The sequence below is a fragment of the Eubalaena glacialis genome, chromosome 13 (genome assembly GCF_028564815.1).
Source record: "Eubalaena glacialis isolate mEubGla1 chromosome 13, mEubGla1.1.hap2.+ XY, whole genome shotgun sequence".
NCBI classification, from domain to species: Eukaryota; Metazoa; Chordata; class Mammalia; order Artiodactyla; family Balaenidae; genus Eubalaena; species Eubalaena glacialis.
The window spans coordinates 6,801,091-6,871,348 of NC_083728.1; the positions used below are offsets into that span (position 1 = coordinate 6,801,091).

The 70,258-nt window shown below is 44.5% G+C and overlaps 3 protein-coding genes across 7 annotated transcripts; 1 reads left to right on the forward strand and 2 right to left on the reverse strand.

Moving 5' to 3' along the window:
- Positions 1-1,492: 1,492 nt before the first annotated feature.
- Positions 1,493-12,054, reverse strand: CSTF1 (cleavage stimulation factor subunit 1). Of its 3 annotated transcripts, none has more exons than XM_061208515.1 (6): positions 11,813-12,054; positions 9,388-9,588; positions 7,387-7,664; positions 7,025-7,222; positions 5,875-6,265; positions 1,493-2,955 (listed from the first exon to the last, which is right to left on the reverse strand). In XM_061208515.1, the coding sequence occupies exons 2-6, from the start codon at positions 9,554-9,556 to the stop codon at positions 2,696-2,698; spliced, it is 1,296 nt and encodes a 431-aa protein (XP_061064498.1). In that variant the 5' UTR covers positions 9,557-9,588; positions 11,813-12,054; the 3' UTR covers positions 1,493-2,695. The 3 variants fall into 3 exon arrangements, with proteins under 3 accessions (XP_061064498.1, XP_061064499.1, XP_061064500.1); XM_061208516.1 differs by lacking the exon at positions 11,813-12,054 and adding an exon at positions 11,728-11,808; XM_061208517.1 differs by lacking the exon at positions 1,493-2,955 and adding an exon at positions 3,898-4,207.
- Positions 12,055-12,211: 157 nt separating this feature from the next.
- AURKA (aurora kinase A) lies at positions 12,212-30,275 on the forward strand. 3 transcript variants are annotated; one of them, XM_061207918.1, is made up of 9 exons: positions 12,212-12,282; positions 15,927-15,970; positions 18,414-18,693; positions 20,681-20,735; positions 21,833-22,024; positions 22,824-22,962; positions 27,309-27,457; positions 29,313-29,487; positions 29,629-30,275. In XM_061207918.1, exons 2-9 carry the CDS (start codon positions 15,932-15,934, stop codon positions 29,806-29,808), a joined length of 1,209 nt encoding a protein of 402 aa, XP_061063901.1. In that variant the 5' UTR covers positions 12,212-12,282; positions 15,927-15,931; the 3' UTR covers positions 29,809-30,275. The 3 variants fall into 3 exon arrangements, with proteins under 3 accessions (XP_061063901.1, XP_061063902.1, XP_061063903.1); XM_061207919.1 differs by having other exon boundaries at positions 21,836-22,024; XM_061207920.1 differs by having other exon boundaries at positions 18,477-18,693.
- Positions 30,276-31,508: 1,233 nt separating this feature from the next.
- FAM210B (family with sequence similarity 210 member B) lies at positions 31,509-42,479 on the reverse strand. The gene is made up of 3 exons (XM_061208444.1): positions 42,267-42,479; positions 34,004-34,179; positions 31,509-33,789 (listed from the first exon to the last, which is right to left on the reverse strand). Exons 1-3 carry the CDS (start codon positions 42,450-42,452, stop codon positions 33,573-33,575), a joined length of 579 nt encoding a protein of 192 aa, XP_061064427.1. The 5' UTR covers positions 42,453-42,479; the 3' UTR covers positions 31,509-33,572.
- Between the last annotated feature and the right edge of the window lie 27,779 nt (positions 42,480-70,258).

Consider the following 70,258-nt stretch of genomic DNA (forward strand, 5'->3'; position numbering starts at 1 on the left):
AGATTTCTCTGAATGATCTAAAGAAATAGATTATACTAGGGCTTCCCTGGTGGCGCAGTGGTTGAGAATCTGCCTGCCCATGCAGGGGACACAGGTTCGAGCCCTGGTCTGGGAAGATCCCACATGCCGCGGAGCAACTAGGCCCGTGAGCCACAACTACTGAGCCTGCGCGTCTGCAGCCTGTGCTCCGCAACAAGAGAGGCCGCGATAGTGAGAGGCCCGCGCACCGCGATGAAGAGTGGCCCCCGCTCGCCGCAACTGGAGAAAGCCCTTGCACAGAAACGAAGACCCAACACAGCCAAAAAGAAATAAATTAAATAAAAAAAAAAAAAAAAAAAAAAAAAGATCTCATTTAAAAAAAAAAAAAGAGTGGCCCCCGCTTGCCGCAACTAGAGAAAGCCCTCACACAGAAACGAAGACCCAACATAGCCAAAAATAAATAATAAATAAATAATAATAAATAAAAAAAAATTTAAAAAAACCAAAAAAACCTTCCATTAAAAAAAAAATAGATTATACTAAAAATTTTACATTCGTAGAACAAAGATATATAGCTAAAGGTGATTAAGCTATGAAAATCTGGCTTCTAGAACAAAGCACTAAAGAAACAGTGTGAAAAGTGTCAGTCCAAAGTCACAACTGCTGTTCGAGAGCTTATGTTCAAATACAGAAACATTCACGGCAAGCTCCAAAAAAAAAACAACAAAAAAAACACTAGCTTTAAATTACTATTATATACAAAAAGTTTATTTTAGAAATCACGTCTTTAAAAAATAACATAGAAGTTATAAGTTCTTATCTTAACTGGATATCACTCACCATCTGAATGTCAGGGTGTTATGTGGTATAATTAAGTGGTACAATTAATGATGTGATGAAACCAAGTCCATGTAATATCCCTGGCATTTACACCAGTTTCAAACATTAATGTGATTTTTAAAAGAAAAAAAATTTAAAAAGAAGTCTATTTTGGAAACACACAAAAGCGTCTTGATCTTGTAAACAGAAGTCCTGAAACTACAGATCTATTGCTAAGACTGTTCCAAAAGCTGGAAAAAGTAGGCAGTATCATTTAAATTCATGAACAGTTAAAAAGGTCCAATGGAACTTGTATCAGGAGTGCAGTGTGGTCATCCCAGTGCATGTGCCAGAGAGAATAAGCAGAAAAGTTGAACCTTTGCTTTACAGTTTCATAGGCTGAAAGTTGGAAAACGTGGGTAGTTTTGGTTGGTAATTTTGGGGTAGAACCGGTTATCCTTGTTTCTATTCAATAGGTTTCTTTTGGTCGTACAAGAACAGCACCCACAGATGGCCAAGCTCAAATACCGCAGAATGAGAACACAAAATAAATTTAAACTCACTACGGACCAAATAATATAGCTCTTTGGAAATCTGAACTAAAACCTGTGACTTAACATGTTAAGAATGCTGAAAATGGTTTTATAGACCAAGGAGTTAAAATGATCCTTAAGGATGATGTCTAAAGCACAATTTTTATACAATAAACTTCAGAAGACTATAAAATTCCTATAACAGAAACCAATTACTTTAATATATTTAATATCTTTATCAAATGATTTCAGACTGTATTTCTAGGTACTCCTACCCAGACCATGAGGTATTTGTAGTGGGAGATAATGATAAACCAAAGTTTCTCTCTGTAAGAGGAGCTCAGGGCTCTCTGACCTAGCTAGAGTTGAATCCAGAGAACTACTGTCACTGCCTAAAAAGTTTCAAGAACAAGAAAACCTGTATTAGTTCGTTAATTGCAAAAAAAAAAAAAAAAAAAAAATCTTCTGAATGCAGCTGCTGGGTGTATCCACGATGAGTAGCTATGGCTCATGCTGAAGGGAACTGAAAAATAAGATTTAAAATTACCTAAGAACAAAGTCAATCGACAGTCATCATTCCTGATGATGAGAGCAACAGCGGGCTCACCGAATTGTGATTACACTGGATGTACTTTCAATGTTTCCTATCAAATGGTAATCATCTCATCAGAACACATTTACTGAAGACAAGCATTTTAGGTTGTGAAAGGATAATGTGGGACGTGTGATGGGAGATATACCTCCTATAAATCTTCAGGAAAAGCTGGCCACTACTTTCACTGAAGTGAAAAATGTGTCAACAGTAACGTCGCAGATCTGAACTTGATTATCAGAATGTCGTCACTTTAGGATAGAATTGATACTACCGATTTTCTAAAATGGTTTTAATATGGCATAAAACTCTGGATTCTCAGAGCCATATGCCCCCATATCTGCCAAAATGTATTTTGAAAGGAAATGTACAAAGGGGATGTAAAACAGGCACAAAAGTTGACAAAATATCCAAATGAACATTCGTCATGACAGATCCACTTGAGATCTAGAAAGCACTTGAATACTCTATCCTTCTTCAAATGATCAAGGGAAAGAGCAAGTCCTGTATTTGCAAAACTGATGAAAATCACACTGTAATAATCAGTGACTGCAGAACAACTGCACAGATCTGTGATTCCAACTTTTTCCACCATGATTCTCCATCAAGGTAAAAAAAGATTCTTTCATACAAATCCCAGAAGGACGCAGAGGTGGCAGCACAACTGCCAAAGATGGTACAATGACTTACTACTGAAGCTGATGACGGGACACAAGGGGAAGGAGGGGCAGAGTCCTCGAGAAAAGAACCCTAGTGAACGCCGGCGGCGGCTCTAGTCCGTGGTTGACCTCCGGTACCAAAACCGCGCCCTGAAGTCGTCGCTGCAGGTCATGAAGCCGGGGTTGGTGGGCGAGTGCACGATACAGCGCACGATGTTGTTGTGGCCCAGCGAGAGCAGGTTGCGGCGCTCGGCCGTCCTCGAGTCCCAGCAGCAGAGGCTGATGGTCCTCTCGTCGGGCAGCAGCACGTAGTCCTCCGTGTGGTTGAAGACGGCCTGCGTCCGGTGCACCTGCCGTCCGCTCAAGCCAGCGCCTGTGCAGAGACCGAGAGGTTAAGGCCTGGGCGCCAGGGCTAGCTTTCCAGTTCACACCTTAGAGCCCGGACTGTTCTACTTTTGTTATTAGCTCTGTTGACGTAAAAACTGCATTTTAAAATTGTTGAAGTAATACACATTTATTGTGCAATTTTGGTAACTCTAAAAAAAGTATGAAAAAGAAAATCACCTTCGGGCCCACCACCTAATGCAACTGTTAATGTTCTGATGTATTTTTAGGCATAAAAACACCTCAAAAAAATACAAAAGTGGTGCCACATTATCTAACTTCATGTTGGATATGTTGTGTTTTTACTGGCTGCAAAGGATCCCGTTGTTTGGAAGCACCATTAGGTAACGATTCTTTTCCTGCTAGGCAGCTAGTTTGTATCCAACTGTACTATTGTGACAAACATTCTTGGTACAGAACACGTTATTTCTTTAGGACTAACTTCCTAGGACCAGAATCACTGGGATGGATGAACAGCCGCTCTCCAAGAGGAAACTCTATGCTTTTTTTTTTTTTGACCATGAATTAAAAAAAGCATATTTTATGTTTCAAGTATTATATGAACTATTAAAAAAAATCTGCCTGATAATTTTACACAGAGTCAACATTTTGATGAATATCTTTTCCAAATATCTCCGTGCGTTGTATACTCATTTGTAATTTATATAAATCAGGGCATACGGCATACAGTTTTTATTCAACAGTTTGTGGTGGAGACCTACAAAGAGGGAATATAGCTTAACGGATAAAAATACACACTTTGGTGCTGGATCTGGACTCAGTACTTATTAGCGATGTGACTTTGAACAAATGACTTAACATCCCTAGGCCTTAACTGTCTCCTCTGCTCTGCAGGGATAATTACAGCACCTGCCCACAAGATGTTGCAGGGATTAAAATGAGGTGTAATGCCCATTCAGCTCTGCAGTATAAGTGTTCAACAAACATTACTATGAGTATTTTTTTTTTTTAATTTTATTTATTAATTTATTTATTTTTGGCTGTGTTGGGTCTTTGTTTCTGTGCATGGGCTTTCTCTAGTTGTGGTGAGCGGGGGCCACTCTTCATTGCGGTGCGCAGGCCTCTCACTGTCGTGGCCTCTCTTGTTGCAGAACACAAGCTCCAGACGCGCAGGCTCAGTAGTTGTGGCTCACGGGCCTAGTTGCTCCGCGGCATGTGGGATCCTCCCAGACCAGGGCTCGAACCCGTGTCCCCTGCATTGGCAGGCGGACTCTCAACCACTGCACCACCAGGGAAGACCAAGTATTTATTTTTAAAGGCTGCATGCCGTGAAAGGCTATGTAACAATTTACTCAGTGCTTCTTCTGGACATTTATATTCTATCTAACTTTCCACTACTCCAGATAATGCTGGGATGAATATCTTTTTATGTGTGCATGTGCATGCTTCCCAAGAATCTTTTTAGGTTAAATTTCTAACAGTGGATATAGCAAGTCAAAAATATATATATTTAAAATTTTGATAATATGACACCAAGCTGCCCTTCAGAAATATTTTACCAATCATACTCCTAACAATATGTGATTTCCTGAAATGTTTATCAATACTATATAATACCAATCTTTTAAATTCCTGAAATCTGATGAGCAAAAAGATACTTCCATATTCATTTCTTAGGTTTATAGTGAAGTTGGTCATCTTTTCTGGGGTTCACTGAGCAGTGTCTGACCTATGTTTATTACCTATGCTAAGAATATTTTTTTTTTCCCTAGCCAGCATTTAATTTTGTTTATAGTGTTTTAAATTAACTTTTAACATCAAAATTTCTAATGTTTACTTGATAGTTCTTCCTTTTCCTTCATTATTTCAAGAGCCCTCTGAATTCTAACTAAACATTAAAACTGGAAAAGCAGATCCAAAAGTGCTGACATGAAGGGGTCTTAAACTGTGAATTAGAAAAAGAGGGAATCTGCATATAAATTCATTATAATCTCATTTTAAAATCAAATCCCAATTCTCCAGAAAAACAAACCAATCAGCCACATATAACCATAAAACATCCCAAACATTCATAAAACAAAAGTGACTCTTCCAAAGACTTACTAGCGATACCATCTACACCAGAAGCCAGAGAGATGGCAGGAAGCAAACTCTGGTTACAATGAGATAAATCTATGGTAGGTTATGCTGCACCCTAGTGGTTCAGACGTCACCAACTCCTCAATTTTCTTCACTTACTAACATCCCGGCAGTCCCTTACAATAGTGTTGTTTTCTTGTGAGTTTTAAAGTTCTGGTCACGGCAGTTTCAGTGTATGACACAAACGTCTCACAACAGAGGAAGCTAAGCTGAAGTTTTCTACCAAACAGCCTTTGCTGCTACAAGGAGCAGAAGAATGAAACACAGTATTTTAATACTTACTATCAAATAATTAGACAAACACTGACTACTAGTGATAGGATAAATTTAAACAGATCTCATAAAAAGAACTCACAGGCACAACTGTTGCAATTAGAGACCAACATGAATTAGACAATCAGACTAACAATTTTGTGTTTCTGTCTGAAGGGCCCACTTTATATCTAGGTTCAGAACACTTGGGGTCTCTTTTGGGGGTTCCTTCTCCTCTCTCAGGCATGAGCCAAGATCTTTCCTCTCACTTACTGAGTCTCTTCTCTGGACTGCTTTCATGTTTTTGTGGGAAGTGGGCAGGCCATGGGTCTACAAACAGACCATCTAATTCTCAAGTGTTACTTGCATGGAATCAGATCTAATTTTAGCTGTTAGCATATTGAGAAGGGCAAAGTTAAGAAACTGTGGTTCTATTTCCAGCTCTGCCTCTTGTTTGATTCACATAGATTGTGTGGATCTAGTTCGAGGATCTAAAAGAGAGTTCTGGAAACTAAAATGCCTCAGAAATGTGAAGTAATATCAACTTCTCACATACCTGTGTATCTGACCAGGGTTCGTCCTGTTGATATTTCCCAAAGTTTAGCTACAGAGTCTTTTCCACTTGACAGAATGTATTTTGAATTTTTGGAAAAAATGGCAGAACAAACTTCAGCACCGTCGTGTGCTTTCTCAAAAGTTGTGATGCATCGATTTGAAACACCATCCCACAATTTGATGCAGCCGTCCTTGCTGCCAGTCACATACATATTGGCACTAGGATTGTAATTAACGGAACATATGGCATCAGTGTGTTGATCTTGAGGATTGCAAGAGACAAAGCACTGAAATGTGTTGATATCATAAAGTCGAAGAGTAGGATGCTGCGTTCCAACAAGTATAAAGTCTCCAGAAGGATGAAAAGAGATGGAGCGTAACATTTCGGCCTCCTGTTGGGAAAGAGACCAAGTGGTGAACAATTAAACCCAGAGGAAATGTGGAGAATATTTGGCTGATGCAAAGAATCCATGAAAGAGTGACTAGATATGACACAGCTAAGAGAAGAACAAAGAACTTTCTGGAATACACAAAAGGACCATCTGAACACAGATTTCTGAAACTATCTACTGGTGAGATTATTCCGAAGATCACAGGTGAGCTTCATCATTTGCACATAAACAGTGGGTGAATTCAGAAGGGAATACTATCAATCTATGACACATTCACATATGATTAATGAATAAAAATAAACTATAAGAATAGTTTCTTTAATTTGTCCCAGGGCTCCAAATATCGAGGTGGAAGCCACTACTAAAACATTAGTACTTCTGAACTGCATATTCAAAACAGAGCACCAAATGTCGCTTTTCCAGCAAACACCTGAGAATTTCAACTGAATAATTTTTTAATTCCCCTAAGTTAGAGAAGTTCATTGTGTTTTGTCTTTAAATAGGAATCTGCAACCTTTAAAGCGTGATGTGGATTATGAACCGTATCTGTGACCGGCAGCCGTCCTGACTGGCCAGAGGAAGTGGGCGCGTGACAGCACGAGAGCCGTGCCATTTGCGGTGGGCGCTGCGTCCTTGCTGCCATCCTCTTTATTTATAGGATGACCACTGAGACGACTTTTAGAAAGAGAAGAGCCACACAATAGCTCATTGTATTTAGGAAAAAAAAATGCATACAGCTCCTTTCCAAACATTCCTAACCTGAATGTATTTGAAGGCTCTTTTTGCAGATGGTTTGGAATAATCAAATAATTTAAGAGTATAATCCCTTGAACCAGAGGCAAGGATCTGTTCTGTTGGGTGGAAAGCAAGACACGTGACTTCATCCACGTGGTCGTAAAGAGTTCGAATCACTGGGTGGTTTTCCATGTTCTGCTGTGCAGTCTCATTCATCATGACCTAGGCCAGCAAGAAGAGAAGAGAATCTCAAAGTGTAAAATCTGTCTGGCTCAAAGTATACATTCTACAGCTATGCTAAGTTAAAACTGGTTTAAACTATGCTCTCATTCTCCCAAAAATGAACAACAAAAGGCAAATGGTAAGTATATTACCAGGATTTTTACCTCTATTGGCATGGCACTTTTGGCCAACATTCTTTCTGTGTCAAGTATTTTTATGGAAGCGTCAGCAGATCCAGTAGCTATTAACTGCCCATCTCTACTATAGGTAGCTACACGACATGGTCCTTTATGGGATGTGACATAGCATGTTTCATACTCTGAAGCCTCTGGGGACATAGTCTGGACATCTGCATCAAACTCCAGGTCAATTCCTGTGCCAGGGGCAACTGTATCTGACCGACCAATTGCATACTGAACTGCAGTATCATCGTTTTCCATTCCTGAAAGGAATAAAAATTAAGGGCATGAAAAAACGTTATTTTAAAAAGACAGGACAAAGTTCTGGATCCAAACTGGGAAAGGTGTTTGCAGATGTCAACTTACTCTTTCTTGGAGCTGCATGGTACTTAATACTGTACAAAATTATGTATTGTGACCTGGGTGCACGCACAGTGACAACACTGTAAGGCAATAGGCGTTGTGGCAGGTTAGGCTCCAACAGGTAAAGTCACCTCCCCAGATACTTGCCTCCAAAAGTTTCTACTTTAACCACAACTACAGAAACTGAAAAACAGCAGTTCTGTAGTTAAACTGTCCATTTTTCCCCATTCCGAATTTTAATATTTTTAGTGTTGAGATCTGTTAGTAGCAGCCCTGAAGCTCATTAAGTCAGATATATTGTTAATAATAACATTAGTGAAACATCTTTGAAAGAATGTTGAGGTTTAAACAAACTGAAGTTTATCAAGAAAATGCATTTTAAATTGAAAAATAACTTGACATATCATATAAACAATTTTTATTAGTATAGGAAAAATCAGAAATGCAGATAAACAAAAAAATAAACATAACCTTGTATTATATCACCCAGAGATAATTACTGTTAACACGGTGGTATGAATTCTTCTGGACCTTTCTCCATGCACACAGTTGTTTCATTTCTTAAAACACAAATAAAATCCCAATATATAACGTGGTGTGACATACTCGGTCATTTACTCATATGGAATAAACACCTGGCCAGCGTAATAAACGTTCACCCACATCATGTTGTTGAATCCAACTTTATGAATATGAGAATATGTACAACCAATTCCATATTGTTGGGCATTTCAGTGGAATTCATTTTATTTCCTCAGGCAAATTCTAACAGTTTACACTGTCAAGTCAAAGAGTATAAATATGTTTGGCAATTCTGTATTTTACTGAGTGCTTTCTATGACACAGGCAAGCACCTGGATGCACTGTTGAACAAGACAAGGTTCATTATCTTTATTAAACTTGCAGTCTGGGACTTCCCCAGTGGTCCAGTCGTAAAGAATCCGCCTTCCAATGCAGGGGATGAGGGTTTATCCCTGGCTGGAGAACTAAGATCCCACATGCCACGGGGCAACTAAGCCCGGGCACCACAACTACTGAGCTCACAAGCCGCAACGAGACAGTCCACGTGCTGCAAACTACAGAGCCCTCGCGCCACAACTAGAGAAAGAAAACCCGCACACCACAACTACAGAGAAGCCTGCATATCACAACAAAGAGCCTGCGTGCCACAACTAAGACCTGACGCAGCCAAAAAAATAAAGAAAACCAAAACCAAAACTAAAACCAAAAACACTTGCAGTCTTTTGGCAGGTGGGAAACTCAAAACAATATAGAAAATTTCAGACAGTGATTCTGTTATGAAGGAAATGGGATTGTTGTTTTAGAGCACTTGGGGAGGTACGGGGAAGATGTTCGGGTTATCTTAGAAGAAATGAGGACTCTGAGACGACGTCTGAGCTGAGACTTGAAGTCAATAATACAATGGCAGAAAGCTCCAGATAATTCATATATAGATCCTGAGGCTAGAACCAGCTCAAAACCTTCACAATCTGGACTTTGCTTTCTCCTGCAGTATCTAGCACTGTGCTCGACACATACTAGGCACTAAAACTAAAGGGCAGTAATCTTGAAAAACATCTGAAGCCTTGTCATGGGCTCAATGAATTTGCATTCACAAGTTACCTAGTTTGATGAGGTGCAGGAGCTGCTCCGAGGGTGCACAGACAGACTGAGGCTTGATTTCATTGATGAGGCCATTAGCAATGCTGATGTAGCCGTCATAGAGCAGCTGGCTAATGATCAGCTTGTAGAGCTGCTGGCGATCCTTCAAGCCCACTTTGGTTCTGTACATCTTGGAGAAGAGGAAGATAATTTCCCTGCCAGCTGCAAGAGAGAAAACAGGTGATGATGAGGGGCAGAGGCACTAGTAAACCACAGAAGCAACACAGGAATCTGGTCAGCCTTTCCAGGGCTTAAATCCCAGCTCTACCAGCATTATCTTTGGTCAGCAACTATGTTTCTCTGAGATCAGGGTCCTCAGCTGTTAAATAAGTCAGTGAAGGCTAAACAAGATGATACACGTAGAGCACTGAGCACAGTGGCACACAGAAATGGTTCAAATCACGTTAGCCAATATTTACAGTAGAACCTCTCTTCATGAACATTTTTTCTCTGCTAAATTACCCACCTGCAATTTTTATTCTTTACTGCTATCCCAGAATCTTCCATTTCTTCTGTTAATGAAACCCTGGCTAATACTTGCAATAGGTACAACAGCTGTTACTGTTGGATGTCTAGACACTACCGTTTCCACCAGCTAAGCTGTTATGTTTACTAACGTCAGTTATGGTCACTCTTAAAACATGTTTCAAGGCAACCGAGCTTGTTACATTACACAATTTAATTACAGAATACTTTGGAAAGCACTGCTGAATAAAATACTGGCAAATAGGATATGGCCAAAATAACTATAAAAAATGGAAAAATTGGAAGGACTGTGCATTTAGATTGATTTACAAGTGTTTAAGTTCTCTCTCAGGCTCAGAAAGCAAAAGAGAAAATTACAGATGGTTTCCAGTTTATGCAAAAAAAAAAAGAACTCCAACTGGTTGACATGATTAGATAATCTGATTATAAAAATCAATGTCTGTACACGTGTAGATCTGTACAGGTATCGGAAGGCTGCAGGAGCTGGGGAACAGCCATAAAGAATAAAAGTCACAGGCAGACAGGGAGCTGTGGCACACAAGAAAACTGGAAGGCAGAACACAGGAGAGAGAGAAGAATGTAAGAAAGAAGGGCGGCGAGTGGGCAGTTAACACCACTTCACAGGGGTGATTCTGAAAGTGGGAGGTGCTGTAGGAAAGGGGCGGGGAACAGTGTTTTTAACTACCCAAGGCCCTCTGGAGAATTACTGAGGCTACTGATGATAAGAATAGCCAATGTTTCCTAAGTGTTTACCATGTTTCATCTCAATCCTCAACATCTTATAAAGGAGGTCCAGTAATCTTGTTTACAGGTGAGGAGGGGAAATAACTTGCCCAAGGCCTCAGAACTAGTGCCTGGAGGAACCAGCATTAGAACGCAGGCGGTTTGACTCCAGAGATGGTGTTGTTCTAATCGCTGCGTGTACTGCTCCTTAAAAGCTTAATGATAAACTAGCTAAAATTCATTAGACATTCCGCATATAACACACATGGTGTAAGCAACTAGTATGCATTACCTCATTCAATCTTCAGCTTTTCCCATTTTAGAGGTGGGCAACCGGAGGCACAGGAAAGTTAACTCACCCAGGATCCAACAGCTTGTAAATGGCGGAGCCTGGATCCTAACCCAGAGCCTGAGCTCTCACTGTGCTCTACTGATGGGTATTAAGCAAATATACATAAATCCACGCTTGTGTGGACAACACGAGGACACAACAGAGATGATGAAACGGGCTCAAAGAGGTTAGGAAATACCGCAAGTAAAACGTGGCTGCGTAACTCGTCCTAGGTTAAAGTGGCCACCAGGACTACCCACCCCAGAGCCCAGAGCTTAACCACTATTCCATCCTTCACTCGTGCCAGGCGCATCATAGGGCTACCAAGAGATTAAAACAGGAAAAGAGAGGACGAGCCCTGCTTCTCAACTCCCATAGAACATCCGCTCGCTGGGCTAGAAAGCGCCTAATTACCGCCCCCAATTTGCAGGTGAAGGGTCTGCGGCCCGAAGACAGGAAGAACCCGGTCCAGGACTGGTTGTACCCGTAGTTGGAAGGAAGACCAGGGCGAGAACACAAACGCCCCCTCACCGTACGCTCCGCTATGATCCCGAGCTAGAGGCCAGCGAAGGATGGAGTGAGCGTGAAAGAGAGGCCTTTGAGGAAGAGGAGGGTCAGTGCAGGCCCAGCCTGGCAACTCAGGGCGCATGCCGCCCCGCTCACTATAGACTCTTCCCGCCTCGCCCGAGTCTTTCCTGTGGTGCCCCAAAGGCGCTAGCCGACCGCACCCGCCATTCCACGCACCCCGGGCTCCCCCATACCGGATCGTCCTGCTCTCTCGGTCTCCCGCTCTCTCCTAGAAAAATGGAGACGCGAATCCTGCCCGATCGATCGCTCCGGGCTCACCTTCACTGCGCACGCACAAAGGGCATCGCGCCGAGCGCTGCGCTATCGATTGACCCCACTCGCTCCTGCCCTTCTCGTCATCTTACAGGGGCGTTCTAGAGATTCGTTCACCTCCTCCGACTTTATCTCCGACGCGACAACCCTGACGCCAAGGCACTGCTGCCTCACGGACAAATGTCAGATCCGGAGAGCACCGCGGGCGCTAGAACGGCCGCGGGTGTGGCGGGCCGTTGCCTCCATCACTTCCGGGGCCTTACGAAGCAAGCGCGCCTGCGCGCCGTCTCCGCCGGGCCGTGACTCAAGCCGTCGAGTTGGTTTTGAACCAATGAAAAGGCAGCGCCTCTCTAGCCCCGACCAATCAGCTTTCGGGTTCGAGGGTTTAACTCCTATTTAAAATGAAGACTTTGACTCTTAACGGCTGAGCTCTCGGGAGGACTCGGAGGCTTCGGGTCGGAGGTGGGAGGCCGTAGGTACGTAGACCTGGGGCATCTCTGTGAGGCGGGCGGGAGGACCCTGGGTGGCTTTTGGGGGTGGGTGGGAGGGAAGCGGTCTTTGGGGCCGCTGGGCCGGCGAGGGGAGGGTCGGGGCGAGAAAGCCTCCCTTGGTACCCCAGTTCCTCCCTGCGTCCCCCCCCTGGTTTTCCAGCGCCCTCCCATCAGCTCCCGGGTCCCCAGACGCCCTGTAACATGCCGCGTGGTGTTTATTAAACACTTGGAGTGAGTTGGGTTGTGTGGCGTCGGGGGGTGGGGCGTCTGGGGGGTGCTTTCTGATGGGATTCTCGTGTTCAGTGAACACCTGGGTAAGGAAGTACAGAAGGTTTTTGCTGTCTTGGAGTTTACGTTCTGGGGGGTGGGGAGACAGACGATGAACTAGCAAGATAACTTCCAATAGGGATGAGCGCTAGGAACCGGGGGCTACTTTGGATAGACTAGCCAGGGAAGGCCCTTGTCCGGGCGGGATGGATGAGTGGGTGAATAAATAACTAACTTCCTCGAAGAGGCCTTCCTGGGCCAGTGCTTCTCAAACCGTAGACCTTGCACTACCCTTAACAGGGTTACTTGAGCGTCCTTGTTAAAAATGTGAACCCACCGAAAGGATCAGAAGCGCTTGGGTGTAGGACTCAGGTGTCTGTATTTTCATCAAGCTCTGCAGGTGATTCTGATGTTTCGTTGAGAACTAGTGGTCTAGCCCAGCCACATGCTGGTCATCTGGGGGTGTCTTTGAAATGCAGGATCTAGTTGTTAGGTCTGGGGTTGGGCCTGAAAGTCTCCATTTCTAGCAAATGTCCTCCTGATGTTGATGTAGCCATCACCCTTGACTTTCACTGTTTCCTTCTCATCCTTAACCTTCCTAGTTCTTTGAATTAAATGCTTCTCAGCAACATACTCATTTCCTCTCCACTCTCCTGCATCTGTGCAGACATTTGCAGGTTTCACGAAGGAAGGAAAAGTCTCAACCCACAGTGCTATTAAATCTGTTTTGCTGTTTAGACTAGTAGGATCTCTGGTTTGAACTGCAGGGATCTTGTGCAGGTCGTCTGGACATGTGACTCCTGAACTCGGCTGCAGGCCAGAATCGCCTGAGAAGCAGTCTTCTTGCGGGTTTCTCCAGAATTTCTGGATCAGAATCATGTTCCATTCTGTTATTGTTCTTCCTGAGAAGGAAAGTGCATTACATTGGAGTGAGTGTCTGTAGCTTCTGTTGAAGACTGTTGAATCAGTGTTCATTGGTCTCTGTGTTCTCCTGAGTCTGCTGCTTGTAACTGTTAGGGAGAGTGAAGAAAGCATCAGAGCGTGTGTGAAATTCACATAATAGGAGACTGTATTTCCTTTTCTTTTTTGTCTGTTATGTCTAAATGGCTGTTTGATATAAGGACTCCAGGCTCTTTAGCCTGGTCCCGTCTTCGAGGTGGAGTTATTTGATTACTTATAAAGTGGATGTGAAAGCGTGGGGCTGAGGAGTGCTTTCTGATTGGATTCTAGAATATAGGGAGCATCTGAGTAAGAGAAATAGAGAAAGGTTTCTGCTTTCTTGGAGTTTATGTTCTACTTACTCGATAGGTTGTTGTGCCTGACTCACAGGAAGTGATTCTAACACTTCCTAAGTGTTAGAAACTATTTTTTTATTACTGATCTGCTTTGTTAATGGATTGATTCATTCCCAAAAGATGAGCGTACATACTATGTGCCAGGCATGTTCTGGGGAGGTAACAGTGAACAAAATGGGACTAAGCTCTTCCTCCTGTGGAGCTTACTTTCTTTAGAGATACTGAGCAGGTAGCTGGGTATCTGAGTCTGGGGACTCAGACGGTAAACAAGTACAAATAATGTTACGTAAGGTGTTAAGTAAAAATAAAAGAGAGATGATCTGAAAGGGGCATCTCAGCATGAATGAAATGAAGGAACAGCCACACTTCTGTTGTAGGGAGGAGCCTCATAGGTAGAGGGGACAGGAAGTGCAAAGGCCCTGTGGCAGGGGACTTCTCTGCCAGGGAATGGGAGGAGCCCTGAATGGCTGGTGTGCAATAGACAAGAGGAGGAGATCCGGTCACAGAGGTGGTCAAGATCCACATTCTGTGAGACTTTATAGGCCTCTTTGTGCAAGTAAGATTTTGAATTTGAGTTGAGGAACCATGAGGGGCCTCTGAACCAAGGACCATATATCTGACTTGTTAATGGGATTACTGGGCACAGTGTTGCGAATGGACTTAATGGGAGAAGGGTGGAAGCAGAGTGACCATTGGGAGCCTTTTGCAAATAATTGCAGGGAGAGAAAATTGTGGTTTGACGAGGTGGGAGTAGTAAAGGCTGTGAGCAGTGATTGTGAAGATAGAGCCTGTAAGATATGCTGATGGATCAGATATGGGGTTTGAGGGAGAACCGTGTAAAAGATTGTGCTAAGACTTTAGACTTGAGCAACCGGCAGGATGGATTTGCCATCTACTGAGATGGGGGCAGCCCAGTCCGCAGTCCGAGAGAGCGGGTGTCAGAGATGGGCGTGGGGAAGGGAGCAAGACTTCAGTTTGGGACAGATTAAGATTGAGATGCCTCTCAGATTACCAGGTGGTCAGAGTTCCGATGGAAAGTTGGGGATCCTCAGCCTGTGGGTGGTATTGAAAGTCAGGAGACGGGATGAGCTCACCGAGGGAGTGAGTGTAGTTGGGACAGAAGTGTTTCTGGGCACCCCCCATGGCAAAGGGGAAAAGAAGTGTGCGGGAGAGAAGAGGTTTCATTGGGTGTGTTGGGTTGAGACGCCTGGCAGACCTTCCTGGGGCATCCTGAGGAGGTTGTTAGAGAGCCTGGCAGTCGCAGGAGAGGAGAGGGCAAGAGACGCAAATTCGAGTTCTCTTGATAAAGATGTTTAGAGCCCTGGGGCCCTAGGCAGGTGTAGATTCAGACCTGAGGAGTCCATTCCCGCGTCACCCCAGACACTGAGATTGGTGATACAAGTGAGGCTGATCAGCAAAGGCGATTGCGGTGGGACAGCAGTAAGGTGAAGACAAATCTGCGAGCTAAGTGAAGAAAGGAGTGGAAAAAGAGTGCAGGATCCCCTGGAATGCGGGGAATGCACGTTAGAGGAAGGCTGAGAATTGACCTTTGGGTTTAGCAACAGCAGGGGTCAGTCTGGAGCTGGGCTGGCGGTGGGGATAAAAGCCCTGTGGGACGGAGCTTGTGGCAGCGTGAGGAAGTGGTAGAGACTTGCAGAGCTTTGCTGTTGAAAGGGGAGGCCAGAGATGTGGCCATAGCTTGAGTCAGTTTTGGGGTAAAGCGGACCTTTTTTATTCTGAAGGCAGCAGGTGTGGAAGCTGGCTTGTACAGTGATGGAAGTGGTCCGTTAGAGAGACGATGGGGCAGGACAGGGCTGTTCAGGAGTGAAGTCTGAGTATGGGGGAGGGGAGGGCTGCAGTGTGTGAGGGGGGAGGAAGGCCCCATGCCTGCACGTGGTATCAGGCGAGAAAACACTGCTCCCTTATCAGCCTCATTTGGATGACAAAACATGTAAAATTCTGTGTGATGTTGAGGCTTTTTCATCAGGATTTATAACCCTCATCCAGCATAACACTTGGAAGCAGGTGGATTTTTACAAATTAAAGGTGGTTCTTTTTTCTTTTCAGGCATCATGGACAAATGTAAAGAAAACAGCATCTCGGGGCCTAAGGTAAATCGAATAATCTGTAATCTCAAGTCACATTTATAAAACCCAAAGGGAGATTGGGTTTTTATTATTTATTTATTTATATTATAATTATTTTTTATTGGGGTATAGTTGTTTGAGATTGGGTGTTAAATCTAGAATTCTTTTTACCTTTACTTTGGGTTGTCACTTTAGATCCCTCTACCACGTTCCTGGGTGGGAATTAGTCATTTTTCTACGCATTCAATAACACTTCGTTGCTTCTTTCACCGTAACTTTTATTTCCTCTGCTTTGTCTTACAGTTAGCTGTTTAAGTATCTGTATTGCTCCATTGCATGCAGGATAATGATGTATGTAGTAGGTGCTTAATACTTGCCTGTAATTCCTTGCTTGCCAGAAATTAATTTCTTTGCCATAGTTGGTTCTGCTCACGCTTTAGAGGAATGTCGAACAGCAGTTCAGTGGGCATTTCCTGGGAGCCCACTTGGAGCCAGGTTCTGTGTCAGGTGCAGGGGTCACAATGGTGAAAAGCACGTGGTCTTTGACTTTCAAGAACTTAGAGCCCTTCTGGGTAGGTGTGTGAGCCAGTACCATACTATATATACATATAACCTGAGTAATTCCTAGGAGGGGTGCTCAGTTCAGCTTGGGGTAGATTGGAATCCAGGAGGAGAGACCCCCCTGGCCCTTACTTAGCATTTGATGAATATTTGTGGAGCAGTTAGGTGAATGGGTCTCTCACAGAAAGATCCTTTTAATATAAGTAATCCCCGGGGTTTTTTTTCCTTCTAGGAAATTAGAAGAATATAAATACTGCTTGTTTGTTTGTGTTTTTTTTTGAGGGGAGGGGTTTGTTTTTAGAAGTCTTCATCTTCAAAAAATGGATACTTAGCCTTTTTTACTGGCTGAAAGCGTAAAAATGACCAACCAGAAAAAGGCTAAGTTGATTCACTGTATTTGATTCTCAATTCTGATGAGGGTAATCATTTTAAAAAATTGCTCTAGGGACTTCCCTGGTGGCACAGTGGTTAAGAATCCGCCTGCTAATGCAGGGGACACGGGTTCGAGCCCTGGTCCGGGAAGATCCCACATGCCGCGGAGCAACTAAGCCCGTGTGCCACAACTACTGGGCCTGCGCTCTAGAGCCTGTGCTCTGCAACAAGAGAGGCCACCGCAGTGAGAAGCCCGTGCACCGCAACTAGAGAAAGGCCGTGCGCAGCAATGAAGACCCAACACAGCCAAAAATAAATAAATAAATTTATATAAAAAAAAAATTGCTCGATGTTTAAAATGTTTTTTGCTGCCTGAATGTCTGCTGTGTTGTGGATGCTGCTAATTTCAGAAGCAATCTCTTTTTCCTGCAAGTTGGAAACCCTCTCTTGGAAAGCACTTGTACCAGCAAGCTGGTGATGGATTGTGAGGCTTCTCTTCTGGCACTGTTTCCTTGTTTATGAGGAAATTTCCTCCACTGAAGCTAGAGGAAGTGCCCCCTGCCCTGTTTTGATTAGCTCAGGGCCTTAGAATTTAAGTATTTTAAAAACTCGTGACATCCAACTTACAGGCATGTAAATAATATATTTTGGTAGTAACTTTTTGAAGAGCCTATGTTTATTTTGTCTTTTGCCTCTGATGCATTTTGTCAGTATTGAACACTTGGAAATTGAAACACTACTAAATCAGTAGTAATTAGCTTTTTGGACTATTAGAACTGTGGTCGTTATTGTAAAAAAAAAAAAAAAAAAGTAGTAATTAGCTTTTGTGGAAAATCTGGCAAGTACAGAAATTCTCCAAAACTTCTTTACTCAAAGATAATCACTGTTGAGGGGCAACTAGGCCTGTGAGCCACAACTACTGAGGCTGCGCGTCTGGAGCCTGTGCTCCGCAACAAGAGAGGCTGCGATAGTGAGAGGCCCGCGCACCGCGATAAGAGTGGCCCCCGCTTGCCGCAACTAGAGAAAGCCTTCGCACAGAAACGAAGACCCAACACAGCCAAAAATAAATAAATAAATAAAAAGATCATCACTGTTGAATATTTTGATGTATTTCTTTCAGTCTTTTTTCTAAACATAGGTATTGTCAAAGAAATGTCGTTGGAATTGGGATTTTGGTATAAAGTTTCCAAATTGCAGCTTCTTGCTAAATAATCATTCCCAAGTCATTGGGAATTCTTAGTGTTTAATGCCTCCCTTTTTAGATGAAAGTTTGTTAATGAACATTTGTCTATGGGAGCATGCTTTTCAGGGGTAGGGTGTTGGGGAAGGGGAGGAGGCATCATTCAGGTATTCCAGCCACATACTAACTGTATCCTCTGCAAGTGCTGATTAAAATCGCTTTCCCCTTCCGTCTCTTATCAGTGAGTGACACTCGTTATTTTCTTATATTGGAAAACACACTTTTGGAATATTCTCATGATATTCAGCTTTCGTTCATGGAGACCATAAAGTTCCTTTTTCCTCCCCAATCTAGACTACAGTTCCACTTGGTGATGGCCCAAAACGTGTTCCGGTGACTCAGCAATTTCCTTCTCAGAATCCGGTGTCTGCGAACAGTGGCCAGGCTCAGCGGGTCTTGTGTCCTTCAAATTCCTCGCAGCGTGTTCCTTCACAAGTGCAAAAGCTTGTCTCCAGCCAAAAACCCGTACCGACCCTGAAGCAGAAGCCGGCGTGGGCAGCCAGCGCCCCTCGTCCTGTGTCCAGGCCGCTGAGTAACACCCAGAGCAGCGAGCAGCCCCAGCTCCCAGCACCTGGTAATCAGCGCCCTGAGGCTCATTGGAGAGCCGTTCTTTTCAGTTGCTAAAGAAGCAAGTGTATAGACGTGTGTTTATTGTTTGGAACCCTAGCTTTTACATCATTTTCTACTGAGGATGGGGAGGAAATCTGGTGTCCGGGTGAAGTACCAGTGTCTCCTGTGGGCCCGCCGGACTCCCACCCTCATGGAAGAGTTGGCAGCCAGGGAGGACGCAGCACCAGTGCCGTGTTCTTTGATTGCACATTAGGGGCGGAGGGGAGGCACGGGGTTCTTGTAGCAGGTACTCTTGGAGCTGAACAACTCCAGGGTTCTGGAGCGTGGAGGGAAGTGCCGGGCGTGGGGAGTGGGTGGACGGAGGTGGGCCAGGTCAGCTCGAGGTGGGGACACCGCTGGCCGCGGTGAGTGGGGCTTCATCCCGTGTGCACTGGGAAGCTCCTGAAAGGTTTTTGAGCGGAGGACGGGCTGACTTGCCTTTGTAGAAAGCTCATCTGAATGTGGGGCATGAATTGGAGAGTAGCATTGCTGGACCCAGGGGTACCAGGCAGGAGGGAAGCCATTGTGGTTTGGGGCCAGTATGGCAGTGAGCTGACTAGGTGGAGTGGGGTCAGTGTTGATAGTTATCATTTACCAGATGTGAGTGCTCACACGGCAGGCTTCCTTCATCCACCTTGTGTCGTTCTGTCCTCGTAACCACTCTGCAAAGGCAGCCATAGTTTTTAACTTGGTTTTGTGGAGGAGGAAGCTAAGACTTCGAAGTGTTAACTTATTTGAAGACAGTCAGGACGGGGTGGTGCAGACAAATCCGAGAGCTCACTTAGGATGCAGACTTGACAGAACTGGGCAATAAACCGGACGTGGGGATGGTGGTTATACTGGTGGCCTTAACTGAGATTGTGAACCAGGGAGGGGAAGAGTCCAGGTGAGGCCTGAATTCAAATATCTGACCAGAGCAAAATGTGCTGCTGTTAAGAGTTTGAAGTGCTGGAAATAGACAAGTGGAAATGTCCCATGTAATTTCCCATTGGCCGCTAATACAGTGCAAGGAGGGTGGTGGTTGGCTTATGTTTTGTTGCACGTTGTCTGTAGCAAATGGACAGCTGGCTGGCCGGCCCACCTCCTGGGGAAAAGGTGACGAGGTGGGAGATTGTAATGGATGGGAAGATTGGTAATTCTGCTTTAGAAGCTCTTCATTTAGAAACTGAGGCTTCAGGGAGATTATCTAAGGGCCTAGCTGTATGTATCTGCTTGTCTTTACTCTCGAAGTTCTATAAAGACTTCAAATGGCAGGAGTCAGGTTACAGTGTAGTAGTCTTTTTTTTTTTTTTTTTTTAATATTTTATTTATTTATTATTTATTTATTTATTTTGGCTGCGTTGGGTCTTAGTTTTGGCACGCGGGATCTTTGTTGAGGCAGGCGGGATCTTTCGTTGCAGCACGCTGGTTTTCTCTTCTCTAGTAGTGGTGCACGGGCTCCAGGTCGCATGGGCTCTGTAGTTGTGGCGCGCAGGCTCTCTAGTTGAGGCGCGCGAGCTCAGTAGTTGTGGCGCATGGGCTTAGTTGCCCCGCAGCATGTGGGATCTTAGTTCCCCGACCAGGGATAGAACCCGCATTGCCCTGTAAGGCGAATTCTTTACCACTGGACCACCTGGGACGTCCCTTTTTTTTTTTTTATAAATTTATTTATTTATTTATGGCTGTGTTGGGTCCTCGTTTCTGTGCGAGGGCTTTCTCTAGTTGCGGCGAGCGGGGGCTACTCTTCATTGCGGTGCGCGGGCCTTTCACTGTCGCGGCCTCTCTTGTTGCGGAGCACAGGCTCCAGACGCACAGGCTCAGTAGTTGTGGCTCACGGGCCTAGTTGCTCCGCGGCATGTGGGATCTTCCCAGACCAGGGCTCAAACCCGTGTCCCCTGCTTTGGCAGGCAGATTCTCAACCACTGTGCCACCAGGGAAGCCCTAACAACAGGTCTTTAACTTACTCTATCTAGGAAATAATCCTGAAAAGGAAGCGGCATCAAAACAGAAAAATGAAGAATCAAAAAGGTAAGTTTTATCTTGTTTACAGAGTTCTGTGCCATCATTCTACTAGAATACACCATTTAATTGCAAATTTAGTTATGGGAACACTTTTAAAATAGGTCTTTATACTGTATTTTCACTTAGAAAATATAGATGTTTCAAATTTCCAATCTTTTAAAAAAGGGAGAAGGAATTTTAATGATGGATGTTTATTAGGGACTCGAGTTTTTCTTATTGCTTTCCAAATTTAGAAATGACTTGTATGAATCTGTTACAGAACTGTGTGAAGTAAAAGTTCCTCTCTACCTTCAGAAGTAACTACTACATATGGTTTATGTATGCTTCTATACTTTTTTCTATTCTAGTAAAGAGGTGGAAGTTAAAAAAACAACAACAAAATCTGGTCCTATTGCAGAGCTATGGACGAATACATGACTGTCTGAGTATTTTGAAAGTATTGATAGAATTATTATACTTGTTTCTCATAATAAAGCTTGGCTGTATTTTCCCCTGCTCTCAATCTCTGAACTGTCTAGATTCTAGAATGTGATAGGAGCCAGGAATGAACCCACAGCCTTTTTTTGCTCTAGCGCCCACCAGCGGCTTTCTGAGAATCTACATCCAATGGTTCTCACCCCACTGCCCTGCGGGCTCCATCCGGCTCGCTTCACCGGAGTGGTTGCTCTCCAGCTGAGAATGTTGGCACCTCCGGGGCTGCAGGAGGCTGTGCTTGGTTTGAAAGAGGCTCACAGGTGGTTCTGCAGCATTTTTCCCTCTCCAGTTACTCATCCAATCCTTCTCGTGGTCCTAAGTGTTGTTGTTACTAGGTCTGTGCCCCAGAGCATAGTACTGCCTTGGGACACTTCCCAGTGAGCGCTTCAGCTCTAACAGTCCAGGTTGTTCCTTGTCACAGAGTCACTCCGCTGACGGCAGGTGGGGGCATGGGGGGCTTAATGTCTGTGGTGACTCATTAATTGTGGTTATTGGTTTGGTTCTTGCAGAGGGTACATACTCAATACAACTTTGGATATAAAATTTATAGGATGTCTGCTACTCACTAATATACGTTGTTAGAAAAGATGTGTTTTCTTCACATTTTAAAATGTTCAATTCTTTCCTAGAAGGCAGTGGGCTTTGGAAGATTTTGAAATTGGTCGCCCGCTGGGTAAAGGAAAGTTTGGTAATGTTTATTTGGCAAGAGAAAAACAAAGCAAGTTTATCCTGGCTCTTAAAGTATTATTTAAAGCTCAGTTGGAGAAAGCAGGAGTTGAGCATCAGCTGAGGAGGGAAGTAGAAATACAGTCCCACCTTAGGTAAGTTTTCAGACTGATGTCCAGGAGTGTGGTGTACAGAACTTTAAGAGTTAAATGATTGTAAACTTCTTTGTAGAAGGCTGGCTCCGTAGTACTGCAGAGAGTGACTAAATTCACTAGACTTCAGTGCCGTGGTCCTGAAAAATTGCTTGAAGGTTTGTTTTGTTGATGCAGTAATTTACCGGAGGTGTTTCTGTTTTGTTTTGTTTTGGTGGATAATTAAAGGGAATGATACCTTTTATTTTGAGTTCAGGTTGCAAACTGGCAGCCTACAGGTTGACTTTGGCCAGTGGATCTTTTTCTTTTTGCTTTCAGTGCATTAAAAAAAAAAAAAAAGCAAAACAAAACAAAAAAACAGATAGCCTGTGCTCAGCTGTCCAAAGTTGTCAGCAGCACATCCCCTGCCATTAGTGAACACTGCCTGTGTTGTCTGTCTCATGGTATTTGGGTTTCAACTACTGTGGGAATGCCATGTCTTTTTTTTTTTTTTTTTTCCAATTTGCAGAGACTTAACATTTATCTGAATTCTTTCCCCACCTAAGAATATAGATGGCCTAAAGGAAGGCAATAGTCTGAACTAAACCCAAGGTCCATTAATACCTTGAAATGCATGTAAATTGATAGCAGTGTACATCTTTTTCTTACAGTGGGTCTGTAGTTTCAAATTCTCAAGGGGGGTGGAAGGTGGGATCTGTGGCCAGCAGCAGTTTTCACCACTGGTTTCACATGAGGATTTGTTTGATACTCAGTACATATCAGCTCCAAAACCAGGTGTTAGAGTGTTCGTCCTTCGTTGCAGGCATCCAAATATTCTCAGGCTGTATGGTTATTTCCATGATGCTACCAGAGTCTACCTAATTCTGGAATATGCACCCCTCGGAGCTGTCTATAGAGAACTTCAGAAACTGTCAAAGTTTGATGAGCAGAGAACTGCTACTGTAAGTTTTCATTTGTTGTCCGGACTAATTCTGTTTCCTCTATACTGTCCTACCTAGCAGTGTACCTTTCATTTTATAATAGAGGGGGTTTTGTCTCATGGGAAGATAGCTTAATCAGATCAAATATTTGAAATGGAAAAATCAAAATAGCTTAGGTGTATCTTTTATATACAGATAAAATCAGGTACCAAATGGAATACTGTGGTTGGTTTCCACAGCTGTTTCTGTGGAAATGTATAGTTGCTCTCTTTAAAAAAAAAAGAAAGAAAAGAAAAATTTGTTTTAGATTAGTTTTAGATTTATAGAATAACTGAAGATAGTACAGACTTACTTTCTCCTATTAATACACACCTAATTTCTTCTATTTATATTTTATCAGTGTGGTACAGTTGTCATAACTAATGAACCAATATTGGTACATAACTATTGACTGAACTCCATACTTCATTCAGATTTCTTTAGTTTCTCATGATTAGATTAGGGTCATGGGTTTTTTTGTTTTTTTTTTTAAAGGAATTCCTTTATTGTTATTATTTATTTATTTATTTACTTTTGGCTGTGTTGGGTCTTCGTTTCTGTGCGAGGGCTTTTTCTAGTTGCGGCGAGTGGGGGCCACTCTTCATCGCGGTGCGCGGGCCTTTCACTATCGTGGCCTCTCTTGTTGCGGAGCACAAGCTCCAGATGCGCAGGCTCAGTAGTTGTGGCTCACGGGCCTAGTTGCTCCGTGGCATGTGGGATCTTCCCAGACCAGGGCTCGAACCCGTGTCCCCTGCATTGGCAGGCAGATTCTCAACCACTGCACCACCAGGGAAGCCCCAGGGTCATGGGTTTTTGAGAGGAAGATCAGAGGGAAAATGCATTCTCGTATCAAGGATACATACTATTAACCTGACTCCTCATCCCTGAGTGTCGGCCTTGATCACCTGGCTGAGGTAGTGTTTGTCAGGTTTCTCCACTGTAAAGTTACTCTTTTTCTCCGTTTGCATGCTGTGTTGTTTCAGAGGAACAGCCCATGGGGGGTTATGTTTCATCTCCTATAGGGCAGGGTATCGACGTAAGTTATTTGGAATTCTGTACCAGATATTTCTCTATTCTCCATTATTTATTTACTCACTCATTTTTATTTATTTATGTATTTATTTATTTTTGACATTTGGAAGTAATGTTTACTTCTTATATAAATTTAGTAATAAATTTAGTAATCCTGAAGGAAAAAAAAAATAGAGAAATTGGGCTGAAGGTAATGTTTGAGGTGATAATGGCTGGGAATTTTCCAAATTTGATAAATGATATAAATCCTTTGATTCACCAGACAAAATTAGTCCATAGACATAAAAGACATATAACAACAAATATCCACACCAAAGGCAAAATGATGTTAAAATAGTCAGAAAATGTAGTCAATCATTTATTAATATATACTCATGGATTATTTTATACTTTTTGAGTATAATCTAATACCACTTTGCTCTCATTGTTCCAGCTTTGGCCACTGGGAGCTCTCTCGTGGTTCCTGTGTCCTTTGGATATGTCCCTATCATTGTGTGTGTGCGTGCACGTAAAAGCACTGTCTTGTTTTCTGGTGCTATAAGATGTTCCAGCTTCATCTTGTACATTTCCTATCCCAGTCTTAGAATTCCTTATTTCTCCAAGGAGCTTTGGTTCCTTTTATTGGAAAATGTTATTAGAAACCAAGATCTGGGCGCTGGATATGATCATTGCTACTGAGTGTTATTACTTCTAGGCTTTCAGCTGACAGAGAGCAAGGAAATATGTGTATAGTAATCCATGTAAATGCATGTATCTAAAAGTATTTCTATATTATCCATCCGTATCTATATTAAGCAAAACATGAGTCCATTATCACATGGATCATTTTATCCTCCTCCCTTGCTTATCTGTAACCTCCACCCCAACATTGAGAAACTTGGGTTCCACCCTCCGCCATCCATTTATCTGTTCAATTCCAGTGTTCATGTGTAGTGGTAGCACTGTTAACCAGTTACCCTGTGGGAAACAACTGTATGCATTTGAGATTCATCTGTATCTTTTTAGGGTTTGATAGCTCATTTCTTTCTTTTTATTGGTGAATACTATTCCATTATTATCTCTTCATCTACTGAAGGGCATCTTGGTTTCTTCCAGTTTTTGGTGATTACGAGTAAAGCTGCTATAAACAATTGCATGCAGGTTTTTGTGGGACATAGGTTTTCAAATTGGCTGGGTAAATACTTAGGGGTGCGATTGCTGGCTTGTATGGTAAGACTACATTTAGCTTTTAAGAAACTGTTAAACTGTCTTCCAGAATGGATATACCATCTTGGCATTCCCACCCATGAATGAGAGTTCCTGTTGCTCCTCACCAGCAACTGGTGGTGTTGAGCTTTTTGGATTTCAGTCATGCCAGTAGGTGTACAGTGGTGCCTCACTGTTTTAATTGGCAGTTCTCTAATGACGTACAGTGTTGAGCATCTTTTCAGGTGTTTATTTGCCATCTGTATATCATCTTTGAGGTGTTTCTTCAGATCTTTTGCCATTAAAAATTTTTGTTGTCTTACTGAGTTTTAAGGGTTCGTGTGTATTTGTGATACGTGTCCTTTATCACGTTTTCTCCCAGTCTGTGGCTCGTGTTTTCATTCTCTTAACTTTGTTCTTCAGGGGGGCAGACGTTTTTAATCTTAATAAAGTTCAACATATCAGGTTTTTGTTTTGTCCCCCTCACGAATTCTACTCTCCTTTATTGTGTGAAAATTGTTTGAAGAAGCTGAGTCTTAATTTGGGCTGTTTTTTGTTGAATTAGCCGACGATGGGCCTGTTGAATGGTGGTTACTTTGTTCTGTTTCCTGGTGGAGGTCTCTGGGTAGTATGTACACTCATTTTCGTTTTGGCATTGATCTAAATGGCATTAAGTTCAGGTGGTTTTACTTTTATCTTCTGATGAAATCACAGCACTATTGGTGAATGACCCTCTGGTCCTGTCTGTGCAACGAGGACGTACTATTTTAAACTTAAATATTTGCCCTTTGGATAAGTAGAAATCTATTTTATTTGCTTTTTAAATATTAGTTAACCAAACTAGTTTCTTATTTAATTGGCAATTAATACTTGTAGTACTCAGTTTTCCTCAGTCCAGATGGAGTTTACTTTGGTGTAAACGGATAGCTGTTTGAAAGAAAAGATTGGTTCTTTCTAGATTCCTTGGTAGTTTGGAGATATATATACGCACCTGTTTTTCTTTTCTGATTAATTAAAATAAAACTAATTCTAGAGAAGTGTTAGGGACCTTTACGTGTACCCACAATCTAATGTGGGAGGTGTGGAGGGAGTTGATGCCAGAGGGCTCTGGTTCTTGCCGAGCTTTGAGCAGGGACAGCCTGTTGCCCTCCGGAATTGTAACGTGTGCTCCTAGAGCATCATCAACCCAGCTTTGGTGCAGGCGACGAGCTTTCTTTGCCTTCACTTTGTTTATTATGGTCTAAATTTTGGTCTCTGGCTTTTGGCTGAAAAAAATGAAAAATGTCCTTTCTGACGATAACATCTGGTTTCTACCCATTTGTTTAAGTAAACCTTTTTTGGTATAAAATAATGTTTAGTCCTGTCTAGAATTACTTTTGGGAAACAGACACTTCTCTAACTTAAGTCAGAGCTAAATATATTCTTTCAGTATACTATAAAACAATTCTTATTTATATGTTAAAGCAAATTCTGGACTTGCTTGCTAGATCTTTTAGTTGAAATGGAAACAGAACGAATGAAAGGACTGACTTGCTTGTGTACTTTGAAGCTGACTAATGAATTACTATGTAGTGTGCCCCCAAATTTAGCCCACTACTTAACATGCCAGGACAACTGCTCTTAGTTTATTGTTCAGGATTTTTTTCCTCCGGTGCTCTTAAAGTTTTAGCTTCAGACAAATCCTTTTGTTGTAGATTGGCCTTGGTTTAAAAATGGGAATGGTCTGTACTTAAGAGTTTTTGTTTTAAATGTTAAAAACCGTTTACACGTCTGACTCCCTGATTTATACCAGTTTTTCAATATTGTCTTAATTCATTGCTGCTGGGCCGTATATTGCCACGTGGGGATGTAGTGCTGTCTCGGTGTTTTCCTGTCTTTCCATATCACATCTGCTGTGTTAGCAAATAACGTAGCACAGAATCACTTGTACTTCATGCTGAACACTAAATTGGTTTGTTTTCTTGTAGAGTCATCCATTGTCTCTAGTTTTGGCTTTAAAAATCTACGAAACATGTTAAAATCTATGTCGGGTTTCCTTTCAGAAGAGGTGTCTAAAGTTGTGTTGTATAAAAAACACAGACTTTCAATACTTTTTTTTTTTTTTTGAATAGTATATCACAGAATTGGCAAATGCCCTGTCTTACTGTCATTCAAAGAGAGTTATTCATAGAGACATTAAGCCAGAGAACCTGCTCCTTGGATCATCTGGAGAGCTTAAGATTGCAGATTTTGGGTGGTCAGTACATGCCCCATCCTCCAGGTATGTAACTTCAGACGTGGAACTCATTTGTTTGGTTTAGCAAAAGCCCAGGGGCTAATCATGAGCTAAATAGTAAAAAATGTAAAGTATAGATGTTGTGCTGAGTTGGGGCAGGTAACTGACACACATACTTTGGTGTAATTTAGGCCTGATAGTAAACTAGCGTCTTCAAGAACATTTTTATTCTGCAGCCATTTTGGGCTGTTTATCCTGTCCTAAGCCTGGGGTTAAAAGATGCATAATGTCCTTAGAGGCTAATGAAGGGGACAAATAAGTAAAAGATGTGACAAATGTATGACAGGTGAAGTGCAGCATGTGTACAGGGGCAGTAACACCTGACTGACTGGTGTGAGGGAGACTCCAATGCTTTCTGGACCAGGAGACAGAAGTTTCTGAGGGCAGCGCTTGCAAAGATCTAGAACCAAGAGCACAGTTCTTCAGGGAACTTAAAGGAACCAAACTGGTTTGGATGGAGCTTTCAGGGTGGGGGGCAAAGATTCTTTCGTCCTCTGTTTGTCAACATAACAGTCCTTTCCTGTCTCCTCTTAAAGTGGAGAGATCAACCTAATGAAACAATTTAAGTGAACTTTGCCAACAGAGCTAAAACATTTTCTCCTTTTTAAAATTTAAGTGGAGTTTAAATGAGCTTTTGGAACCACGTGTGAAGTAGGGCATTTAAAAGCATACATCCATCAGTAAGAGTTTGTCAACTTTGGGGTAGGTCTTTAAAAAGTTTTAGCCAGATTACCATAAAGCCAGTTGAAAAAAATTGTATAGTCTAAAATAGATGCCACTGGGTTTGGGGAGCTTTGTTTTTGTTACAGACCACTCCTAATTGTTTCCAGCAAGGCACTGAATCTGCTGCTGCAGTCTCTTTCTGTTTAAAAAAAAAAAAATCTGGTGGTCTGCTGCGGGTGGGAGCTGTTGGCACCTCGCTTCGTGGCATCGCAGGGCTAAACTGTACCTTAACCCTCCCAGTGGTGTCATCGTGACAGGAAAGGTAGCCGATCCTTTTCTGAAGAGGACACTATGTAAATGTTGGTCACTTCTCCTCGCCTCCCATACCTTGATAACTGTAAGAGCTCCTGCAATATTGTGCTCTCATTTGAGAACCCCCTGATTCGGGCTGTCTCCTGAATCTCGGTGGTGATGAGAGGCTAGATGTCTGGAGAGGTGGCTCCTTAATCCTGGGTCACCATGCAGTCGAGCGAACATTTGTGCGCTCACTGGGCACCAGGCAGAGAATAACTGATATAAACCAGCAAAACCTGCATGGTCTTTGCCCCTGTTTTGATGTTTGTTTCCAACCTCTGTTATAAAAACAACATACAGACGTGCTGAATTGGTCACCTATGTATCCAGTGCCTACACTCAAACAGTTGTTAACATTTTGCCATGTTGGGTGTGTCGTCTACTTATAAGTTGCAGACAGCGTGCTTCGTCCTTTGAGTGCTTCAGTATGCGTGTCCTAAAAATAAGGACATTGTCCTGTATAATCACAACCATTATCACGCCTAAGAAAATTAACAGCCTCGTTAATATTTACTATTTAGTCCGTGTTCAAATTTCCCTAGTTGTCCACAAAATTTTATACTGGTGATACTTTAAATCCTATATTTTATATCATTTAAGGAAGTTCTGGAGTTGGACAGATTTGGAGTGCAGCTTGCTTGCTAGCTGTGAGATCTTGTGCATCTCCCTGTCTAAAAGTGGGGATCTGTAACAGTACCTGCTTCGTAGCACGGGATCTAGCCTAGGAAAAGCGCTCAGCGTTAGCGTAGCGGTGGGTGATTTTGAGCAGCTGTTGTGCATCAGAAACAGAAGCACGTCAACCTGAACCCGCCTCCGTTTTTAGGAGAACCACCCTCTGCGGCACCCTGGACTACTTGCCGCCTGAGATGATCGAAGGCCGGATGCATGACGAGAAGGTGGACCTCTGGAGCCTTGGGGTGCTTTGCTACGAATTTCTAGTTGGGAAGCCTCCTTTTGAGGCAAACACATACCAAGAGACCTACAAAAGAATATCACGGGTAAGACATCACTAGAAAGGACCCATCATTCTGTTAGAATTCCTTCCTTATCAGCCTTGACTTTAGGCTACGATCTGAATATTTATCCTGTTCTCTCTTAGCCACGTTTGTGACTCTGTCACTTATTGTACACTTACCCAGGTGGAATTCACATTCCCTGACTTTGTGCCAGAGGGAGCCAGGGACCTCATTTCCAGACTGCTGAAGCATAATCCCAGCCAGCGGCCCACCCTCAAAGAAGTACTTGAACACCCCTGGATCACGGCAAATGCAAAACCATCGAGTAGTCAAAAAAAAGAATCAGCTAGCAAACAATCTTAGGAATCTTTGGGGGCAGAAATCCTCGAGACAGGGCTGCTGATAACCTGCCTGGAACAGGCTGCTGGCATACCTCCCTGCTGCCTGCCCGCCGTCGAGATGCTACAGGAAATACTGTTTATGAGCAGGCGGTGCGCGGCCTCCCAGTTCAGAGCTCCACCTCCGCAGACACGACACTCTGCAGTGGGAGTAGCCGTGGTTATCTCATCAATCTGGAGGCGAGGTTCAAGTGCAGCCACCCCGCAGCCTGTTTCGAGCAAGGTGTCCTTGTGGAAGATGGACTTGCCGCCTGGCTGTGGGCAAGGGCGGCTGCTTGGTCCTGACTCGACCCGTTGAAAAGCTGTGCAATAACTTTCCAAGTCCCTGTGTGCGTGTAACTTATCGGGTGGCCCGGTCTGGTAAAGCTGTCGGAATGAACATGTGATTCTTTCTTTTAAATGTTAAAATAAAGACTTCTGTGTAGACGTGTATTTTTACGTCCATGGCATTCCTTTAGGACCGCTCTCATGTCTGTCCAGTGCCCCCGCCGAGCCTGCTTGTTGGTCCTCAGCCACTTAGCTCCTGGTGAGACTGAGCGGGGGCCTCTGGGGGACCACCAGAGCTGCAGGTGGTCAGGACAGAGGGGAGGAGTCCTCCACATCCACACCTGCCCACCTCTGGCCTCTGACCGTGTTCTCAACAGGGTGGCGAAGAGCTTCACACGTGGGGTGAACCAGTTCTTGGCAAACAGATTTTCCAAGTGTGGCTTTTGTCTTGATTCTCTGGTGAAGGAGTGTTTGCCTAAACGGAATCCCTCCTCCCCAGCCGTACTTGGATCTGGGCGCTATGAGTGTTCATCGTGGCTTATAAAGTGGACGCCTGCTGCCCCTTCAGTACAGCTGGCAGAGGCTTCCCTTCTTCCCCTTGTCACCTGGTTCCCACGGGACACACTGGAGTTGTGGCATCTGTGTGAACTTGAAACCTGAGTCCACAAATACACCTGACTGCAGTGCATGGGTAATTCTTTTCCCACCTGTTCACTCTTGGCCTAGAAATGAGGAGGTGCCATGAGAGGAGCTGGTCTCAGGTTCTGTGTGTTCCTGTCACGTAAAATGACGTATTTCTAGCTGCCAACATCTGTGCATCAACCAAAGATGGTGAACTTGACCATGATGAAGGCAACGGTGGGAGTGCTGAACTTACTGAGAACTAGGAGAGGAAATATGCTTTCATGGCCGACTTTCAGTGCAAGAGGCATACAGAGCTCAGAAATGTCTACACAGAAGGACGTGGCTATACGCTTCCATGTCAGAGTTGCCAAAGTAGTCGTGGAAACTTAAGAACTGAGTAAAACTGCCGTGTCCAGTTAGCCCCCTTGGGACAAAGGCGCTTTTGGTTCCCCCAGTCTTGAGCTTTTACATCCCAGAGTAGTAGTTCATCCATCCATCCTGGCTGTAGTCAACACACCATGAATAACCCCACCAGTGATACTACTAGTTAAGCTGTGATTTCCCCCAAACAATCCCACACAAGCACAGAAAAGAGCTCACTGTAGCAGCACAGCATTAATAAACTAGTCACACGTACTGCTGCTTCATAATCAGCAGCAGTGATGGCTTTTTAAGAATAAAAAGTTCTTCATAAACTTTACAAAGATGTTTATTTGTTTCACAGAACTTAAGCTGCTCATTTTGTCAGATAAAAAATTAGAGGTGAACAATGGCTTACGTGTTTAAAATAGATCAGTTTTATTCCCCTAGTTCCATAAAAACAATGTAAACACAAGTGATCTGTACATCTTGCTGGTGAATTCACATAATGCTCTAACTCCCTGATCCTTTGATTGCCTCTCTAGTTACTCTGTTCTGTTCTGACAACTGGCCACTGGAGTGGAGTGGAGTTGAGTTGGGGCTTACAAGAGAACGCTGTGGCTATTTGGTATGATAATTTGTTTTATTGCTTGCCCTTTCATTCCACTCCCATTCAAGCCCTTAAACCTGTAGGAATCCCTATCGGCTTTTTTGCATAGGCATTACTCACGATCTGAATGGTTGGGAGGCCGGTGAGGAAGGTGGTTAGGAGCCCAAAGCCAACTGTTCACACACAGACAGCAACACAAAAGTGCTGGTCCTGCCCTCATGAGGAATTACCTAGCACTGGTGCCGTCTCTCTCTGCTGTGGATGTGTCCTGGGAATTAGACCCCAGAAAGGCAGTCTAATTCCAACTTTAAATTGCTAAAACCTTTTGGCAGTGGGCTAACTGCTTTAAAAGGGGGGGTGGGGGGGGTGGAATAACGGATCCACTTTAAAGATCTTGCAAGTGGAGAATGTGTCTCACAAAGATTCTCATAAAAGTTAACTGATTGACATGGGTTACTACGGGCTAACTAGGAAACTCAATAGTCAGATCTCAGTAAAACCAGGATGATCAGTTTATAGTTCCTTGAGTTTTCTGATTGTCACAAATGTAGTTAATCAAACCAAAAAACTAAAATAAAAAATAAATCTGGGAGCCAGAAGGATAAATGCAACCCCTCAACCGTGGTGGCAGGGCAGACTGGTTACACTGGGGTTCCTGGGGTGTGCAGCAAGTGTTCCATCAGTGATGCCGAAGCCCACGGGAATATATTCCTTCTCCATTGCTTGCGCCTGACTGTCTCAAGGAAAAAGTCTCAACTGGGATCTGTGTGCTTGCATTTCTATTCTTAACCAATGTCCCAAACAGAGAATGAGGGGCCTAAAGTCACACACCCTTTATCTGGTAAACTAGCTCAGTCCCTGCCCGGCTTGTATTATTATTTTGCGGTTGTCTCCCATTTACAGCAACTGCTAGTAATTTTCCTTTTTTAGAGAGTGATACAAAATCTTTTTTTGCATACATAATTTTAACTCAATTAAAAAATATAAGTAGCAACACAATGTAGACACTGTGACACTAGTTCTGGAATGTCTGAAGTCTGAGACAGAGTTAGTTAGGCCAAGATTGTCTCAGCTTTGCATATATGTGCAGTATCCAGATTCCTCTGAGGACACAGGTGTCTGGGGCCAACTGATGCCATTACTATTGGATGAAGTTTCCGTATTTTACCGGAACAGAGACAAATGATTCTGACCTACTTTAATGAAGTTTGGGAAAAATCAGCTGAGGCAGGCCCCATCATGTCCAGATTTGAAGGTGTCTTGGCATCAGTGAAACATACCAGAAATACTTGTTTTTCTTTCCCCCCAAACAAGTGTAATGAATGTCAAAGTGTTGATGCTAATTAAGATCCTGATTCCATATTGTGAAGTCTTAAATTCTGCTTCATTAATTGTAGCACTGGCAGCTGTTTTGCACAATACTGCATATTAAAACGAAGGCAGCCTGACAGCAAATATTGGAGGAAGGGGAATTTTAAAAACCAGCTTAATGAATCGCTGCCCTTTAAGAACTTGAGCAAAGATTAACCCCTGAGGCTTCTGCACGCAGACTCTCACCGATGATCTTCCAGAAGGAACGTTTCCTGGCTGACAGTTTTGTTTCAGATGATAACTCAATGGTGATGCTTTGCTGACATTTTAGATGATGCAGACAAGCCCTATGATGAATAGCATTACCAAAACTTATAAAGCAAAAAAATTACAGTGATTTGAAACCCTGAATTTTTGCTGGCAAAAGTAAATCCTATTCATGAGAAGACAGCAGCTAGCCCCTGCCTCACCCCCACCATAAACCCTACATCATAAAACCAGTCCAAAATGTGTCATTTCAAAGAAATAGGTTTTCAGGCCCACAATTGAAGAGTTCATCAAGGCTTTGCAGCTGGAGGTTTAAAAATTCCCACTTTCCGAAAATATCTGACAATCAGGGGCACGGAAACTAAGGTAATGCTGATCCTCACGGGTGCGAACAGCTTGTGGATGGCATAGGCCACCACGAAAGTACTTGTGCCTGCTGCCATTTTCGACTGTACCAGTGACTCTTTAAACCCGAGTTTAAGCAGGATGGCTGACATGTCCACACCACTGGAGGGGAGAGAGGCAAACAGACAAACACAAAAGATGTTTACTACAGCAAGGGATAGAGTTAACCGATCAATTTGGCTATGACATTTACAGTATTTTAAAAAATGTGATGAAAGTAGCTAGATGAATATAAAGTCTTAGGAAAAAAGTTCTTATTCCCAAAGACACTTGGATGACAGCGAAAAACAAATACCTATTACTGTCAAAATCTTACCTTGAAACAACCATGTAAAACATGCCCAAAGAGATTAATGAGATTCCAATGTGCAGTGACACGCCAACGGCACCATATTCTTGAAAAATCTTTTTCAGCTGCTGCGACTTGCTTTGCTTTTTCTCCTCTGTGCTGCTGCTGTTGCCGCCTGTTGTCACAGTGATTTTGCTGGTGTCCTGCGCACAAGCCAAAGAAGGGGAGACACTTTAGGGCAGGAGCAAGGATGTTAGTGTCGTCAACAGCTTCAGACCCAGGCAGTGCTCTGCTCTGTCCCGTCCAGTGAGAGATGAGTTACTCTCTTTCTTTGTCAGCTGGGGCTAATGCCCGCTTAGCCACTGAGTGCAGTGAAGGGCTGGGTACCAGGTACGATGGGCAGAACGATGGCCCCAAAGATGTCTAGGTCCTAGTCCCCAGAACCTGTGAATATGTTACCTTACGTGGCAGAAGGATTTTGCAGGTGGGATTAAGTTAAGGATCTTGAGATGGGAAAATCATCCTGGATGTTCTGAGTGGGACCAGTGGGACCTTAATCACAAGGGTCCTGTGAGTGGACAGAGCAGGGCAGGAGGGTCAGAGAAGCAGATGTGAGGCCAGAAGCAGAGTCAGATTTGCAGAGATTTGTGCTGCTGGCTCTGAAGACACAGGAAAAGGCCGCGAGCCAAGGAATGCAGGCACCTCTAGAAGCTGGAAAAGGCAGGAGGAAGTGGATTCTCCCGTAGAGCCGCTGGAAGGAACCAGCCCTGCCCACACACTGACTTTAGCCCTGTGAGACCCCGTTTGGGCTTCTGACCTCCAGGGCTGTAAAAGAATAAATGTGTGTCGTCTCATGCCACCAGGTCTGTGGTGACGTGACAACCATGCTAGACTCTACAAGACAGTGGGTACGAAATAAAACGGAGCAGAAGCCGTGACATATTTACTTCTGGAATCAAGATTTACCCCTGAGATCTGAACAGAGAAAGGGAGGGCTAGTTCCCGGGCCATAAATGCGGCGGCAGGGTTAGTACAGAAAGTATTCATTGCGTGGGGTGTTTGTTAACAATTACTGAGCATCCACAAGGCCTGGAATGTTTGGGAGAAATAAAAACCACCTTGGATTAAAAAGACAAAACTGCTCAATATGGAGAGTGCCTTTTTCATCAAAGGATTTCTTCAGCTCTAACGACAGACCTCAGAGCTCTTCTGACAGGCAGCATCTGGGTCAGTCAGCTCTGGCCACTGACTCTGCAGCGGGACGGCTGCTTTCTTGTATTTTTAGAACATGCTGCAGTGGAGCCACGCTTCAAAGGCTGCGGTGGGGGGTGGAGACACGTGACATGCAGCGTGGCACCCCCAGGGATGAAAGTGAAATGACACAGGTGCCCAGGGCAGCAGCCTCCAAACGCCAACGAGGCACAGGTCCTCCTCCCGGCCCTGCCCTGCCCTGCTTCGGAGCCCCTGCCGGGCGGGCGGGCAGGCGGGAGCTTTGACCAGGCACGTGTGCGGGGAGGCCCCAGACGCTGCCTTCCTCAAGAGCTCCCAGGGGACCCGGATGGTGCTGATCCATCTGTCTACGCCCAGGCGCCCAGCCTCTGATTTCACAGATCTGGGGTGAGGCCTGGGCACTGCGATGAGGTATCAGTTCCCCTGGTGCTTCTAAGTGATCAGCCAGCGCTGCCAGGTAAACGCCTGCTCAGCACTCTCGCCTCCCCTTGCCCTGCTCCTGCCCACCCTCAGCAGACTCTCCACGGAGGCCTTCCCTTCTCAGATGTACCTGCCTTGCGACACACTGGAGTGACGCCACTTCCTAAGCTGGAAACACAAACGTCACCTCCTCCAAGAGGCCCTCCTTGACCACCTCAGCTGCCTGCCCTCAGTGGCAGCCACGCTATCACATCTCTACTTCCCTCTCTGAGATTTCCATCTTCAGGAGTTGTCCTGCTTATAATGTAACAAATAGAACAAATACACGTATGTAAGCATTCCGTTCTTCGCTTGTTTGCTGTTGGCCAGAGGCCCGGAATGTGTGGTTCCAGGGAGCGGGGACCTGGTCGTCTTGCCCGGCTCCTAGCACTGGGAGGGTGAAGGGACCATCTCTGCCCGGTGTATTAGGGGTCGAGCTGGATCAGGGAACTCCCTGATAAAGAGTTTTCAGTGCAGCAGGTCCCCTTCCTCCTCAGATACTTCCATTGCCCACCCAAGCCTCGTCCCCCGATCGCACGCCAGGCCCGCGCTGCGTCCTCCATCCCTCGTGCTCATCCATGCTGTCCCCTGAGCCAGCAGCCCTGGTGGCCCACCCCTGCCCTTCCATCCTCAAGACGTGGCGGTGTCTGCCCATCAGAATCCACTGCCCTGCCCTCCACCAGGCCCACTGCAGTTGGCCTCCTGGGCTGTTTTCTTTCTTTGACGGCACCTGGACCAGACCTCCCGAGCTACTCTTGCCCGGGCTGTGGGCAGGAACATGAGAGACCAGGGGCCACCCAGGGGCCCGGGGCCTGACCTCGTAGGTCTCCCATGAGGGGCTGACCCTACAGAGCAGCAGACAGGGCTACTGACCGGAGGGGCGCTGAGCGGTGCCAGCCTAGGTGGGTTTAGGGAACGCTGCTTCAGGACCACCTGGCCCAGGCCCCTCATCTCTCCCCTGGGTTACTGTGATGCCCTCCCTCCCAGCTGGTCCCCCAATCCCACCCTTGACCACTCAACACAGTGGCCGGACGGAGCCTGTAAAAACCGAGGTGGGATTACAGCACCACCCCCGTCAGAGGCCTCCTGGAAGCACCAGCCCCTCAGCCCTCCCCCCATTCGCCTTCCTGCTACCCATTCGGGCCACACGGCCTTCTTGCTGCTTTAAGCAGGACAGGCCAGGCCCGCTCCAGGCCTTGGCATCTGCTGCTTCCTCTGCCTGAATGCTTCCCCCCCCCACCCCCCGCCACCGACGTCCTCACAGCCCCGCCTCCAGGTCTTTATTCCGACCTCACCTCTGGGAGGCCCTCCTGGAGCACCCTCTTTAAAACCGAGACCCTCACACAGCCGCTCCTGTGCAGTTCCCTCCATCGGGACGTCACCACCTAACGCCCCACATGCTTTTCTTCCTCCTCCCCAGGGAGGCCCATCCACTTTGGTAACAGTTCTGCTGGTATATAGATTACAGGCCATAAAGTCCATCTTAAGGTTTAAAACATACAGTCGAATGGTTTACGTGTGTTTGCAGTTGTGCAACCATCACAAGGATCTAACTTTGGAACATTTTTGTCACCCAATTAGCAGTCACTCCCCATTCCTCTCTCCCCCATCCTGATGGGGGAAGGCAAACACGAAACTCCTTTCTGTCTATGGATTTGCCCTTTCTGGACGTTTCATGTAAACGGGGCCATACATACAGCATGGGGCCTTTTGTGACTGGCTTCTGCTACAGACTGAATGTTTGTGGAAACAACCCCCCGCCCCACCCCAAATTCGTATGTTGAAACCGAATCCCCACCAGGATGGTATTTGGAGGTGGGAGGTGACTAGGTCACAAAGGTGGAGCCCTCATGAATGGGATCAGGGCCCTTATAAAAGAGACCCCAGAGTGCTCCCTTGAACCTTCTACCATGTGAGGACATGGCAAGAAGACAGAAGACAGCTGGCTATGAACTAGGAAGCAGGCCCTCACCAGACACTGAATCTGCCCGTGTCTTGACCTTGGACTTCTTGACTCCAGGACTGTGAGAAATGAATGTCTGCCGTTTAAGCCGCCCAGTCTCTGGTGTTACAGCAGCCCGAACAGACTACGGCAGCTTTTTTCACTTATCATCATGTTTCCAAGGTTCATCCACATTGTAGCAGGTATCAAACTTCATTCCTTTTTATAAAGCAGAATTTGATTCAACTGAAATACAAAGTACAGATTCTAAAATTTACTCTTCAGGGCAAGCTGGGAGCCACAGTACATTTTGCCCTACAAAGTATGTCTGCAGTGTCTGGAGCCCTGTTGTGTCTGGTGACCCCTGGGGCAGCCTCTCAGCTTGGTTTCATGCAGGACAGGAGGGCTTGGCTCTGGACCAGCCGCCAGAACGGAAGATAAACCATGGGTGCTGCACGTACTTAGAAGATAAGAAGGCACAAAAGCAGACTCTCCTATTGTCCCCAGAAGAACTAAGTAAGGCTCAGTGAAGGGCCACATTCCACGCACGGCGAGGAGGGGGTGGAATTCAGTCTTGGATTAAAACTTGCCCAGAATTGGGAATTCCCTGGTGGTCCAGTAGTTAGGACTCTGTGCTTTCACTGCCGAGGGCGCGAGTTCAATCCCTGGTCAGGGAACTAAGATCTCACAAGACGCGCAGCGTGGCCAAAAAAAAAAAAAAAAAAAAAAAACCTTTCCCAGAATCATCCTTGATTTTTAATCATACACAGCAGCTACTCATTTGCCCCTGCTCCCAAAAAAGTTGGTACAAAACTCAGATTTATGAGTTAAAAGAGTCTTTTCATTACCTCCCAACTGAAAGAGCATCTCTTTTGTTCCCAAACTGCAGTTGGGACTGAAAAAAAAAAAAAACACCAACCAAACAAAATCCCAAAACACCTGGAAGCTTTAAATTAAAGCTTAAATTAAAATTAAATCTATTTCATTAAAGGCTGCTCAGTCCCTGGGAATTAAGTGTTAAGGTCCTAAGGCGGGGGACAAACTGTATTTCCTCTCTGCCTTTAGCTTTGACTTCTGCCGGCTTTTTTCAGACTTATGAAAACAAACACTTAAAAAAAGGGGAGTGGCTACTAAACTCCAGTATCCATTTATGGGGTCCCAGAGACTGGTTCTGATAGGCAGGAAAGCATAACATTTTTTGAAAGGTTTTAGGAAAACCACCAGCGTCCTCAAGAGAGGCCCCTTCTATTGAGCCAGGTACCGGGCTTAGCACTTTAAAGGCGCCATCCCATAAAAACCCTCACAACCCCACGACGTGGGCACCTCTGTCGCTCCCACTTTGACAGATGGGAGACCAAGGTTTGGGGCAAAGCTACGAGCTGGCTGGCAGCGCCCGGACAGAGTTCTGTGCTGCAGGCTCCCCTTCATGTCCCCCAAGAGCTGAACGTTCCTCAAGGAAGATCCTGTTCCAGAACGTCAAGGCTCTGGAGGGGGGAAGGAAAACTGTCACCAGTACCCTTCGGTTGGGCCGGCGCCGCGCCCCCCCGTTCCCTGACGCCCAGCAGCCAGAATGGCCGCTGGGAACTCAGGCTCCTTCTGATAAACAGCTCCCGCCTTTTGGCTGCGGATGAAGTGCCCCAGACAGGAGATCTGCCAGGCCCTGATAGGAGGAGCAGTGGACAACCCCCGGTTCCAAGAGCCAAACAACGTCCTGCGGATGAAGTGCCCCAGACGGGAGATCTGCCAGGCCCTGATAGGAGGAGCAGTGGACAACCCCCGGTTCCAAGAGCCAAACAACGTCCTGCGGCTGATGACGGGTGAAAGCCCCTTTCACTTCCCACCCTGGACACCTGGCCCAACCAGACTTCATTATGTCCCCTCTGTCCACTTGCCAGGACCGGGTGGAACTGTCTCTCTCTCTTGAGAGCCCTTTGCTGTACGACCTCTATTTTGGCAAAAGGCCTTTTGGCCAGAAAAGAAAAATAAAAAGGCAGCCAGACTTCCAGCTACAGAATAACCAGTATCTATTGCAAGACAATGGGAGGGACAAAATATTCAGACACAACGGACAATTTCCTGTTAGCCGGTGCTGCGGTTAGTTTTTAACTTTCTAGAGTTAGAATCTTATATGGACAATTTTCTTCCTTTTATCCTGGAAATCTCTTTAATCATTGTGGGTCATGCATTTTTCTTCCTAACCCTGGAGGAGAATAAAGAGACTGGAATAAAGGAATTTATGAGGCGGTGACCTGCAAGGAATGGAAACTTTTCAGACATTCATTTCTTTGTGAAATATCACCTTAAGAACCTGTGATGTATCCTTAGTCGCTGCCCTGGATGCAGACAACATCGCACCTCCCCGGTGTCTATTCTTAGATAGGTGCTTTCATGTACCTGCAGATGGCTTGCTCTCTGAGCCCCAGCATCCTCCTCACCTCCCAGTTCTCGCTCACACGCTGCCTTTTCAGGGAGCCCTTCCCTGATGACCTTATTTATTAAACTGGCAGCATCCCTCCCTGCAGCCCTGCCCATCTGCACCCTCCCTCCCCCCTTGGCATTTCTCAGTAGCACCTGTCACAACAAGCCTGATATTTTCTTTTTTTTTTTTTTAACATCTTTATTGGAGTATAATTGCTTTACAATGATGTGTTAGCTTATGCTTTATAACAAAGTAAATCAGTTATACATATACATATGTTCCCATATCTCTTCCCTCTTGCGTCTCCCTCCCACCCTCCCTATCTCACCCCTCTAGGTGGTCACAAAGCACAGAGCTGATCTCCCTGTGCTATGCGGTTGCTTCCCACTAGCTATCTATTTTACGTTTGGTAGTGTATACAGTGTATATATATAGTGTATATATATTGTTTATTGTCCCTCCCCTCCCACTAGACGTCAGGCTCCCTGAGGGTGGGTTGTGTCTGTTTTGTTCATTGCTCTATTCCCCCCCCCCCTTAGAGCAGTGCCTAGCACAGTGCAGACACTCACGAATAAGTGAGGAACACAGCACAGCTGTTGAGGGCAGAAGCCTTGGAACGAGACTGGTTTGGATCCCAGTTCTGGCAGGTAACCTCTGTGTGATTCTCAGAAAGTTACTCAACCTCTCTGGGCTTAAGGGGGGGATGACAGTATTGCTTACGTCACAGGGTTGTTGTGAGGATTACATGAATTAATATTTTCAAAGTACTCAGAACAGTGCCTGGTACAAAGTAAACACAATATAGTGTTTATTATTAATATTACTTATTGCATGAATGAAAACAGGTGTCACTCTAAACAATCTGAACTTGTGAGCAAGATATTTGGCTCATTCCTCAAACCTTCCTGACCCTTCTAATACAGCCTTCTTACTTTAATAAATATGGGGTGGGGGAGTAGTACACATACACACACACACACACACACACACACACCTGCCAGTGCCAGGCTCACAAGACAGACCAGCAAGTCGGGAGGACATTCCATATGATGAGCGCATAGAAGATGCACACCCATGGGGCTGAGGAGGGGGCCAGTGGAGGCACCCAAGGTATCACTGGTGGTCAGGGAAGGCTTCCGGGAGGAAGGGACAGCTGGGCTGATCCATGAAGAATCACCAGGAGGCAGCTGGGTGTGCGCGGAGGGTGCCAGACGCATGAGGATCCCCTAACTGGGCTCAAGAGGCAGAGACAAGATCTACCGCCTGTCTGATGGGGGGAGCAGAGGCAGGGAAGGAAGTTTCTCCACCTGTGGCAGAGGCATGGTAAGGTCATGGGTCAAATGCCTATGCAACATTCAGGAAGCACTGGCTCCCGGTGGCACCATGTTGAGGCCCACATCAGCTCATGGAACTGTTCTCCAAACTATTGTTGGGAAGGTGCTATTTTAAACGCCTGCACGGTCGGCAAACAGGCTCAGAGGCCTTCAGCACTTGGGGCAGGGCTGCGCCGCCGGTGAGTGGATGCAGGCAGGCAAAGGGGCCGAAGGTGCAAAGCTCCAGGCCCTGCTTCTCCCAACTTGTGAGCTCTGGATCTCCAGACTTCACTGCTTACCACCTTTCTTCTTTAAGGAGACCCACTTCAAAACTTTCAAAAAGGGATAGTCTGCATTACCATTCTGAATGGAAACCAGTTTTCAGTTAGCATACACAGAAGCTACCGAAGTGAAATATTGATGCCATGAAGTTAACACTGAGTTTCTTGCGCGCGTCCTGCCTGCAGTCGACAGGGAGGCCTGCCCTCTGGGTTAGATAAAAAGGGAGTGGCAGCAAGTGTTGGGGGGGTGTTAGAGACCGCAGCACCCACCAAGCCTTTCTCCTCGGCCCAGGGAGGAGGCCCCGGCGCGACTTCAAAGGGAACAACTCTACCGCCCAGTGAGAACGTCCATACCAAGCCCAGGCCCCATCTCCAATCCTCTCGGCCACCGCCACAGTACAGCCTGACGCTTTGGGATCCTGCGATCCCCTGGAGGCTGTGACCTTGGGCAGTCACCACACCTCCCTGAGCCTCAGTTTCCCCGGCTGTCAACTGGGAACTCGCTTCCTTGACTTGTAGAGATCTGAAGCCTGGGGACCCTGGAGGTACTCGGTCTCGGGCAGCTGCGCGAGTCAGACTCTCCTTCGGCGGAGGCGGGCCGACGATCGGGGCTCCCGGGGTTCGGGGTGGGGGCGGGGAGGCTTACCTGGCGGCCGTGGCAGTTCCCGCGGGCCGCGCGCAGCAGCGGGGCGTCCAGCCCGGGCCCGAGCAGCGGCAGAAACACGGGCAGCGGGGCGCGGGGGGCGGCAGCGCCCAGGAGCCAGGTGGCGCGAGACCGGACCCGGGCGCCCACCCTGCCGGTGCGGCACAGCAGCGCCAGCAGCCCGGCCATGGTGCGCAGCCCTGCGCCGCCCTCCGCACAGCGGACCGCAGAGGGAGCAGCGCGGTGGGCGGGGCCCGCGGGAGCCCGAGCCCGGAGCAGCGGGGTGGGGCCGGGGCCGCGCGCCGTCCTTGGCCCCGCCCACCGGCCCCCGCCCCTCCGCCGCCTGAGCAGCGAGGGCGGGGCTGGAGCCACGCGCGGCCGGGGCGGGACCGGAGCTGGAGCTCCGCGCGAAATGGGCGGGGCTGGAGACGTGCACCCCTTCCGACAGCCTGCGAATTCCAGCCGGCGGATCCTGACTCATCATGTTGGTTACAAGCGAGTCAGAGGCCAGCCCAGCCCTGATTCAGGAGTGAGGGGGTTAGATTCCTCCGACTTGACGGAAAGTGACAAGGTCACGTGTGGAAGGGCTTGTGGAATGGGAAATGTTGTCGTGACCATGTTTGGGAAATGCAATCTACCACAGTAGTCAACTATTAACTGTAATAAAGATAATAGTCTTTGGTCTCCATTCTGCAGAAGAAGAAACTGAGGCTCACAGAAATGAAACCTTCCCTGAGGCCTCTTATCCTCATTCTTTTGTCATGCCTGACCCCCCGGTAGCATTTTTTTGGTTCAAACTAGAGGATCCAGAATGTTTCTACATCTTTGCTATTTTAAACAGAAAAAAAAATTTTTTTTTTTTACCACAGGGACCGGTTGCTTGGAAAACCATTGGAAAAGCTGGAGGAGTGGACATTAGGCTGGCCCCCCAGGAAAGGCTCTCTGGACAGAGCAACACGGGCCGGCAAGAGGGGGGACACAAGCCACAAGCCGTTAGGTGGGTGTCAGGGGTCGGCCAGTGGAATGAATGAATTCTAGAGCACACTGCCAGAGCCGTGACCCCAGGATCGGAAACTGCCACTTCAGCTGCTTTCCAGCTTCTACAGAACAGATCACTGGACACCGGAAAGCAGGGTCAGGCGGCTGCCTCGGCCATAACTAACTGTCCACACCCATGGGCTGGTGACTGGACACCTGAATTCTCTGCTAAAAACCCCACGTCTCCGCACACTTGTTTACCAGCAGCAAACAGCCCAAACCGCAGGAGGATGCCTCCGCCTCCTTTCTGCCTTCGAAATATTCTGCGAGTGCATTCAATTGGCAGAAATGAGTTCGTATCCAGAAACCTAGGTGCAAAGGGAAATTATAGCCGTTCTGCCAGCCGTTCAGCCGTTCTACACTGGAAAGAGATGGGAATCGATGTGCCCAAATTCAATACCTCAGGGCCCTCGCCCCACCTTGAGAAGCCCCTTCTGTCTCACTGGCTACAGCTGAGTCACAGGACACTCTTAGCTGCAAGGGAGTCTGGAATTTGAGGATCCGGCAAAAGAAATAGACCTGGCTTAGGTCAGAGCAGTCACATCGTCTTCCTGAACACCATCGGGGTTCTGTTGGCAGGGAGGTAGAGGGGGTGGCTGCCGGGGGACGGGGGGTGGTAACTCCAGGCAGTGCGACAGGGCTGTGCACCCATGCGCGGCGGTGAGTGTCACACGGGAAGTGCACGTGTACCGGGGGGAAGGGGCACACATCAGTGTGTGTGTGTGTGAGGGGGCTGAAACCTAAAGGGGGCCGGGGTGCTGGAGGAAGAAAAAGGAGTTTTCCCTTCTGGTGGAGGAGGAACTACTTCTTCCCAGTTTCCAAGGGAACCATGGTTAATCTGCTCAGGGGTCCAGGGCCTCGGGGTTACTCACTGTGGCTCATTTCTATAAGAATGTGGGAAGGTAGATTCTGGAGCACAAGCAGATAAACTGTGTTAAAATAGAAAGTGGACAGCGTTTGGGACACACTGCTGCGTTTTCTCCCATTACATATTCTCTGGTTGTACCTGAGTCTTCCTGAGGACGAGAACAGTTTTCTTCCAGTTCTCTTTCTCTGTCAGATTCTGCAGTGCCTGTTCTAAACAGTTTCTGCCCACCTGGAGTCCTCCTTCCTGCCCTGATGCCTTCTCTCCTGACACATACCCTGGCCTCCTACTTCTCAGGGGAAGCCTGAGTGTTAACTGATGGCTCCAGCCCACCTCCCTGTTTCCCTCCACCATTCCCCACCTCCTGCTTCTGTCCCTTTTCCCAAAGCAAATCCAACTACCCGTGCCCATACATCACTTCTTGCCTCCTCTCCATTCATTTCCAATCAGCATTCATTATTCTGAACACCTGCTATGTGCCAGCAGCGGGCGATGCAGTAAAAGTAAGGCTTTTGTGGTTTCATGATTTGTTGGTTAGCATCACAGCTTTGGTGCAGTGCAGGCCCTGTTTAGAATCTTTGTTAAGTGACTCCAACCATCTAAGTCTCTTGTTTCCTCACTTGCAAGAAGTGAGAGTAATAATACCCATCTCAAAGGGTTACTGTGAAAGTTAAAGGAGATAATATATTTCAGTGCCTGTAGAACCTGGCGTGGCACAGTGAGGACTCAAGACGTGGCAGTGTGGCTGGCGTTTCTGTCTTTTTTGTCTGCCCAGCTCCCTCTTTCTATTGGAGATGCCCCTCCCTCCCTATTGTAGTTTGTATGAAGCTGTCCAATCTCAATGGTTCGTGGCCCTCTGGTCAGGGGATGGGTGTGAGATCCAGGTCTTGCCAAAGTACCCCACGCCCCTAGTATTGGTAGGAATGGGGTGATGTTGTATATATGCATCATAATGTGACTTTTTCACTTCATCTGTCACTAATGTCTTTCCTGTTGAAACCATAATTGTGCAATATTATTATTTAAAAGCTGCAGAGCATTCTATAGTATAGGTGCTCCATGATTTATTTAATCCAGTGTCCTGGTAATGGGGGTTATGGACTGAAGGTTTGCGTCTCCCCCCAAATTCATATGTTAAAGCACTAATTCTCAGTATGATAGTGTTTGGAGATGGGGCCTTTGGGAGGTAAATACGGTTAGATTAGGTCGTAAGGGTGGGTTCCTCATGATGGGATTAGTGTCCTTATAGGAAGTGGAAGAGACACCAGAACTCTTTCTCTCTGCCACGTGAGGACACAGCAAGAAGCAATCAGCAAGCCAGGAAGAGGATGCTCACAAGAACTGGACCGTGTTGGCACCCTGATCTTGGACTTCCAGCCTCCAGAACCGTGAGAAAATAAATTTCTGTTGTTTAAGCCACCCAGTTTATGGTATTTTGTTATGGGAGCCCGAGCTGACTAATATAGGTTATAATAAATATATACGTGATTTCCAGTTTTTTTTCTATTATAACTTGAACTATCGTTAGCGACATCTTGTAGCAGTAGATCCTGTTAGTAACCCTCTCCTTGAAAGAGTCTCACCCATTCACTTATCAACACGCACTTACCGGGTGCCGACCACGTGTGCACATTTTCTTCCATCGTGTGGCACCTACTGATTCTTCTCCCTCTGTGAGGCAGGGTCTTCGGAGGCAAACGGGTCAGGGTGGAGTTTGGGAGCTCGTTGACACTAGCCGTGCGGCCCCAAGGAAAGTATGTAACCTGCTTTAACCTCAGCTTTCTTTTCCTGTGATATGGGAATAATGACATGTGTGTCTGTGACTTCCTGAAAAAATGAAGAGCAATCCCATGTGTGCACGACGGGCATGGTATCAGTCCCCACAAAGGCTTCACTCTCCACCCCCCTTCCCTCCATCACGGCACAGATGGCCTGTGGGGCACAACGAAGGGAGGAGGAGGGCTGAGGAGAAAATGGGCTTCCACACCCCACAGACCACGTCTGAACTGGGAACCATGGAGGCACGCGCTGTAGGTCTCTGTAGGGAGAGGTGCATTCGCTCTCAGTTGTTCAGTCACTATTAATTCAGCATCCGCGTCATGCTCGGGGCTCTGCTAGGCACCAAGGGGGGCGTGGAGAATGTCACCAGTGGTAGCTGCCACCACCCACTTCCGAGCGACCTCTTTCTCCTCGTGGCCCACCCTGTGGGAGCTCTGTCCTTGTCTGAACTTGGGCTGACGTTGGATCATCATCTCTGCTTTTCTTCATCATTTGGGGGGAAAATCGTCAGTAAGAACATGGGCCGTGGAGGCGGAGAGACCTGGATATGATTCCAACTCAGCCACTGAGTGACTGTGGCACCTTGGCAAGTCACGACACCTCTCTGTGTTTCTCAGGCTTCACCTCTGGGATGCGGACAGTGAGTGAACCCCTCTTAGTTTGGTGTGAGGCTTAAGTGGGATGACACCTTTTGAGTGCTGTGCCTAGTGCCTGGCTGATGGCAGGAGCTCAGAAAATGTGAGTTATTAAGAGGAATTCGGGTTCCTCCTGCCCCAGGTTACTGCCTGGCTGGGTTTTCTCTTGTTTCCACAAATAAGGTAGAAGATTAGTTCAACGCTTTGAAACAAATGGTGTTTTATGGCTTGGGGCCAAGAGCTGGGGCTTTGGGGTTAGATTGCCTGGGGGTGTGTCCCCCCATTATGGTGCACTGACCGTATGATGGGTCAAGTCACTCAACATCTTGGGACCTCAGTTTTCTCATCTGTAAGATGGGAATAATAATAGCACCATATCACAAGGTTGCTGTGAAGAATAAGAGAAATTTCATGCATGTGTATGCTCGGCACAGGGGCCAGCACATACAGTGCCTTCCCGAAAGCTGATCGTGGTGAGCACAGTGGCCATTATTATTATTGTTCCTTTTCATTCATTCGTTCCGAGAAGAGTATGAATGGTGTGGGCTGGACACAAATAAAAGCTTCCGGGTGGGGGGCACAGGGCGTAGAACCTGAGCTGTGCAGTCCAATGAGGCCACTCAGGGAGAGAGGTGCTACTTGTTAAACCACCACCAAGAAAAGCGGTAGCTTGTTGAGGATAAACGTGCTGATAGGGTTTTCCAAGAATCTCCTCTCGACTGCCTTGGAGATAGAAACGATCACTTCTCGGTACTCGGGAAGGATCTGGATTAGCTGGAACTATGATGTTTGAAGATTTTCTCCTTCGTTCGATGTCTCAATATGTTGCTAATAAGAATGTCTGAAGTACTTGGTAATAACGATTTAAAGACTACTGACTCATGCCTGAGAAGCATGGGGATTAACAGGAAATAAAATCAATATCTGTTAAGCAAACCAGCGGCTGCCTTTTGTATTGCACAACTGTGGAGAAAGCTTAATTGTTTTTTAACAAAACTATTGTCATAGGTAACATTTGATCATTGGAAAAACGAAAACTCAAAGGACACAGCCAGCAACTTCGTTTATTCATTCAATAAACAGGTTTTAAGCACCTCCTCAGTGCCGGGCACACAGCCCTGAAGTAGGAAGACAAGGTCCCCTGGGGCTTATGTTCTACTGGGGAAGAGAAGCCAGGGGGGGAGGGGTGGTGGGGAGAATTCAAAACAAAATCTGCTGACCCAGAAAACCTTTCCACAAAAGGAGAAGAGAAAGAAAAGAGTTTTATTACTGAGTAAACATTAAGCTAGAATGTGATGCAGATCATGGGCAATTCACTAAAGAGATCTCAAAGACAGGAAGATGAAGCGCCAGATAGCTTCATCCAAAGACAAAAAATAACTAGTTCTCAGGTAAGAGGACTTGACGGCACCGTTTGTCACACATAGTTCACCCTCGTTTGTACCTAATTGTCTTTATCCAAAGGAATAATACACTTCCTGTGCCTCCGTGACAAGCATGTAATTATAGCACAGAGCTAGTCACCGAAGTTAATCCCTCACCTGGCCTAGGAGTTAGGCTGCTATCTCCCTTGATGTTTACATTCAAGGAGACAGCTCTCAGACTCTTAAAACATTCCTGGGTCTTAAAAACCTGCAAGCGGCTTATTTTGCCTTAAAAAAAAAAGATTTACATACATCTCAAGGGGTCAGAGAAAGAATCACATGCTCTAAGAAAAGGAGAGTGGGAATGAGAAGGTTCTCCTCTTTTTTTGTACCAGGGAAAATCAACTTTTTTCTTTTTCAGTTTATTCTTACCCTTACAGAGACGGGCATCAAACAAATAAGTGTGCCCTCTGGTGTCAGGCAGCAGCAAATGCAGCGTGGAAGCCAAGTAAGGGGCTGGGGAGTTGGGGCTCTGTGACTGTGGATAGGGCAGCCTGCTAGGGCTCGAGGGAGAGTTGCACGTGCCTAGAGCCTGGAGCGAGAGACCGGGGAAGCCCTCCCAGCAGTAGCCAGCGTCAGCCAGGTTTGTGTGTCCTTCCAGCCACGTTTCTGTGTGTGAACAATCACATCTGGCTGTTGTTTTCTTTGATGTTTTCCAAAAAAATGGGATTATTACATGTGTCCTTCATTTGCTTTTTTTTTCACCCAGTGTCCCATCAAGGACACCTGTCCATGTCAGTAAATACAGAAATCCTTCTTTAAGCGGCTGCCTTGTATTCCCTGCGGAGGGGCTGTCCTTTCCCCTATGCCATGGACATCTAGGGCCTCCTTCCTGGAGGCTGAGAGCATGAACTCTGGAGTGAAGCCCAGGTTCAAGCTTGAGCCATACCACTTGCTTCCTGTGGACACTGGGCAAGTTACTTCACTTGAGCCTCAGTCTCTGCACACGTAAGATGGGGACTTGCAGTGAGGATTAAATGCATTAACACACGTGAAGTGCATGGAGTAGCGCCAGGCTCAGAGCAGGCCCATCCTGGTGTTGGCTGTTATCATCACAAATTACGTTAACAATTACTGATTGTTCTCCCGTGTCTGTCTTCTCATTCCTTCCCTTTCTCCCTCCCTTCCTCCCTCCCTCCCTCCAATATTTTTTGAACATCTACCATCTGCCCTCTACTCTGCCAGGTTATGCAGGTGGGTAGCTTGCAAATGGTCCCTGCTCTTAGGGAGCTTCGAGCTGGGTGGGCCTGATGGACAGAGAACAGATAGCCAGGGGAGGACAGCATCATGAATTGTGTTGGGCGAGGGGTGATCAGAAAGGCTTCCCGGAGGAGGAGGCATTGGACATCTGGAGGGTGCCTAGGAGCAGACGTGGAGCTTCCAGGGGGAAGAGAGGTCAAGCAGAGGGACAACTGGGTGCAGGTCCAAAGGAGGAAGAAAGCAGTGTGAGTGGCAGGTTGGGGGCGGGCGTGTCAGAGGCCCGTGTGCAAGGAGTGAGCTCGAGGGGTTTGGGAAAAGTTGCCAGGGGCCAGATCAGCCGATTTTATTCTAGCTGCGGTGGGTAAGCATTGAAGGATCTTAACCACAGGAGCCACGTAATCTGATGACCACGTTAAACAGGCCCCTCTGCTTGGCGCCGGGAGGTCGGGGTGGGGGAGGAAGACGGAAGACGGCCCGCCTCGGGCGGCGTCTGCAGAACTCTGGGCGCCGCGTGGGAGGACTTGGGAGACGCCGCGTGGGAGGACTTGGGAGACGCCGCGTGGGAGGACTTGGGAGACACGAGCGAAGCCTGGAAGTGCGGTGAAGAGAGGTAGGGCTCGGGGTTGTCGGAGGAGGTCACCGAGAGGACGTGACCTCCGCTGGACCCTTGAACTAAGCCCCGAAGATTGGAGGCTCCGCCCCCGGCCTTGAAATGTACCTTCCGCCCACCATCCCACAATGGGAGCCATTAGGAGGACGCAGCCTTGAGAGTCACGTGTTGTTGAGACGGTCTGGATGACTAAGGCCCGCTAAGGCCCCGACGTAAACTTTTAAGATTCTCGGGCGCGGGGCGGAGAACTGCTCGATACAACTTTCAAGCCTCGTAAGTTCCCCGCGTGTTGAAAGCACCACCCACCCATCTGGAGGGTCCGCCCCTTTCTTGGGCCTCCCCTGGCCCTCGGTCCACGGGGGTCAGTTTCGGATTTCACCCCGCAGCTCTCGCGCTCGCGAACCCAGGGCCGCGTGCCGGTCCTGACGCTCAGGGCGGATGGACAGACAGACCGACAGGCATCTGCCGAGCCGAGCCGGGCGGGCTGGGGAAGCGCCCACGTGCGGGGTGAGTCAAGCTTCTGCCTGAGATCTCGTGGGAACTCAGAGCCTCCTTTGTCTCAGCACGCTGGGGCGTTGAAAAGTGATGTTGATTCTTGGTTGACCAGGTGTGTGTGTGTGTGTGAGGTGTGTGTGTGAGGGGTGTGTGTGTGTGTGGTGTGTGTGTGAGGGTATGTATGTGAGCTGTGTGTGTGTGTGCTCACCAGTCTCTCATCTGTCTCCCGGCAATTTGGAGGCGTTTCTCCTCAGCCTCCCTCACTTGGCTTCAATGAGGCTACGAAAGCTAACGCCCTGGCAAGCTTTGTGCATCGTGCGGCCTAGACCACGGGGTTCTCGCCTGGGCACCCGCCACTGGCTTCTGGGGGTGACAAGCAAGTGATTGGAACTGCTTAGCCTGACCTAGCTTCTCCATTTTCTTTCTGTAAGATGAGGACACGTACCCAGGGCCGCCAGGCCAGTGAGGAGCTTTGCAGGTAGTAAAAGCGTCACGGAGGGTCTTTGGGGGAAAACAAAGCCATTTGATTCACTTAGTTTCCCTTTTTTAATAGATTATCAAGGAAAAAAGGGGGGAGGTGGGGAGAGTTTTGACTTGCTAATATCTATCCAGGAAGAAAATTTTTTATTACTTCTAGACACAGGTTGCTGGCTTTTGAATTTTAGTCCTGCTACTATGCTTCTAGCTGAGTTTGGCCGTTACTTAATCTGAGTTTTCCTTATCTGTGAAATGGGGATAATAATGTTATGGACTTTATGGAAATGCTTGAGGTTTAAAAACGTTCAGTAGACCTAAGGGTCTCGGAGCCTGGCAGATGGTAAATCCCCGGTACGTGTTGTTACCACACTCCTGGTGGGTGGGTAGGGGACCGCTATAGATTATTCTTGTTATGTTACTCTTATTCAGAGGAGATTCAGGCCTAACCTTAATAGCTGCTACCTGTTGTGCACTCTGCTTCCAGGCTTTGAGGGCTTGCTCTGGATTGTCACATTTGCACCTAACAGGCACCTCATGGGGTCGGCATTCTCATCATTTCCATTTTGCAAATGAGGGAATTGAGGCTTAGGGAGGTTAAGGGGAAGGTGGTCTGGGGCCCTGAAGGTGGCAGGCGCTGCAGAGCTGGGCCTCGGAAGTGGGTGTTAGGGGACCCCGGCTTCACCGGCTTGCAGCTGAGTGATGCTTGCAGGTCCCTTAGGGTGAGGATCTGTCCCGGACTTACCTCAATAACCCTGCTCTGAGCCCCGGGTGACCCTGTCCCAGGCGTCCTCACCCAGCAGGGGGCGCTGCAGGCCCTCCCAAGGCTCCCACCAAGGAGAGGCAGGCATTGCCAGGGATTCTGAGCTTTGGGGCAATTACAGTTTGTAAATGCAAGGACATAAAACAGCCCCCTGGGCCATTAAGTCTCTGGATCTTTCAGCAAATCGCTTCTGCACATGAGTCCTGAATTGGTTTTTGTAGGAAGCCTGGTGTAAACTCACAGCTGAGCCGGGAAATAACCTTAACCACTCATTTCTCTGAGTGCTTTTCTGGGCTGTCGTTGCTTTTGTTTCCTTTTTGTTTTTGTTTTTTGCCTAACTTTGTTACATCAAAAATGGGTCCATATTTATGCAAAATGTATGGATCAATGAACATAATTCATTTTCAAGGAGAAGTAAGCAAACGTACCAGGTACGGTCTGACAGACGAGAAAGAGGCTTAGAGACACTAAGTTCATGGGGTCTTGGAGCCACAAGGAGAACCCAAGTCTGTTGGCTCCAAAGCTGCTCTTTTCCTGAGTCTTCCAACTACTGAAGAGTCACCCTCCTTCCCCCTTTCACATCCCCTTCCCCCATTAATTCTCCCAGCAGAAAATGGGATATTTATTGGGGGAAGAGAGACAGGGTAAACAGGAAGGAGATGTTTTCTGAGAAGTGAAAAGTGATTCCAGGGTACTGACAGTGGGTGCAGTCATGGCTGGGGACGGATCTTTGGGATACACAGGGTGGGAGCTTCTTCTGGGATCAGGAATGGCAAACCCTGCCACGCCCTCAGGGCCAGACCGTTGTGTAAACTAATCACAAGGGCAAGGCTTGTGCAGAAGGGTGCTGACATAGCCCTTACGGGGGCAGCTACCTCTATACTCTAGCACACTGTGTGGTTCCATCTGTTGATTTCTTAAGATAAGCTGTGTGTAAAATTGCAAACTTGGCCTTAACTTCTTCCCCTCCCATCCAGAGGTGGAGTCCGTTTTTCCACCCTTTGAATCTAGGCTGGCCTGTGACTTGCTTTGGGCAATAGAATTCAGCTTAAGTGATGGTGTGTGAGTTCTGAGCCCAGGCATCGAGACCTTGCACGCCTGCTCTTGCCCTTGGAACCCGTGATTGCCTTGTGAACAAGCCCGGGCTAGCCTGATGGAGGAAGAGACCAAGGTGGAACAGAGCCAATTGTCCCAGCTGAGGCCACCCTAGACCAGCCAGCCCCCATCTGATCCGGCAGCTGACCACAAACACATGAACCTGGCTGGCAGAGATCAGTCAAGCCAGCCCAGACCAGCAGAGCCGCCTGGCTGAGCCCAGCCCAAATTCCTGAACCCCAGAATCATGGGACAATAAATGGTTATTACACAGAAAATGCTAACTGACCCAGGCTTGCCATCTGCATTGAGTGTAAAATCTCCTGATTTTAAAACGTTGGCAATGAATTCAAACAAACAAACAAAGAACCTCTACAGGTGTAACCAAGTATTTCTGAACTCCAGATGGGGCCCCAGGAATCACCAGTTTTCAAACAATGGGATAAAGACTATGGAATAGAAACAGATCTTGGTTTTCTGCTTGCAGCAATCTTGGCACATGTAAATCTTAGAGAATTTATAGATACTGATTGAATGTGAGTGTAGAGAATGATTTATTGTGACTACTCTCAAAGGACCTGCATCTATGCGGGCTTGCCTCTTGGGGTGCAGACTTTCAGTTTTGTATCCATGGGTTTCTTTGATCAAGATTATCTGTGGTCCTGTTTGAAAATAGAATCTTTATGCTTCACACCAGCTGAGCTCTAGCTTTCTCACATCAACCTGCTTTAATAACTGCAGTGGTGAATAATCAATGGGTATTGACTAGGGCCAGGAAATGATTATTTTGAACCCTGAGAGAGGTAAGCGAGGTAGCAGGAAAGAACCAGCTCTTCTTTTCACACTTTAGATTTTCAAGGTTTCCGTGTTGTTTTGCCTGCATTGTCCATGAGACTCTAAAGAGCTATTAAAAAACAATCTTGGTCCCGAACATCTGATATAATGAAACAGATGTAATTCCCTCAGATTTGCAAAATGGGGAAAGAAAATAAAAAGCCTACAAGAGGTAGGAATGGCTACTGATTCTTCCAGAGGAATTTTTCTCTGAGTTATTCACTGGTGGATCTTTTCTGAGACAGAGAAAAGGACTGTGATTGTATATGTTTTACACAGTGGTGCTCAGCTTGCCGTCCCCTGACTTCAGACTTGGAGAAGGCCTGGCTCGAAAGCATGCTGGCAAATGCTTTCAGTGTTATTCCCATCTCACCAGCTGTGACGGCTCAGCTAATGGATCAGGGGAGAGGAGACACCAGTCTTTAGAGCATCTTTTCTCTCAGAGCATCTCTATCTATATCGGGATCACCTGGGGGACAGTTTCTTTATAAAGCAGATTCCTGGGTCCAGGCTACAGCCACTGATTCAGAATCCCTGGGAATGGGGTCTGGGGATCTATAGTTTAGCAAGCTATCAATACTTAGGTGATTTTCTGCAGTGCTTTAGAGGTGGGAGGGAGCAGGCAGTGTGGTGCAAGGCTGAGCTCCAGAAAGCCTTCCCCTTTGTTAAAATGTCTAAGCTGAAAGCTCTCAGTGAGATGCTGACTGTAACTTAGAATAGAGAATTGGCTTTGATTTTTGCCACTAGGATCAAGAAAGACTTTTGTAGATAACTAAAACCATGTCTTAGCACAGGCTGAAAGGACCACTTTGGTTGAAAGAGACCCATCTTTTTTTTTTTTTCTTCTTCCCCCCCTATGTTTATGTATTTATTTATTTAATTTATTTTCAGCTGTGTCGGGTCTCAGTTGCAGCACGCAGGGTCTTTGTTGAGGCATGCTAGATCTTTTGTTGTGGTATTTGGGCTTCTCTCTAGTTGTGGCGTGTGGGTTTTCTTTTCTCTAGTTGTGGCGTGCAGCCTCCAGGGCGGCTCTGTAGTTGTGGTGCGTGGGCTCCAGAGTGCATGGGCTCTGTAGTTTGTGGCTCACGGGCTCTAGTTGAGGCGCGTGAACTCAGTACTTGTGGCATGCGGACTTAGTTGCCCCGTGGCATGTGGGGTCTTAGCTCCCTGACCAGGGATCGAACCCGCATCCCCTGCATTGGAAGGCGGATTCTTTACCACTGGACCACCAGGGAAGTCCCGAGACACATCTTTTTATCTGACTTAGAATAATGTCATTTGGAATTAGTCATGTACTGTGAAATATGGCCCTTCAATAGGATGGCTGACACTACAGTAAAGTGTAGTAGTTATCTATTGCTGCGTAACAAGTTACCCCAATGCTTAGTGGCTTAAAACAATAATAAACATTTATTATCGCTTATAGTTTCTTTGGGTCAGGAATTCATAACCGGGTGGTTCTGACTGAAAATTTTTCATGAGGTTGCAGTCAACACATGGGCCAGGGCTAGCATCATGTGAAGATTTCATTGGGGCTGGGTGATCCCCTTCCAAAGTAGCTCACTCACATGGCAGGCCAGTTGGTGTCGACTGCTGGAGGTTCCTCTCCACGTGGACCTCTCCATAGAGCAGCTTGAGTGTCCTCACAACATGGTGGCTGGCTTTTCCCAGCCCAAGGAATCCCCAGAGAACAAGGCAGAAGTTACGATGCCCTTTGTAGCCTAGCTTTGGAAATTACACACTGTCACTGCTGCAACATCCCATTTGTCAAACAGGTCAACCCTATTCAGTGTAGGAGGAGATTACACACAAACGTGAATACCAGGAGGCGAGCATCACTGGGGACCACTTTGGAGTCTGGCTACCAACCTGAACAATATTTAGCTTTTCACAAAAATAGTAATCAACTACCATTGATGGAGGGCTTACTTTTGCCAAACACTGTGCCATGCTCTTTACACACATACTCTCGTAATAATATAAAGGCTATTTACTGGTTTTCAGTATTCAGACTTAGCTTATAAGTTTAGTAATACCTGATGGCAGGTGTTACTCTACATTGGAATACCACCCAACGTAGAGTAATACCTGCCATTTGTGCAAAATATGACCCCTTGTCTAGAACACCTATTGAAAATTAGCTTCTCATGTTATTTGTTTATTTGTACATTTATTCATTCACCCAATAAATATTTACTGGCCATCTTACTATGTACCAGATACTGTTTTCGGTGCTGAGGGTAGGTACTTCTGTGAATAAGAAAGACAAAAGACTGCCTTGAGAGGGAATACTGTAAATAAGATCTGTTTAGAAACATAAAAGCAAAGGAGTCTTGGGCAGAAGTTGTGACATGGATTGGAGGGAGGAGAAGGGCGGGGAGGGGATGGGCGCTAATGAGCATCTTATAAAGCAGGGGGTCCAGGATCCCGCAGAAAGTTGATGGAACAAGAAATAGAGGATTGAGCGTATCATTTAAAATTCAAGAGAGTCACAGAACTATAAATATCAAAAATAGAGATGGAGAGGGGAAGTTATGGGCTAAGTCCACTTGGTGGGGAGGTAATATGTGTTACCTAAATCAGGAATAATGGTACCAACATATTATTTTGAGCTCTGGAGGTGAACACTGGGGTTTGTTGGAGATTGGTGCTGTGAGCCCAGATGGGACGATGCTGCCCAGGGAGAGTCGTGGATACTAGACTAGCTGGAGGAGGGTTAGACCCTCAGGGACTTCCCAGGGGGAAGCAAGCAATGGTCTCAGACTTGAGTTCGTACCAGAGTCACCTGTTGGGCTTGTGAGAACAAGACTTCTGGGCCCCATGCCCAGTTTCTGCTTCAGTAGTCCCGGCTGGTCTGAGAGAAGAAGACTATCATGTTTTTCTTCTACTACTCACCTCTGGGTCCAGAAGTGTAGGTATATTTCCGCCCCCCACACCAACCAATTCTCAACTGGATGTCCTAGAACTCAATTCAGTTCTGCCTCTGTCTACCTAGGGTTAGTGTCAGATCCCACAAGTTCAGGGTTCCATCCCACAAGACTGACCCCACTTCAGATGCCAAATCGCAAGTCCCAGGTTGTCAGCTGTACTTCTGACCAACCGGCTATAAATCAGGGTTCCCATGATCCCCTCCTTGGGTTTGATAATTTGCTGGGACAGCTCACAGAACTCAGGGAAAAGCTGACATCCACCCCCTCCCCAGACATTCAGCGCTGTCCTGAAACCCCCTCCCGCCTGGCCCTTCCCTTGGGGAGTTCTCAACCTGATGGATGAAATGGCAAGACAAGCACAGAGGAGACTTGATTTTTAAAAACTTAAAAACGTGTGCTGACAATAAGACTAATATCTTTCCATGTCTTTCTTTTCACATTAAATTATTATACAGAAGCATGAATACTTTTGAATTAAGTGACTAATTTCCCCCTGTAATTGTATTTCAGAACAATGGCTTCTTAGAGGTCTCCATGGTACCCAGGGAAATAATAGAGATGAACTGGAATACCACCCAACGTAGAGTAATACCTGCCTTCTGTGCAAAATATGACCCCTTGTCTAGAACACCTGTTGAAAATTAGCTTCTTGTGTCATTCATTTACTTGTTCATTCATTTATTCACCCAAGTAATATTTACTGGGCGTCTTACTATGTACCAGACACTGTTCTTGGTGCTGGGGGTACCGTTGTGAATAAGACAGACGAAAGACTGCCTTGAGAGGGCTGACATTTTAGTGGGGCAAGAGACCCTAAATAAGCAAATACTGAAATACATAGGATGGCAGATCATAATGCAAGCTATTGAGAGGAAAGAAGGCAGGCGAGAGTGATCGTGAGTGTCAGGGATGAGATGCAATCAGGGAACCCTGGGAATGTCACAAAGTGGGGACATTTGATCAGAGATCTGCGTGGATGATGGTAGTGAGCCATGTGGCTTCCTGTGGGAAAAGCATTCTATGTAGAGGGAACAGTAAATACAAAGTCCTGAGGCCAAAAGGTGTCTGAAATTTGTCATCGGTGGGGAGAAAAGGTGAACGAGAAGAAAAAAGTTTGTAGTTTTTCAGTCCCATCTGTGCTTCCTCAGTCTCTGGCTTACTGACTCATTTTTTCCTTTTCCCCTCTATCCTCTGAATTCTTAAAAAAAAACAGAAAAGGAAAAAGAGAAGACATGTGTTGTCTCTATTGCAATAACTTGCATGAGAAAAAGAGAAAAAACATACATAATTGCTTTTTAATCAGGGTGGAATCTTGTTAAATGGAAAGCGCTTTGATTCTTGGTTTGGATACACAAAAATGAGCATGGTACTGGATTGGAGCAAAGGGCCTCGGGAAAGCAGGATTTCTTTTTTTTTAATAAAAAAATTTTTTTTATTGAAGTATAGTTGATTTACAATGTTGTGTTAATTTCTGCTGTACAGCAAAGTGAGTCAGTTACACATATATATACATTCTTTTAAAAATATTCTTTTCCATTATGGTTCATCATAGGATATTGAATATAGTTCTCTGTGCTATACAGTAGGATCTTGTTGTTTATCCAGTCTATATATAATAGCTTACATCTGCTGACCCCAACCTCCCACTCCATCCCTCCCCCACCCCCTCCCCCTTCACAACTACCAGTCTGTTCTCTATGTCCGTGATTCTGTTCCTGTTTCATAGATAAGTTCATTTGTGTCATCTTTTAGATTCCACATATAAGTGATATCATATGGTATTTGTCTTTCTCTTTCTGACTTACTTCACTTAGTATAATAACCTCTAGTTGCATCCATGTTGCTGCAAATGACATTATTTCATTTTTTTTATGGCTGAGTAGTATTCCACTGTATATATGTACCATGTCTTCTTTATCCACTCATGTGCCGATGGGCATTGGGGTTGTTTCCATGTCCTGGCTATTGTAAATAGTGCTGCTAAACATAGGGGTGCATGTATCTGTTTTTTTTTTTTGAATTTTATTTTATATTATTCTTTTATACAGCAGGTTCATATTAGTTATCTATTTTATACACATCAGTGTATACATGTCAATCCCAATCTCCCAGTTCATCCCCCCCCCGCAACTTTCCCCCCTTGGTGTCCATACGTTTGTTCTCTACATCTGTGTCTCTATTTCTGCCTTGCAAACCAGTTCATTTGTACCATTTTTCTAAATTACACATATATGTGTTAATATATGATATTTATTTTTCTCTTTCTGACTTACTTCACTCTGTATGACAGTCTCTAGGTCCATCCACGAATCTACAAATGACCCAATTTCATTCCCTTTTATGGCCGAGTGATATTCCATTGTATATATGTACCACGTCTTCTTTATCCATTCGTCTGTCAATGGACAGTTAGGTTGCTTCCATGACCTGGCTATTGTAAATAGTGCTGCAGTGAACATTGGGGTTCATGTGTCTTTTTGAATTATGGTTTTCTCTGAGTATATGCCCTGTAGTGGGATTGCTGGGTCATATGGTAATTCTATTTTTAGTTTTTTAAGGAACCTCCATACTGTTCTCCATAGTGGCTGTATCAATTTACATTCCCACCAACAGTGCAAGAGGCTTCCCTTTTCTCCACACCCTCTCCAGCATTTGTTGTTTGTAGATTTTCTGATGATGCCCATTCTAACTGGTGTGAGGTGATACCTCACTGTAGTTTTGATTTGTATTTCTCTAGTAATTAGTGATGTTGAGCATCTTTTCATGTGCCTCTTGGCCATCTGTATGTCTTCTTTGGAAAAATGTCTATTTAGGTCTTCTGCCCATTTTTTGATTGGGTTGTTTGTTTTTAAATATTGAGCTGCATGAGCTATTTATATATTTTGGAGATTAATCCTTTGTCTTTTGATTCATTTGCAAATATTTTCTCCCATTCTGAGGGTTATCTTTTCATCTTGTTTATAGTTTCTTTTGCTGTGCAAAAGCTTTTAAGTTTCATTAGGTCCCATTTGTTTATTTTTGTTTTTATATCCATTACTCTAGGAGGTGGGTCAAAAAAGATCTTGCTGTGATTTATGTCAGAGTGTTCTTCCTATGTTTTCCTCTAAGAGTTTTATAGTGTCCGGTCTTACATTTAGGTCTTTAATCCATTTTGAGTTTATTTTTGTGTATGGTGTTAGGTGGTGTTCTAATTTCATTCTTTTACATGTGGCTGTCCAGTTTTCCCAGCACCACTTATTGAAGAGACTGTCTTTTCTCCATTGTATATCCTTGCCTCCTTTGTCATAGATTAGTTGGCCATAGCTGCGTGGGTTTATCTCTGGGCTTTCTATCTTGTTCCATTGATCTATATTTCTGTTTTTGTGTCAGTACCATATTGTCTTGATTACTGTAGCTTGTATAGTCTGAAGTCAGGGAGTCGGATTCCTCCAGCTCCGTGTTTTCCCTCAAGACTGCTTTGGCTATTCAGGGTCTTTTGTGTCTCCATACAAATTTTAAGATTTTTTGTTCTAGTTCTGTAAAAAAAGCCATTGGTAATTTGATAGGGATTGCATTGAATCTGTGGATTGCTTTGGGTAGTATAGTCATTTACACAATATTGATTCTTCCAATCCAAGAACATGGTATATCTCTCCATCTGTTTGCATCATCTTTAATTTCTTTCATCAGTGTCTTATAGTTTTCTGCATACAGGTCTTCTGTCTCCCTAGGTAGGTTTATTCCTAGGTATTTTATTCTTTTTGTTGCAATGGTAAATGGGAGTGTTTCCATAATTTCTCTTTCTGATTTTTCATCAGTGTATAGGAATGCAAGTGATTTCTGTGCATTAATTTTGTATCCTGCAACTTTACCATATTCATTGATTACCGCTAGTAGTTTTCTGGTGGTATCTTTAGGATTCTCTATGTATAGTATCATGTCATCTGCAAACAGTGACAGTTTTTTTTTTTTAATTTTTTATAAGAGTAGAACCATATGTATTAATTTCTTTTTTGGTAATTTATTTATTTATTTATTTTATTTATTTTTATTTATTTTTTTAAATCAGTCATCAATTTTTATACACATCACTTTATACATGTTAATCCCAATCGCCCAATTCAGCACACCACCATCCCCACCCCACTGCAGTTTTTCCCCCTTGGTGTCCATACGTTTGTTCTCTACATCTGTGTCTCAACTTCTGCCCTGCAACCTGGTTCATCTGTACCATTTTTCTAGGTTCCACATACATGCGTTAATATACGATATTTGTTTTTCTCTTTCTGACTTACTTCACTCTGTATGACAGTCTCTAGATCCATCCACGTCTCAACAAATGGCTCAATTTCGTTCCTTTTTATGGCTGAGTAATATTCCATTGTATATATGTACCACAACTTCTTTATCCATTCATCTGTTGATGGGCATTTAGGTTGCTTCCATGACCTGGCTATTGTAAATAGTGCTGCAATGAACATTCGGGTGCATGTGTCTTTTTGAATTACGGTTTTCTCTGGGTATATGCCCAGTAGTGGGATTGCTGAGTCATATGGTAATTCTATTTTTAGTTTTTTAAGGAACCTCCATATTGTGCTCCATAGTGGCTGAATCAATTTACATTCCCACCAACAGTGCAAGAGGGTTCCCTTTTCTCCACACCCTCGCCAGCATTTGTTGTTTGTAGATTTTCTGATGATGCCCATTCTAACTGGTGTGAGGTGATACCTCATTGTAGTTTTGATTTGCATTTCTCTAATAATTAGTGATGTTGAGCATCTTTTCATGTGCTTCGTGGCCGTCTGTATGTCTTCTTTGGAGAAATGTCTATTTAGGTCTTCTGCCCATTTTTGGATTGGGGTGTTTGTTTCTTTAATATTGAGCTGAATGAGTTGTTTATATATTTTGGAGATTAATCCTTTGTCCGTTGATTCGTTTGCAAATATTTTCTCCCATTCTGAGGGTTGTCTTTTCGTCTTGTTTATGGTTTCCTTTGCTGTGCAAAAGCTTTGAAGTTTCATTAGGTCCCATTTGTTTATTTTTGTTTTTATTTCCATTACTCTAGGAGGTGGATCAAAAAAGATCTTGCTGTGATTTATATCAAAGAGTGTTCTTCCTATGTTTTCCTCTAAGAGTTTTATAGTGTCCAGTCTTACATTTAGGTCTGTAATCCATTTTGAGTTTATTTTTGTGTATGGTGTTAGGGAGTATTCTAATTTCATTCTTTTACATGTAGCTGTCCAGTTTTCCCAGCACCACTTATTGAAGAGACTATCTTTTCTCCATTGTATATCTTTGCCTCCTTTGTCATAGATTAGTTGACCATATGTGCGTGGGTTTATCTCTGGGCTTTCTATCTTGTTCCATTGATCTATATTTCTGTTTTTGTGTCAGTACCATATTGTCTTGATTACTGTAGCTTGTGTAGTCTGAAGTCAGGGAGTCGGATTCCTCCAGCTCCGTGTTTTCCCTCAAGACTGCTTTGGCTATTTGGGGTCTTTTGTGTCTCCATACAAATTTTAAGAGTTTTTGTTCTAGTTCTGTAAAAAAAGCCATTGGTAATTTGATAGGGATTGCATTGAATCTGTGGATTGCTTTGGGTAGTATAGTCATTTTCACAATATTGATTCTTCCAATCCAAGAACATGGTATATCTCTCCATCTGTTTGCATCATCTTTAATTTCTTTCATCAGTGTCTTATAATTTTCTGCATACAGGTCTTTTGTCTCCCTAGGTATTTTATTCTTTTTGTTGCAATGGTAAATGGGAGTGTTTCCATAATTTCTCTTTCTGATTTTTCATCATTAGTGTATAGGAATGCAAATGATTTCTGTGCATTAATTTTGTATCCTGCAACTTTACCATATTCATTGATTACCGCTAGTAGTTTTCTGGTGGTATCTTTAGGATTCTCTATGTATAGTATCATGTCATCTGCAAACAGTGACAGTTTTACTTCTTCTTTTCCAATTTGTATTCCTTTTATTTCTTTTTCTTCTCTGATTGCCGTGGCTAGGACTTCCAAAACTATGTTGAATAATAGTGGTGAGAGTGGACATCCTTGTCTCGTTCCTGATCTTAGAGGAAATGCTTTCAGTTTTTCACCATTGAGAATGATGTTTGCCGTGGGTTTGTCATATATGGCCTTTATTATGTTGAGGTAGGTTCCCTCTGTGCCCACTTTCTGGAAAGTTTTTATCGTAAATGGGTGTTGAATTTTGTCAAAAGCCTTTTCTGCATCTATTGAGATGATCATATGGCTTTTATTCTTCAGTTTGTTAATATGGTGTATCACATTGATTGATTTGCGTATATTGAAGAATCCTTGCATCCCTGGGATAAATTCCACATGATCATGGTGTATGATCCTTTTAATGTGTTGTTGGATTCTGTTTGCTAGTATTTTGTTGAGGATTTTTGCATCTATATTCATCAGTGATGTTGGTCTGTAATTTTCTTTTTTTGTAGTATCTTTGTCTGGTTTTGGTATCAGGGTGATGGTGGCTTCATAGAATGAGTTTGGGAGTGTTCCTTCCTCTGCAGTTTTTTGGAAGAGTTTGAGAAGGTTGGGTGTTAACTCTTCTTTAAATGTTTGATAGAATTCACCTGTGAAGCCATCTGGTCCTGGACTTTTGTTTGTTGGAAGATTTTTAATCACAGTTTCAATTTCATTACTTGTGATTGGTCTGTTCATATTTTCTATTTCTTCCTGGTTGTCCATTTTATTGGCATAGAGTTGCTTGTAGTAGTCTCTTAGGATGCTTTGTATTTCTGTGGTATCTGTTGTAACTTCTCCTTTTTCATTTCTAATTTTACTAATTTGAGTCCTCTCCCTCTTTTTCTTGATGAGTCTGGCTAATGGTTTATCCATTTTGTTTATCTTCTCAAAGAACCAGCTTTTAATTTTATTGATCTTTGCTATTGTTTTCTTTGTTTCTATTTCATTTATTTCTGCTCTGATATTTATGATTCTTTCCTTCTGCTAACTTTGGATTTTGTTTGTTCTTCTTTCTCTAGTTCCTTTAGGTGTAAGGTTAGATTGTTTATTTGAGAGTTTTCTTGTTTCTTTTTTTTTTTTTTTTCCACACACACTGTATTTTATTTTTACAAGAGATAAATAGACTGACACCAAGCATTGTACATGGATGACCACAACAAAAGCAACAATGATTGCAATTACCAAACATGAAACACACTCATACTATGTCATAATATTGACATTCAGTCCAGTAATCCTCCACTGCAACAGCTCCTTTACTTTGCAGTGAAAATTGATTTGTATATTCTTTGCCTCTGAGTTCTTGTGGGATTTTTTCTTTTTTTAAATTCAACCAGAAAGTCACAAAAATTATACTCATCCTCATCAGTTCACTCAGTCCCATGTAATTAATTTTTTTTTTCATCTTGATCTTTTGTTAGCACTTTTATGAGCTCATCAGTTTTTCATTAGAGTTCTGAAAATGCTTATTCATTCAGTTCAGCAGTACAGTCAGGTACCAGAAACCTGTACTTGTCAGAGTCTTTTCCATGAATTTCCTGAAGATGAAACCCTTTTATAGGAACATATTTACAAAAGCATCAGAGTACACCCAGAACTGTCTGTAAATGACAAAAGACTTAAAAATGACCACGGTTAAAGATTGGATGAAAGTTCATAATAATGCAGTTGACAAGAAAATTAGTTATTTCTGAGATATACATTTTAAAGTAATAACTAGGATTATGACTTATAACATTATACCAGAACATATAAGATTTTTAGAAATTTCATGTAATGTCTGAAACATTTATATTAACATATTTCCATACAAATAACCCAATGAAAGTTTAGTATTAGTTGTTTTGTTTGTTTGTTTATACTGCAGGTTCTTATTAGTCATCAATTTTATACACATCAGTGTATACATGTCAATCCCAATCGCCCAATTCAGCACACCACTATCCCCACCCCACCGCAGTTTTCTCCCCTTGGTGTCCATATGTCTGTTCTCTACATCTGTGTCTCAACTTCTGCCCTGCAAACCGGCTCATCTGTACCATTTTTCTAGGTTCCACATACATGCGTTAATATACAATATTTGTTTTTCTCTTTCTGACTTACTTCACTCTGTATGACAGTCTCTAGATTCATCCACGTCTCAACAAATGGCTCAATTTCGTTCCTTTTTATGGCTGAGTAATATTCCATTGTATATATGTACCACAACTTCTTTATCCATTCGTCTGTTGATGGGCATTTAGGTTGCTTCCATGACCTGGCTATTGTAAATAGTGCTGCAATGAACATTAGGGTGCATGTGTCTTTTTGAATTACGGTTTTCTCTGGGTATATGCCCAGTAGTGGGATTGCTGGGTCATATGGTAATTCTATTTTTAGTTTTTTAAGGAACCTCCATATTGTTCTCCATAGTGGCTGTATCAATTTACATTCCCACCAACAGTGCAAGAGGGTTCCCTTTTCTCCACACCCTCTCCAGCATTTGTTGTTTGTAGATTTTCTGATGATGCCCATTCTAATTGGTGTGAGGTGATACCTCATTGTAGTTTTGATTTGCATTTCTCTAATAATTAGTGATGTTGAGCATCTTTTCATGTGCTTCTTGGCCGTCTGTATGTCTTCTTTGGAGAAATGTCTATTTAGGTCTTCTGCCCATTTTTGGATTGGGGTGTTTGTTTCTTTAATATTGAGCTGAATGAGCTGTTTATATATTTTGGAGATTAATCCTTTGTCCGTTGATTAGTTTGCAAATATTTTCTCCCATTCTGAGGGTTGTCTTTTCGTCTTGTTTATGGTTTCCTTTGCTGTGCAAAAGCTTTGAAGTTTCATTAGGTCCCATTTGTTTATTTTTGTTTTTATTTCCATTACTCTAGGAGGTGGATCAAAAAAGATCTTGCTGTGATTTATATCAAAGAGTGTTCTTCCTATGTTTTCCTCTAAGAGTTTTATAGTGTCTAGTCTTACATTTAGGTCTGTAATCCATTTTGAGTTTATTTTTGTGTATGGTGTTAGGGAGTATTCTAATTTCATTCTTTTACATGTAGCTGTCCAGTTTTCCCAGCACCATTTATTGAAGAGACTGTCTTTTCTCCATCGTATATCTTTGCCTCCTTTGTCATAGATTAGTTGACCATAGGTGCGTGGGTTTATCTCTGGGCTTTCTATCTTGTTCCATTGATCTATGTTTCTGTTTTTGTGCCAGTACCATATTGTCTTGATTACTGTAGCTTTGTAGTATAGTCTGAAGTCCGGGAGTCTGATTCCTCCAGCTCCGTTTTTTTCCCTCAAGACTGCTTTGGCTATTCGGGGTCTTTTGTGTCTCCATACAAATTTTAAGATGATTTTTTCTAGCTCCGTTAAAAAATGCCATTGGTAATTTGATAGGGATTGCATTGAATCTGTAGATTGCTTTGGGTAGTATAGTCATTTTCACAATGTTGATTCTTCCAATCCAAGAACATGGTATATCTCTCCATCTGTTGGTATCATCTTTAATTTCTTTCATCAGTGTCTTATAGTTTTCTGCATACAGGTCTTTTGTCTCCCTAGGTAGGTTTATTCCTAGGTATTTTATTCTTTTTGTTGCAATGGTAAATGGGAGTGTTTCCATAATTTCTCTTTCAGATTTTTCATCATTAGTGTATAGGAATGCTAGAGATTTCTGTGCATTAATTTTGTATCCTGCAACTTTACCATATTCATTAATTAGCTGTAGCAGTTTTCTGGTGGCAGTTTTAGGATTCTCTATGTATAGTATCATGTCATCTGCAAACAGTGACAGTTTTACTTCTTCTTTTCCAATTTGTATTGCTTTTATTTCTTTTTCTTCTCTGATTGCCGTGGCTAGGACTTCCAGAACTATGTTGAATAATAGTGGTGAGAGTGGACATCCTTGTCTCGTTCCTGATCTTAGAGGAAATGCTTTCAGTTTTTCACCGTTGAGAATGATGTTTTCTGTGGGTTTGTCATATATGGCCTTTATTATGTTGAGGTAGGTTCCCTCTATGCCTACTTTCTGGAGAGTTTTTATCATAAATGGGTGTTGAATTTTGTCAAAAGCTTTTTCTGCATCTATTGAGATGATCATATGGTTTTTATTCTTCAATTTGTTAATATGGTGTATCACATTGATTGATTTGCGTATATTGAAGAATCCTTGCATCCCTGGGATAAATCTCACTTGATTGTGGTGTATGATCCTTTTAATGTGTTGTTGGATTCTGTTTGCTAGTATTTTGTTGAGGATTTTTGCCTCTATATTCATCAGTGATATTGGTCTGTAATTTTCTTTTTTTGTAGTGTCTTTGTCTGGTTTTGGTATCACGGTGATGGTGGCCTCATAGAATGAGTTTGGGAGTGTTCCTTCCTCTGCAGTTTTTTGGAAGAGTTTGAGAAGGTTGGGTGTTAACTCTTCTTTAAATGTTTGATAGAATTCACCTGTGAAGCCATCTGGTCCTGGACTTTTGTTTGTTGGAAGATTTTTAATCACAGTTTCAATTTCATTACTTGTGATTGGTCTGTTCATATTTTCTATTTCTTCCTGGTTGTCCATTTTATTGGCATAGAGTTGCTTGTAGTAGTCTCTTAGGATGCTTTGTATTTCTGTGGTATCTGTTGTAACTTCTCCTTTTTCATTTCTAATTTTACTAATTTGAGTCCTCTCCCTCTTTTTCTTGATGAGTCTGGCTAATGGTTTATCCATTTTGTTTATCTTCTCAAAGAACCAGCTTTTAATTTTATTGATCTTTGCTATTGTTTTCTTTGTTTCTATTTCATTTATTTCTGCTCTGATATTTATGATTCTTGCCTTCTGCTAACTTTGGATTTTGTTTGTTCTTCTTTCTCTAGTTCCTTTAGGTGTAAGGTTAGATTGTTTATTTGAGAGTTTTCTTGTTTCTTGAGGTAGGCTTGTATTGCTGTATACTTCCCTCTTAGAACTGCTTTTGCTGCATCCCATGGGTTTTGGATCATCGTGTTTTCATTGTCATTTGTCTCTAGGTATTTTTTGATTTCCTCTTTGATTTCTTCAGTGATCTCTTGGTTATTTAGTAACGTATTGTTCAACCTCCATGTGTTTGTGTTTTTTATGTTTTTTTCCCTGTAATTGATTTCTAATCTCATAGCGTTGTGGTCAGAAAAGATGTGTGATATGATTTCAATTTTCCTAAATTTACTGAGGCTTGATTTGTGACCCAGGATGTGATCTATCCTGGAGAATGTTCCGTGCGCACTTAAGAGAAAGTGTAATCTGCTGTTTTTGGATGGAATGTCCTATAAATATCAATTAAATCTATCTAGTCTATTGTGTCATTTAAAGCTTGTGTTTCCTTATTAATTTTCTGTTTGAATGATCTGTCCATTGGTGTAAGTGAGGTGTTAAAGTCCCCCACTATTATTGTGTTACTGTCAGTTTCCTCTTTTATAGCTGTTAGCAGTTGCCTTATGTATTGAGGTGCTCCTCTGTTGGGTGCATATATATTTGTAATTGTTATATCTTCTTCTTGGATTGATCCCTTGATCATTATGTAGTGTCCTTCCTTGTCTCTTGTAACATTCTTTATTTTAAAGTCTATTTTATCTGATATGAGTATTGCTATTCTAGCTTTCTTTTGATTTCTATTTGCATTGAATATCTTTTTCCATCCCCTCACTTTCAGTCTGTATGTGTCCCTAGGTCTGAAGTGGGTCTCTTGTAGACAGCATATGCATGGGTCTTGTTTTTGTATCCATTCAGTGAGCCTGTGTCTTTTGGTTGGAGCATTTAATCCATTCACGTTTAAGGTAATTATCGATATGTATGTTCCTATTACCATTTTATTAATTGTTTTGGGTTTGTTTTTGTAGGTCATTTTTTTCTCTTGTGTTTCCCACTTAGAGAAGTTCCTTTAGCATTTGTTGTAGAGCTGGTTTGGTGGTGCTGAATTCTCTTAGCTTTTGCTTGTCTGTAAAGCTTTTGATTTCTCCATTGAATCTGAATGAGATCTTTGCCCGGTAGAGTAATCTTGGTTGTAGGTTCTTCCCTCTCATCACTTTAAATATGTCATGCCTCTCCCTTCTGGCTTGTAGAGTTTCTGCTGAGAAATCAGCTGTTAACCTTATGGGAGTTCCCTTGTATGTTATTTGTCGTTCTTCCCTTGCTGCTTTCAATAATTTTTCTTTGTCTTTAATTTTTGCCACTTTGATTACTATGTGTCTTGGCGTGTTTCTCCTTGAGTTTATCCTGTATGGGACTCTCTGCGCTTCCTGGACTTGAGTGGCTATTTCCTTTCCCATGTTAGGGAATTTTTCGACTATAATCTCTTCAAATATTTTCTTGGGTCCTTTCTCTCTCTCTCCTCCCTCTTGGACCCCTATAATGTGAATGTTATTGTGTTTAATGTTGTCCCAGAGGTCTCTTAGGCTGTCTTCATTTCTTTTCATTCTTTTTTCTTTATTCTGTTCCTCAGCAGTGAATTCCACCATTCTGTCTTCCAGGTCACTTATCCGTTCTTCTGCCTCAGTTATTCTGCTATTGATTCCTTCTGGTGTATTTTTCATTTCAGTTATTGAATTTTTCATCTCTGTTTGTTTGTCCTTTAATTCTTCTAGGTGTTTGTTCTTTAATTCTAATAGGTCTCTGTTAAACATTTCTTACCCCTTCTCGATCTTTGCCTCCATTCTTTTTCTGAGGTCCTGGATCATCCTCACTATCATTATTGTGAATTCTTTTTCTGGAAGGTTGCCTATCTCCACTTCATTTAGTTGTTTTTCTGGCATTTTATCTTGTTCCTTCATCTGGTACATAGCTCTCTGTCTTTTCCTCTTGTCTATCTTTCTGTGAATGTGGTTTTTGTTCCACAGGCTGCAGGATTGTAGTTCTTCTTGCTTCTGCTGTCTGCCCTCTGGTGGATGAGGCTATCTAAGAGGCTTGTGCAAGCTTCCTGATGGGAGGGACTGGTGGTGGGTAGAGCTGACTGTTGCTCTGGTGGGCAGAGCTCAGTAAAACTTTAATCTGCTTGTCTGCTGATGGGTGGGGCTGGGTTCCCTCCCTGTTGGTTGTTTGGCCTGAGGCGACCCAACACTGGAGCCTACCCGGCTCTTTGGTGGGGCTAATGGTGGACTCTGGGAGGGCTCACGCCAAGGAGTACTTCCCAGAACTTCTGCTGCCAGTGTCCTTGTCCTCATGGTGAGACACAGCCACCCCCCGCCTCTGCAGGAGACCCTCCAACACTATCAGGTGGGTCGGGTTTGGTCTCCTATGGGGTCACTGCTCCTTCCCCTGGGTCCTGATGCACACATTACTTTGTGTGTGCCCTCCAAGAGTGGAGTCTATGTTTCCCCAAGTCCTGTCGAAGTCCTGCAATCAAATCCCGCTAGCCTTCAAAGTCTGATTCTCTGGGAATTCCTTGTCCTGTTGCCAGACCCTCAGGTTGGGAAGCCTGACGTGGGGCTTAGAACCTTCACTCCAGTGGGTGGACTTCTGTGGTATAAGTGTTCTCCAGTTTGTGAGTCAGCCACCCAGCAGTTATGGGATTTGATTTTATTGTGATTGCGCCCCTCCTACCCTCTCCTTGCAGCTTCTCCTTTGTCTTTGGATGTGGGGTATCTTTTTTGGTGAGTTCCAGTGTCTTCCTGTCGATGATTGTTCAGCAGTTAGTTGTGATTCTGGTGCTCTCGCAAGAGGGAGTGAACGCACGTCCTTCTACACTGCCATCTTTTGCAGGTATCTTTTTGAATTATAGTTTTGTCTGGATATATGCCCAGGAGTGGGACTGCTGGATCATACCGTAGTTCTATTTTTAGTTTTCTGAGTAACCTCCATACTGTTTTCCACAGTGGCTGCACCAACTTACATAAAGCAGGATTTCTTCGTATAACAGGAAGAGGGAAATTTGG

Coding starts and splice junctions, on each gene's coding strand:
- FAM210B (XM_061208444.1), bottom strand. CDS start 42,452: ATGGCCGGGCTGCTGGCGCTGCTGTGCCGCACCGGCAGGGTGGGCGCC. Junction 34,180..42,266: donor GGAACTGCCACGGCCGCCAG/GTAAGCCTCCCC, acceptor GCTTGTGCGCAG/GACACCAGCAAAATCACTGT. Junction 33,790..34,003: donor TTTTACATGGTTGTTTCAAG/GTAAGATTTTGA, acceptor TCTCCCCTCCAG/TGGTGTGGACATGTCAGCCA.
- AURKA (XM_061207918.1), top strand. CDS start 15,932: ATGGACAAATGTAAAGAAAACAGCATCTCGGGGCCTAAG. Junction 18,694..20,680: donor GCCCCAGCTCCCAGCACCTG/GTAATCAGCGCC, acceptor TACTCTATCTAG/GAAATAATCCTGAAAAGGAA. Junction 22,963..27,308: donor ATGAGCAGAGAACTGCTACT/GTAAGTTTTCAT, acceptor TTTTTTGAATAG/TATATCACAGAATTGGCAAA.
- CSTF1 (XM_061208515.1), bottom strand. CDS start 9,556: ATGTACAGAACCAAAGTGGGCTTGAAGGATCGCCAGCAGCTCTACAAG. Junction 7,223..7,386: donor AAAGTGCCATGCCAATAGAG/GTAAAAATCCTG, acceptor TTGCTGGCCTAG/GTCATGATGAATGAGACTGC. Junction 2,956..5,874: donor AACCCTGGTCAGATACACAG/GTATGTGAGAAG, acceptor GTCTCTGCACAG/GCGCTGGCTTGAGCGGACGG.